The sequence below is a fragment of the Tetrao urogallus genome (assembly GCF_951394365.1).
Source record: "Tetrao urogallus genome assembly, chromosome: 27".
Taxonomy (NCBI): Eukaryota; Metazoa; Chordata; class Aves; order Galliformes; family Phasianidae; genus Tetrao; species Tetrao urogallus.
In genome coordinates this window covers 4,122,940-4,192,799 of record NC_136840.1, presented here as the reverse complement: position 1 = coordinate 4,192,799, position 69,860 = coordinate 4,122,940, and the positions used below count along the sequence as shown (strand labels likewise).

General features: G+C 48.2%; 4 protein-coding genes across 4 annotated transcripts in view; 2 read left to right on the top strand and 2 right to left on the bottom strand.

Moving 5' to 3' along the window:
- Positions 1-20,006, top strand: part of SLC23A2 (solute carrier family 23 member 2) — a gene marked incomplete at both ends in the record, with an annotated part of 25,585 nt that extends 5,579 nt beyond the window's left edge. The window contains 13 exons of the mRNA XM_079547484.1: positions 237-353; positions 1,532-1,689; positions 6,454-6,542; positions 7,538-7,608; positions 8,774-8,955; positions 11,833-11,953; positions 12,622-12,778; positions 14,110-14,257; positions 15,139-15,244; positions 17,950-18,079; positions 18,218-18,355; positions 19,070-19,169; positions 19,778-20,006. Of these exons, the coding sequence (XP_079403610.1) occupies positions 237-353; positions 1,532-1,689; positions 6,454-6,542; positions 7,538-7,608; positions 8,774-8,955; positions 11,833-11,953; positions 12,622-12,778; positions 14,110-14,257; positions 15,139-15,244; positions 17,950-18,079; positions 18,218-18,355; positions 19,070-19,169; positions 19,778-20,006 (1,746 nt within the window). The remainder of the gene's footprint in view (positions 1-236; positions 354-1,531; positions 1,690-6,453; positions 6,543-7,537; positions 7,609-8,773; positions 8,956-11,832; positions 11,954-12,621; positions 12,779-14,109; positions 14,258-15,138; positions 15,245-17,949; positions 18,080-18,217; positions 18,356-19,069; positions 19,170-19,777) is intronic.
- Positions 20,007-30,924: 10,918 nt separating this feature from the next.
- Positions 30,925-37,891, top strand: RASSF2 (Ras association domain family member 2; the record flags this gene model as incomplete). Its single annotated transcript, XM_079547426.1, has 10 exons — positions 30,925-30,983; positions 32,061-32,136; positions 32,957-33,108; positions 33,948-34,036; positions 35,761-35,915; positions 36,000-36,101; positions 36,254-36,305; positions 36,381-36,502; positions 37,017-37,114; positions 37,822-37,891. The coding sequence occupies 10 exons, from the start codon at positions 30,925-30,927 to the stop codon at positions 37,889-37,891; spliced, it is 975 nt and encodes a 324-aa protein (XP_079403552.1).
- An 8,728-nt stretch (positions 37,892-46,619) lies between these two features.
- On the bottom strand, positions 46,620-47,441 carry PRNP (prion protein (Kanno blood group); the record flags this gene model as incomplete). Its single annotated transcript, XM_079547422.1, has 1 exon — positions 46,620-47,441. Exon 1 carries the CDS (start codon positions 47,436-47,438, stop codon positions 46,620-46,622), a length of 819 nt encoding a protein of 272 aa, XP_079403548.1. The 5' UTR covers positions 47,439-47,441.
- An 11,799-nt stretch (positions 47,442-59,240) lies between these two features.
- Positions 59,241-65,509, bottom strand: PROM2 (prominin 2; the record flags this gene model as incomplete). Its single annotated transcript, XM_079547438.1, has 23 exons — positions 59,241-59,304; positions 59,402-59,508; positions 59,635-59,724; positions 59,819-59,887; positions 60,025-60,105; positions 60,387-60,440; positions 60,526-60,618; positions 60,693-60,764; positions 60,852-60,998; positions 61,114-61,198; positions 61,286-61,377; positions 61,964-62,087; positions 62,398-62,550; positions 62,727-62,886; positions 63,460-63,523; positions 63,598-63,672; positions 63,747-63,946; positions 64,051-64,140; positions 64,218-64,281; positions 64,418-64,538; positions 64,725-64,927; positions 65,042-65,091; positions 65,293-65,509. The coding sequence occupies 23 exons, from the start codon at positions 65,507-65,509 to the stop codon at positions 59,241-59,243; spliced, it is 2,475 nt and encodes an 824-aa protein (XP_079403564.1).
- Positions 65,510-69,860: the final 4,351 nt, after the last annotated feature.

Genomic DNA, 69,860 nt, shown 5'->3' with positions numbered 1-69,860 from the left:
TTTATACACGTGATTTGTTCAGTGCAATTTCTGTAGCCAGAACTGTAGATGAGCCCATCATCGAAGGTAGAAGGTTTCTGAAAATGCAGCGTACAGATGTTGCTTGGGATTATTACACCAGACTTGCAGCATTTGGGAATTGCCTGATAGTTCAAATTCAGATTACTCCTATGTAATATTAACCTGTGTTGTGTTTTGTGTCCTCCTCCACCTTTCTACCCTCCCCCATTTGATAGAGTTCTTTGGCAGAGACACTGGACAGCACTGGCAGTTTAGATGCTCAGAGAACTGATATGATTTACACTATTGAGGATGTTCCTCCGTGGTATCTCTGCATATTTTTGGGGTTACAGGTATGTTTCAAAGCAGCCATTCTTTTTTCCTCTGGCATTTTTTTTATCACTTTCTGTGTATGTGATAATTGATTCTTCCCACACTCTCACACATTTGAAAAGCTGTTAAGATAGCTGCTTCTGAAGTTGATCACACAGTAAGTTTACTATGTTAATAATGACCTCTATTATTGCTGGCTTAGTTATTAGTGAGGTTCACTTAAATATTTATTATTCTAAGCTATTGTTAGGTAGGAGGTAAGATAGCAAACGAAGTGTGAAGCTTCAGAAACTGACACTTCATACCTCTAGAATTAATGATGATGGGCGATAATTGCTTACTGCTGAAACCTTGAATATTAACCTGATACTGTAGTAGTTTCTGTTCTACAAACTTGATAGCACCATCCTGCAGTAATTACCTGCAGACTTAGTAATAAGCAGGGTGGGCAAATTCTGTCGCTGCTCTTGGATAGAATGTGAGTGCATCTTGCAGATGTGATTGTAGTGGTGAGCTGGACCGTACTTCTGGCCCAGCCACTCACTTATGTGAAGAACAGCTCTTCTCATCTCGCTTCCTTCTTGAATGGTAATAAAATCTATCCCACAGGAATGCTGAGAATTTGTTAATATCTGTAAAGTATGTTGAGATCTCCAAACAACTACATTCCAAGGCATCTTTCTTACTTCTGCCTTTCCTTTGAGGGCAGGCAGTTCTGTAAGGATTATTGTTGAATATGGTGACACCTATTTGTTTGCTTAACATATTTAGATTGGGAAGGAATTAATGAGTACCTATTTTCTGATACTTGGGAGCTTATTTGCATCCTAGTCTGTACGTGCTTTAAATTCATTTGTAAGCTATTGGTTTTTCACATGGTTGAAAATGAATGAAGTTGACTGTCTGCTTTTCCGAGTTGAAAGCTGTTTTCAGCAGTTAACTAAGTACTTCCTCATCAAGAACTGTAGCCGTGCAGCCATGTAAATAAATTAGTGGTCATTAGCAATGGGCTAGTGGTAGCTTAATGTGGAAGCAAGTACTTGAAGAAATGCTTTAGAACCAAGAAATGAGTCATTTGATAGATAATGCAAAAGCAAAAATATCTGGTGGAAAAGAAAAAAACGGTCATAGACTAAAAATAAAAATAAAAAAAATAAAAAGTCTGATGTATTAACACATATTTTGTTGTTGTTCACAGCACTATTTAACATGTTTCAGTGGAACTATAGCAGTTCCCTTTTTGCTAGCTGATGCCATGTGTGTCGGATTTGACCAGTGGGCCACCAGCCAGTTGATTGGGACCATTTTCTTCTGTGTGGGCATCACTACATTGTTACAAACAACTTTTGGATGCAGGTGAGGTTTGGGACTTGTTTCCAGGTGTGGAGATGGTGACTGTAAGATTTTCCAGGATGTAGGTAGAGATCCAAGAAGCAGGCTGTTTTCCAAAGGAGAAACACTAAATATGAGATGACTGTCCCCTGTTCGTGAACTGCTTATTAAAATCTTTGGAAAACTTACCCTAATTAAAGACGGATCTGAAATCAGAAAATATATCTCATGGGTAAGAAAATCCAGCATGTGGAAAAGGAGGAGAAAAGAGAAATCTTTGAGAACAGAAGGTAGAAGTGTTTTTGAGGAGAAGGAAAAATTCACACACCTTTGTGAAGAAGAATTAATTCTGATGTTTTCATTGGGTTCTTTAACGTTTTCCACACGTTTGGAAAGATTTGTCTTAGAAACAGAATCTTTGGGTGGAAAAGTTATCTCAGTGGGGTGCAGAAGTAAAGTCTGTTGTATATTGAGATCAGTTCTTATCCAATGCTTTTTCAAGTATTTCAGCTTTTCTAATGTAATCTCCACTGATGTTTTAGTTTGAGAAGATACATTGCTTACATACTTTCTTGTCTTTTGACTTTGAAAAGGAATCTTTGCTTTGTTTTTATTACATTTTGTTAAATGTAGAAAATCTGTATTTTTTTAATGGAGAGCTCGGTATAATTGAAGCTGTTGAAAGAGAACAGTTTCTTTCCCCAGTGAATTTTCTTTATGTCAAGACTCATGTTTTCTGCCTATTGGCTCTGTGTGCTTACAAGTTAGCTCGCTTTAGCTGTAATCATAAATTCTCGAGTACCACATCTGAAAGGAAGCAGAGGACCAGTGTTCAGTGCCTTTTGATGCTCTGAACCTGATCGACCTTGCTCATATTAGGGATGTTTTTTCCCACTCCAGTTTGTGCTTTATGTAGGAAATGAAGAGATCATTGACCTAATTAGGAGATAAGGTCTTCTGTTTTTCATCTTTGAGTGTCTGCTTCCAGGGCTTATTGAAGTTGAAAATCTCTGTATTTTCTGGACAAATGCAGAGTGGTGATTGGATATTAATGCAAAAGGGAGCTTGGTTCTCCTGTGCACCTAATGGGTTTCTTCTTCTGCCTCAAATTTATCAGAATAACCTTACTTTTTGTATTTCCAGAGACCAATATGTCTTCACGGATCTCAAGCTTGTCATCTTTCTTTTTTTTCCCTAACTAATCTTGGGCTCCATGTCTTTATGACTTGCTATAGAAAGATTTGTGGCTCTTTCAAAAATAGGTGTGGTCCCATCAGTTTGAAATGCTCTGTTTCTCCTGTGTAATCCAGTGTTTGCCTTCTGTGGTTTTCCTTTTCAGTGCCCTTTTCACTTGCCCTGCGAAAGATGTATTTATAAACTGAAGAGGTAATTGTGTTTGGGTCTTCTATTTAAGAAGAAAATTCCAGTGGCTGAACGTTTTGTAATGATTTAACATGGGATTCTGGTTTTATATAAGGGTGGGGCTGAGATAAAGCAGCAACGTTCACTAAATGAGATTTTCAAATATTTATTGGCACGCATCTCGGTTGTATAGTATTTCAGCAAATAAAGCCAGCATGGTTTCAGAAGGACAGATTCTGTGGTTTGAAGGTTCATTTGGCTCCATTATGAAGGAGAGTTGTGGTCAGTCTGGTACCCATACTAGTTTTTAGGAATTCGAGCTATTTATTGGATTTCCTAACAAGCCAAAAGATTTTGCAAGGATTCAGATTCAGAGCAGTTAACATGACTGAAACAATCCCATGCAGCTTTAATATCTAAACATTCTAGGCTTATTGCTGTGCCCATCACTGCATTGTCTAAGCATTCCTACGTCTGTGTGAAATGTTGATACAATGAAGGAGCTTCCAAATGACTTCAGCTTCATAAATAGCTCCATCTTCACAAGTGCTGCTGCCAGAATTGAGCAACTCAGCGATATAGCCATGATATTCCAATGGCAGGCTGGTGGTACTTAGCTAGTGATGAATGCCTGGATTAGCAATGGGAAGGCTATTTCATAAAGCACGTTCCAAACTACAGCTGTCTCTCCAGAAAGATACTAATTGTGGCTGGCTGACTTTGGGTAATGTTTTTAAAAAAAATGATGGAGGGAGATAGAAACTGTTATTTTCCGCTTAGACAAAAGCACAGCATTTTGAGCTCACTGACTCTTCTCGTAAATGGTTTTGGATTAACCATCTTTCGTGATGGTTGAGCAGATAGCTTAGCAGGACTTGCTAAGACCGTATTATGCAATATGTAATTTTATCCAGGTGAATAGTCTGGGTCTACAAAGAGGATTTGGGTAGAGAAAAAATACCAGCGTGTTTTTAAAAGCACCAGATAGCCCCAGTTTTGACAAAACAGCTGAAGTTAAGAATAGACTGGCTACAGATGAGGGAAGAATCTGTGCAATGTGAATATCTGGGTGAAGAATGGGCTCGCTGGCCAGGCTCAGAGTCATGGTGATGAATGGAGGTAATCCAGTGGGTGGTTGGTCAGCGGTGGTGTTCCCCGTGATTTGTTTCTGGGGCTCAGTCTAATTAATTTTTTATCAGTAATCTGGATGAAGGGATCATCAGGTTTGTGGACCATACCAAGCTGGGTGTGACTGTTGATCTGCTTGAGGATAGGAAGGTTCTGCAGAAGGTTCCCAATGGGCCAGATCAGTGGGCTGTGTCTGTTTGTAGGGCATTCAAGAGGCCCCGTTCTGGGCTCCTGTGTTTGAAAAAGGCCAGGAACTACTGGAAAGAATCCAGCAGAGGGCTCCAAAGCTGACTAAGGGCCTGAAGCACCTCTGTTACGAGGAAAGGTTGAGAGACCTGGGACTGTTTAGCTTGGAGGAGACCGAGAGGATCTTATCAACATTTACAGATATCTAAAGGGTGTGAGTATCAAGAGGGTGGGAGCAGGCTCCCCACAGCTATCTGGAAAAGGAGGTTGTGGAGGGATGGATGTTGGTCTGATTTCTCAAGTGACAAGTGGTAGCGCACAAGGAAGTGGTCTCAGTTTGTGATGGAGGAGGGCTGGACTGGATGTCAGGAAGAATTTCTTCACAAAAGGATGGTCAGGCATTGGAGCAGGCTGCGTGGGGAAGTGGTGGAGTTGCCATCCCTGCGGCTGTTTGGGACGTGGCATTAAGAAATGTGGTTTGGTGGTGGGACTCATTAGGTAAAGTTGGGGATTGGATGTGATGTTGCAAGCTTAATTATTTTAATATTGTGTGGTTTTATTATCTTTAAAAGGATAATTCTCAGTCTGAATGCCCACAGCAATTTGTGTCCTGTAAGTGTGCCACTCGTGAAGGTTGTGCAAGGTTTCTGGAGGGCGTTTTATGTCATAGAAAACTCACAATCCAGACTTGTCTCAGTGTGACTGACTTCACCACTGGTGAATGTTCTTGCAAAGTGCGTTTACAAAATCATTATGCAGGGACAGAGTACTGTGTAGGTGGGACAGAGGAGTAACAGCTTGTTAAGAGGTATTACATGTTATGCCATGGGCACCAGCTTGCTCAGTTTGCCCAACGAACCTTGAAAAATGAGGTGAATCATTCACTCATAGCCACTACTGTTTCTTCCCCAAAGCTTTGATTTTTGCTAGAGAAAGGTAAAAGGGAGCTGCGTGCAGGTCAGTGGTCCTCAAGTGGCTCATGTGTTTCATAAGGAGTGACTTTCAGACTCAGCTCTGGAAGTTGCAGCAGATAGGTCGACTTGTTAGATTGCTCGTGGCTCGAACTCTTCTCTGTAATAAGTAGTCGTCTGTTCTGACTTCCTGCCTGTCAACTTTTACAACTGCTGTTAGTAACGTGTTTCTGTTTTGAACTTTCCTCTGTTAAGCAAGTTTTTTTTTTTTTCCTTGTACCTTTTTGATCTTAATCGGAATCTGCTACAGTCAGTTCTTTTTCTTTTACTAAGACTTGTACTGGCATCAAGGCACTTGACTGTGGCTGTAAAACAGCCATAAATGCAGTTCAGTTCCTAGTGCTGCATGTGCAGCTGTTTCACGTGTTATGTTTGAGACCTGCTGTTAAAGAGTTACAGTCCATTGGTATTTATAGAACAGGTCAAAGTGCATCTTCTCTGTAGTTAAGTAACATCCGAATATTTGTGATGTTGTGCATGCTACCGTACATTCAATAAATACATAGTTGGTGCTGGTGGATGCTCTTCAGATATTAAACCTTTTGGGAAGTGTAAACACCACTGCTAAGAATGTCATCTTGAAATTCTTGCAACATTTGTATTTATTGTTAGTAGCCACCTGGTACATCTAATCAGCACTTAGCAACCTAATTGCTGTTTACACATGTACTTAAAGATGAATCTGTAAATGACTCCATTTCAAGTCATGCAGTGGGAAGGTACTGAGTACGCAGACTGCTTACCTCTATCAGAAGGCTCTTTAATGTGGTGAGACTGTGAAAGCTGAATGTTCAGCACCCTGGCTGGTGCTTACATCACAGCATGCATCCTCATCCTTGTTGTGATACTGAGTCAAAAACTTAAGGCAACGTCTGGTACCTGCAGTCAGCATCCAGTAATTATCTGCTACAGGCATCTTGTTGACTTCACATACGTAGCATCTTTTGTTAGGACTTTCTTTTGGTGATGTCTTAGCATTTCTATGTTCTTTTTAATAAGAAATTCTCATATTTCACATTTGTGGCAGCCATCTGATACAGGATGGTTTTGAGGATGAATAAGCACCTAAGTGCAATTGATACCTTGATACAGTACCATGACATGCAGTAGCATTAGCATCTCTTCTTTCACTTTCCACCAGGTTACCCTTGTTCCAGGCGAGTGCTTTTGCATTCTTAGCACCTGCTCGAGCAATACTCTCCCTGGAGAAGTGGAAATGTAATAATACAGGTAATTGTCATTTATGCTTGTTCTCATTTAAGTGGCAAGTGACCCAGATGTCATATAGAGCAACTGCTGAACCTTTTGATATGGAAACTGCAAGTAATGAGCAGGGGATATAGAAAATGAACTCCTTTCACAAGGTTAAAACCTTGCTTTAGAAGATTTCTAAAAGTGCCCCCGTGGATTTCTGGCTTTCATTCCTTTATGTCCATGTCTAATCTACTTGTTTTATAAGTGAGTTAAATGGAAGATGCAAAATTTAAGAGAGCCATTAAGGCCTTGTTAGAAAACTTCTGTTTGTTAGGGTTAACATCCAGTTGTAATTTCTGCTTTGATCACACGTATAAATCCTTTGATATTGAGAAGATTAAGCTACTGGGAAAGAGCACGTGGGTTTCAGTGCTTACCGAGGCATACTGTGGTGCATGTCAGCTCCCACACCTGTGTCAGATACTTCCAGATGACAGAACGTGCCACAATCCTGGCATACCTGGTTGAGAGAAAATGCTGTCCAACAGATAACATTTGATTGCCAAAGCAATTTTTCCACTGCTTGAGCTTTTCAGAAAGAACCTTTGCTGCATCTTGCTCCTTTTAACCTCCAGATATTGTCAGATGGGGCTCTTACCCGGGGGTCAGTTCATTGTTCAGGGAGCGACCTAAATCGGCTAACAACAAACATTGGGGTGCTTCCTTGATTCCCAGCAATTGAGTAATTCCCCATTCATTTGCTTATTTGAGTGGGAAAAATCTTTAAAAAAACCTTTATTTATGAAAATGACAATTATTTTTTCTACTTCAGTACACTGGGTAAAATTAGTGGGTTAGCTCTTGGGAAATGTTTACACGTTATTACAAGATTTATAGTATTGCAGAATTTTTTTAAAATCTAAATCAAAGTTCTTTTGTTAAGCTGTGTCAAAGGGAAATTGGTTTGTTAAATGATGGCAAACAAACAGAGGAATAAATACCTGTGTTTTGTCTTTTCTTCTTTTGGTAAGATATAACAGTTACAAATGGAACAACAGAACTGCTTCACACTGAGCACATCTGGTATCCCAGAATACGAGAGGTAATGTAGGAGTAGCCTTTTGCAGTTAATCTGTCCGATTTCAATTAAGTTTCTCATTTAACCATCTGTGTGTTCTCATCGTTACGTTGCTGGTTTCTTCTTTCACTGCAGTTTCATTGGAATATATCCCTTTACTCATTCTATGGAAGTCTTAATTTTTTTTTCAACTTGTTCATCGCTGTACAGCAAATCTGATGAGTTAGTTGTCACATTCCAAAAGATATGCAGTGAAATGCACAAGTGAGATGAATACTGTTCTTGTAACACTTGCAATTTGCACTCACCAGTAGCAGCTCCACAAACCATGGGCTGCTAGCACACCACTCGCCTGCTCGCTCTGGTCAGTAGGCTGTCCCGTGGAAGGTAAAAGGCAGTTAGCAAATGTGTTCATCCCCAGGGGTTTGAAGTTGGAGACTTCTGATAAGACCTGGATTCTCCCAAAAGATTTGCTGAAGTATATCAAACTCCTTCTCCACTTGAAGCGTTGCAGTCTGAACCTCACTGTTCACTGCAGAGCCCACAGTGAGGGTTGTGCCCAGGCATCCCACTACAGTGGTAGATAGCATAGTCCAAATCAAGGCGTGTGTCATGGAATTTATCTCCCATCCCGTTGCTTTGGGCTGCAAACTTTTTCTTAATTAAAAACAACCCCTCTCTCTTCCCCATGTTCAAACCATAGCTACATCCTGCCAAGAGCCCTGCAGCCAAGAGGGCTGACAGTCTCCTGAGACCACAACGCTGCTCTATACCAGCTTCTAAGGAGCACTTGTGAACAATGCAGCATACACTGCCCCTAGGAGCTAGGAGCATCACCTCCGTGGCGCCACCAACCCTTGCCGGCTCGATCTGAGAGCTTAAAGGTTAGCCTGGAACTCAGGTCTCCTGTCTGACAGTGTGATGTGCTATCCACACAACTACCAGACTGGCCCACTGGTCTGTTGTGTAATAGTTTTGTGGAGAAAAACCATAAGTGTTATGCTTAAGCAATAAGTCACTTAAACCTAATGAGCTGTTTTATGACAAAAAAAAAAAAAAAAAAGCTGAGTTCTTCTATGTCACTGAATTCTTTGAACTGCAGTTTGTAATCCAGAGCAGAAAAAGAAATGTTTTGGTTTCGCTTTTAAGATGCAAGTAAACTGTCTCTTTCCCTTTCTTGTGTGTTCAGATCCAAGGTGCTATTATCATGTCCTCACTGATAGAAGTGGTGATTGGTTTGCTTGGCCTTCCTGGTGCCCTGCTGCGATACATTGGACCTCTGACCATCACACCAACTGTTGCTCTCATCGGCCTCTCTGGTTTCCAAGCAGCTGGAGAAAGAGCAGGCAAACACTGGGGTATCGCTATGTTGTAAGTACTCAGGGTGTTTCTGATGTAGACCAGTGAGTCCCAGCTGGTAAGTCATCACAGAGGTGTTCTGGAGTGCCAGTGAGAAACCTGAGTCTGCCTGGCTGCCAGAGGTAGCGTGGCAGTGCTCCCAGCTTGGAGAAGCAGAACATGCAGGAGTCTAGGTGGGATCAGCAAGCAATTAGGGAACAAAAACCACAGCAACTCATGAGAGGAGGAAGGAGAGAAGGCTGACAGTGAGATGTAGAAGACAGAATGTTGTGAAACGACAGTTTGTCCGGGAGTCGTGGGTCCATTAATTCAGTGCAAACTTAAAAGCAATTCTGCAGAACACCAGAGGGACAAGTGGACAACTTGTATTTCTTTTTTAGTGATGCTTTTGCATGTTTCTTATTTGGCAAAAGCAAGCAAATGGCTTTGGTAGCAGTTGCCCATTTCTGATTTTTGTTATTTAATTTCTGCATATCCCCAGAAAATTTATTTGATGCCAGAATACGTATTTCCATGAATGCCAGTTGCTGAGGAAACAGGTTGGACTTTTAGGATGAATATGGTTTCTTTTTCTACACAGCTGCTCTTTTTTTTTTTTTCCTTGCTATTTCATCCTACCTCTACTTTTTCTATCTTAATTTTCATTCAATGGAAACTCTGAAGTTGCTTCAGTGAGTGCTATTTCAATCTCATGGTGAATTTGGAACTTACCTTATTTCAGAGATAAAATTAAGCAAGAATGTGACAGTATTGGAGGACAGCTGTGGTAGCTTCGGTGTGTCTTGTATTATTCTTTTCTAAATTACAAGAATTGTTTCAGTTACTGAAGTGTAAGTAGGCTGACTGCTGTTCAGCAGGCAGAAATACTTGGTTTCAGGCCATGCTGTGCATATTTCTGGAGGTATGGATGCCAGGGAACAAACAAAATGCGATTAGAAGTACAAAAGGGAATAGCTGGGAGAAATGAGATGAAGCGAAAAGTTTCCTGTGAGATGCTGTTGATAAGCAGCCAAATTGGGATGGAAACCACACTCTAGAGAGCATGAAATTGGCTGGAGCAGCTGAAATATCCGATGTATAGCGACCAGCTTTGAACTGGCTCTGGAAGTGGAAGGAATGACTTGGTGCGATCAGACTGTGATGTGACACATCTGTTAGCACAGTACTTTGACCAAGTAAAGTATTCTGTAAGTGCAGCTTATGATTAAAAGGGCTGTTTAATTCATTATCTCCAATGCTAGCATTATGGATATTTTTGTAATTCTGTTATGTTAAGCAGCTGACACAAAGGAACATTTGTTTTCCTGCAAAACAAATTCTGTGCAAGTTGGGACTGATGTTGTATCAATCACAGACCTTTGAGTTGGACATGGAGACCTGTAATGACAGCTGATATTTTGCAGGTGGAAAAAATAGATCCATTTAGGAACAGGTTTAAATACTGCTCAGTCAATAAGTGTTTCTGGCTTCAGCCATTCAAAATGTGTGCTATAGAGCTGGAAATAACTCCGTGGTCATCTGCTGCCACTCAAAAGTAACTTGATTTCTACAAGATACGGCACTGAAAATGGTCTTGCCTGTTCTGATGGGATAAAATGACTGCATCACTATCTAGCACAACGGGGTAATATTTGTGTAAGAGCTGTTTGCCTTCGTTAGCTGCAGGTGTGATTTGACAGGATTTCCAGACTCCAGAATGATTTTGTTGCCCTTGTTCTGTAGGTCACAGTCTGAAATAATTTAATGATAAAATACAGACCATCTCTAAAAGGGGAAAGTATTCCCTAATTTCTCTGCTTGTGAAGAAAAGTTCAGTTTTCAAGTCTTGTCTCTGTGTCCTGCTTAGACTCATGCCATGCATCCTCCTATCCTCCTCGCTGTCTTAAATAATGCAGCTTTTTTCTTTTTTTTAACAAAAAATGCCTGCTAGCTGTCTGTCCTCAGGGCTGACGTGCTGTTAGGGAGTGGAGCCCATCCTCGTTCTGTAATGGACTTCTGGAGGAATGCCAAAGCATTTCCTGAACGCAAGGGAAAAGGTGTCTTTATCATTTGACTTCAGTCACAGGGAAAGGCTGTAAAGGATGCCCTTGTGATGCAGAGCTCTTTGTTCCTGCAGATTGAGGGAGAAAATGAAGCTCTGTTCTGTTTCATGCAAGCTGAAACTGATCCTGGATAGGAAAGGGAGGGATGCTTAAATTCCATCGTCTTTTCTTCTCCTTAATAAATCTGATGAAAACATAAGCTCAAATTGCAGGAAAGCTTTGCTCCTTCAGACAGCTCGACTCTTTCTGTAGCCTTTTTACAGCAAAATGCTTTTTGGTTACTTCAGAATTGATCAGCTCCTCCTTCCTTTTTATTTTACATTGCTGTGGGTACTTATTTCAGCTGTAGACTTAAATTATTTTTAACATATGGAGGAGCTTAGCAATTTTGACAACAGGGACATGCATAACACTTGAGGCATCTAAAAACTTTAATGAACTAGGGTACTGCTGACCTGCAGTTGACTGGGATCTTGGTTTTTGGGCTCTATTCTGTTACTATTACATTAGTAATATTAGCTAGATTATAATAATATAATAATTATAATAATATTAGCTAGTATTATTAGCTAGAATCACATCATAAATCATACTCTAGTAACATATGCAGCAAACATTGGGGTTCTTAAGAAGTGAATGCAAATGATGTCGCTTGGGATTACGTGGAATAATTATTTAAAACAAATTCTCTCATTTTGTTTTGTCTCGCTCTAAATTTAAATGTATGCTTTTGTTTGAAGTTTGAGCAGCCTGAAAGATTTGTGCTGAGAAGGATTTTTAAAAGACTGGTGCTAATGACATCTCTCTCTTGTCCCATCCTTCTCCTTTTCTTGTTGTTCCTTCTCAGGACTATTTTCCTCGTATTGCTGTTTTCTCAGTATGCCAGAAATGTCAAATTTCCCTTACCCATTTACAAATCAAAAAAAGGATGGACAGCATATAGACTGCAGCTTTTTAAGATGTTCCCTGTAAGTAGCTGAATTCATTCTTCAGAGGCCAAAAGTGACCCTAATGTAATGTTTGGGGACTTTTTTGCTTGATTTTGATTTTTCTTAGTGGTACAGTAGATGGCAGAGGTGAGATAAAAGCTTGAATGTGGTTATGGGAAACTTGATGGCTGATTTGCTCATTGTAGTCTTGCCAGATCCCATTCTGGCATCCATCTCTGATGGAGCAGTGAAGGTGATGGAGGGAAGGGGTAGAGAAGGACGTATTTTTATGCATGTAGTGAAAGCCTAAAGGGAGTCCTGAAAAAAGGGATGACAAGATCATTATCATCTAGCTTTGTGAAAGCAGCACTCTGTTTCCCCATGTGAAAGGCTTCCTTTATTTCTGTTAAAATTGAGACTAATTCACAAGACTAATTCACTAGCTCATGTAAGTGCCCGTTTGGAGACTTTTCCATTTGTTAGCAAGATGGCAGACTTATTCTAAAGCTTCTGTAAGAGCACCTTCATTAGAGGTATAGGATACTCAGCAAATCTATTGCAGGATTTACTGCTTCTTCAGATGTAAAACATCATGTAAGATCACACTCAGTGCCTGTGCAGTAGGTACTCTGCAGCAACTGTTTGCTATGGATGTATATTGGTGATGATAGCTGATCTTTAAACAGCTTCTTTATCTTCCTTTGCAGATAATTTTAGCGATCTTGGTGTCGTGGTTGCTGTGCTTCATCTTCACTGTGACAGATGTCTTTCCCCCCGACAGCTCCAAGTACGGCTTCTATGCTCGCACGGATGCCCGACGAGGAGTGCTCTTAGTGGCTCCGTGGTTCAAGGTCCCTTATCCCTGTAAGTATGTTTGGTTGTAAGGGTGGTTTTCTTTTCATAGCCTGCCAATGTCAGTTTTGCTAGATTTTATCTAGGTAGCTCCTGACTCCTAACGACGTGGATGTGACTGTATATTTAACACAGGGCTTCAGGTAAACGGTTGATTTATCTGTACTTGTCACTGCTGTGGCCAGCTGCAGTTGATGTTACGATAATAAGGGTGGGTTATGACTTCAGTAGCTCCCTACAGGAGTTACTCATTGTTAAAGGAATCACCAGTGTCTGGAGTTTTTCCAACTTAATATGCTTCCCTGCCCCTGAAGGCAACTGTTCTTGAATTAGCACAACTACTGGAAAGCTGTGCACGTAATCTGACTTCCAGAATTGGGCTTATGGGCAAGCTGGCAGATGCCAGTCAATGCTTATGAAAGTGCAGAAGAGTGCATGAAAGTGCAAAATGCTTTATGTGGCACCTTGGTTGATTTATTCTTTTGCCAGCTACATCTAAGACTAAAGCTGTTAAAGGCTTTTTCTTAGGACTTGAGATAGAGCTGTACACTGGTCTGTGCTTGTGCTGCTCAGAAATTAACATAATCGTAACAGAATAGTACTCTTCCAGAATAGAATAATAGAAATTGTTATGAATGCCCATACATCATAATGAAGGATCTGCACTGTGGTTTTTCATATGCTTTGTTTCTGGTTCTTAGGAAAGAACTCATCTAAAGCATTGCTTGCAAGATGTGTAATAAAAGGTTTTGGGGAAAGAAGAGGCAGAAAATTTTTCCACCCTCATTAGACCTTTCTTATTTGTGAAGCCTTCTTCTTTCATGTTTTTGTAACTTAAAAGTTCCTTTTGTTGCGAGAGACTCTGTATTTCAATGAGATAAAAGCATCAAGGCAGTGGCTGTGGAAAACCTGCCAAGCTTTTCTGCAGGCTTAAATTAATCTTACTTTCCCTTGTACAGAAATTTAGAATTGGAAGTTGTTTGTGCAGTGATCATAGCTGGCTGTTGGACGTTGTCTTCGTTTGATAGACTAAACTTGTAACCAAAGACTGAGTTTTCAGAGGAATGATAATAAAGAGGCGTTTGCCTCACTGATCTGAATTGGGTTTTTTTCCCCTATAAGTAGTTCAGATTCCTTCTGAGCAGGAGGAAAGCCCCCAAACACGATCAAAGCAGTCAGTTAGATGGTTATTTCTTTGCTCCTTTAATCTAATTGAACTTGCCAGGCTGTGTGACTGTGAAGGGAGTTTGTTGATTCCATTAGAGAATAATAAGCTGCTGTACGTTTTGAAATCTAAATTGTTTTATGTGGCATGAGAGATTTCAGTTTTGTTTTCTTCACAGTTCAGTGGGGACTGCCAACAATTTCAGCTGCTGGAGTTATAGGAATGCTCAGCGCGGTTGTCGCTAGCATTATTGAATCAATAGGAGATTACTATGCCTGTGCCAGGTTGTCTTGTGCTCCTCCTCCTCCTATTCATGCAATAAACAGGTATGTCAAAAAGAGAAAAAGGAAAAAATGAATATCAATTCTGTTTTCTTATGTCATGTTTTTTTTCCTTGGGGCGAGACAAGATTCTGCTTTGCTGTTATGTGTTAGGCACAAGGGCTGAGGATGTGAAATGAGAGATGGAAGGGCTGAGTCCGACTCTGATTCAAATGTAACATTGGAAACTTACTCCTGTTCCTACTGGGATCTATAGAAATTAAGAAATAATGCAGTTTCACTGGGGAAGGAACTCTAAATCATCTCCCCTAGGAGGACAGGCTGAGAGAGCTGGGGCTGTTCAGCCCAGGGCAGAGGAGGCTCTGGGGAGACCTGAGAGCGAGCAGCATTGCAGAGTTTAAAGGGGGTCTGTAGGAAAGAAGGGGGCAGATTCTTTAACAGAGTCTGTTGTGATAGGAAAAGGGGAAATGGCTGCAAACTAACAGAAGGGAGATTTAGATTGGATATAAGGAAATAGTTGTTTACTATAGTGGTAGTGAGACACTGGCATGGGTTGCCCAGAGGGGTGATGGATGTCCCATCCCTGAAGACATTCAGGGTCAGGCTGGACAGGGCTCTGAGCCATGATCAGCTGTGGCTGTCCCCTTTCATTGCTGGGAAGTTGGACTAAATGACCTTTAAAGGTCCCTTCCAACCAAAACAATTCTATGATTCTGTGAGTTTAATTTCCTCATTTTAGGAACGTGATTATTTGAGGCACAGAAAGTCAGAACACAGGTTGATTTTCCAGCTGTATTGGAAGTTGAAATGTCAATTACAGTAATTCATGTGGGACAGATGCCTTAACGGGCACTGCAGTCATAAAGCACCATCTGAGTGAGTCTATGCTAATACAAGTTTGACAATTTTCTGTTTGTGAATTACAGAGGAATTTTTATTGAGGGTCTCTCCTGTGTTTTGGATGGAGTATTTGGGACAGGGAATGGATCCACTTCTTCCAGCCCTAACATTGGTGTCCTGGGCATCACGAAGGTATGTTAATCAGCCAGTAACTTTGAGTATTATTTTGTCTTCTTGTGGTTGGGTTATGCTATTTTCATATTTTGTAGCTTCACTTTGTGCAGACTAAACTTTATACAGTATTCTGAACTTAAGCATCAGGCAATGTCTAATAGAAATCCATTCTAGAAAAGGATGCTAAGTAATGCTAAGCATTGTAAGTAAACAGGAGTTTAAAAGTGTTCATAATGCAAATGATGCTAAATAGACCAGCCTTTTGAAAACCAGCAAAGTATTCCAGGATTGTAGTGTTCTTGAGTTGAGGCACAGACACTGTAAACTGCATGGAAATTGATATTCTTTTGGATCTCTTAGCCCTGAAAGCGTTGCTACAGGACTGTTTTCAGTGTTTCATTTTGATACAATGAAATATAAGTTGAGATCCTTGGGTCTTGTCTGCATCTGTACTAGGATGTTACATTGACAGAGCTAGAGCAGGAGCTGCAGTCAAGGTAACTTCAAAGTTAAAAGGTCTCTGTTGTGATGTGTTTATAAATCACTGAGCATGATTAAGGGGTTGCATTTTGGGGGGAGTGTCACTCAGCAAGATGCGTAAGCAGTTGAGGAATTCCTTTGTTTGCGTACTGAATGGATGGGTGGTTGAGTGCTGTGCTGAATGGGGGGACCTTGGGCTGCAGATGGATTTGCTTGACACTGTTAATTTAACCTTGTTGAGAAATATCAGCAAAATCAGTAAGAGCAATTCACGTCGTAACTGCGTACATCCTGTTGTGTGCTTGGCTTGGGAGCTATAAATCTACTTCATGCAGGCAAGATGCAGAATGTACGTGCTCCTCTTGACATAACTCATCCCCCAACTTAATCCAATATAGATGATGGATTTATCAGCGGCCATATTTTTTCTTCTACACAAAGGATGGCTCTGTTTGCTTTTGCAATGGAATATAAATACTAATAGCACCATCTGCTGTCTGTACAAGTGCTCCTTTCGGTGGGTGGAAATTTCCTAGAAGATGTTTGCTAGAAAAATCCTTAGAGAAAGGTTTATTTTGTTCTGCTCTTCCTGTTTCTCACTTTGTAGTTCCAAGAATTAACAAATATTTTTTACTGAGGGTGCAGGAATGAGCAGGCATTTTCTCTTGAAACAGAGTTAAGTACAGTGAGGTTTGTTCAGAGAGTATGATGGAAGAGTTGAATGTGCCTTATCTAGAGTGGCACAGCTGGATGGCTGTGCTGCAGTGTTTTGCCCTGTTTTGCTGTCTGAGTATTTGTCCCAAAAAAATCTGAACAGCTTTGCAAATTCAACTTCTATTAGAATCAATCTGTACAACTTAGATATTCTGCTGTTAGTCGTAAAAGGCAATCTTCAGTGCTCATGAGCAAAGTCTAAATAATCATAGTGATCCCACTATACCACTGCAGCTGTTGAAAGGGCCTCTACCTGCCTTGAAATTAGCATTGGTTGCATTTGGAATTTTAAATTCGAGGCTTCAACTGGATGGAAAGGCTGCAGAGTCTTTGAGCTGTACTAGATGAGAGGGTGATTGATTAAAACTCAACTGTTAGGCCAAAATTATAGCTGGCTTATGCCATAATGTCAGTGGTGTGGTTACATCTGTAAGGTGCCATATCCTTACTCACACTTTCCAAAACAGTCTCTTAGCATGTGTACAAGTGCCTTGGAGTAATTGCATAGTTTAAGCTAGGTGCTGACCAAGATGCTTTCAGTTGCTTTCAAATCTCATGTGAAGTTTAATTTATTTGGCTTGTAGAGGTTGATCAATGTCACTGTTGTGGGGATCTTCCTTTTTTCAAAGATCTGGTTATTTCATACAGGAAGGTAGTTTTAGACCAAAGTGTTGGTGCTCATAAGGAAAGGAATATATTTATTTACACATAAATTGGGAAAGCTGCAGGCTAACTTGTATAGGTTTAACTCATTTAGCTCAGACAATGTGATGAACAAATTTCAATTTGTTTGAAACACAGTTTTCTAATAGAAGGTCTGCAGAGAGCTTTGCTAGAAACTGCTGTGCGAGTATAACCATAGTTTTTGTTTTATCTTCTGCTCCTCGTGGATCTCTTAGGCTGTGTAACACTGCTAAAATGTTGAACGTTCAGATTGATCAATTGCAGTTACAACATGGTGCCAGACAGCAACTGCCCTGATGTCTGGATGCTTAAAATAGAAAAGGGAAGGAAGTGCAGACACTTGGTTTGGCGTTAGCACAGCCATCATTTGCAGCTGAATTGCATTCAGTTTTGATCTCAGAGGGATGTTATAAAATCTCTTGATAATCTGTTTAGAAAGGTTGTATCTCCTTCAGGTGAACTGCATGAAAGATGATTAATAGATGTATTACTGTGTGAAAGGGTGGCAATGCATGAGTTCTTTTCACTTGTGTTACTGCTGATCTGTTTATAATCTCTCCTAGTTATGGTCTGCTTACTGTCTGTGTTGTGGATGGGACCATGCCCCGTGGTTATAGGGGCTACAACACTTAACAGATTTTGTTAAAGCTCATTAAAGCAGACTTAAAGTTATGTTAGAACTGGATTGCAGCCATGTTACAGCTGAGTCTGAGGTGTAAAGGCTCTGCAGCCTGCAAAAAATATGTGGAAGTTTGAATGTGAAAATGAATAATAAAATGCAAGGGATGAAGATGGATGAAGTGTAGACTTTGTGCCAGTGTGCTTTCCTTTTTGTTCTCCTGCAGGTTGGAAGCCGCAGGGTTATTCAGTATGGAGCAGCTTTCATGCTTTTGCTTGGGATGGTTGGCAAGTTCAGTGCTCTGTTTGCATCCCTGCCTGACCCCGTGCTTGGTGCCCTCTTCTGCACTCTCTTTGGTAACGTATGTTTTTTGCTCCTCTTCATGTAGTCTACGGCAGCATCTTGTTACACCAGTGCTGCATTTGTGTTGCAATCTTCTTACTGTTTTAAGAAAAAGAAGCCTGAAGAGTGAGACTTGTGCTGTTTTTATCTAGGGATGATTACAGCTGTGGGTCTGTCTAACCTCCAGTTCATAGATCTAAATTCTTCTCGCAACCTGTTTGTGCTTGGATTTTCCATTTTCTTTGGACTTGTCCTTCCCAGCTATCTCAAACAGAATCCACTGGTGACAGGTATGTGTTCCTGTTCAAATTCATGAAGTCCATACTAAGTAAATAAGAAGAAATCCAACTTATTATGGAGGCAGGAAAAGCTATTGGTAAGAAGACAGGTGCGTTCAGAGGAAAATCAATTAGGATGTTGAGATTGGAGCTGAGTGTTTTGGTGGGGTACATCTCAAGTTGTCCTGCTTTTCTGGGTAAGATTGCAGAACAATGCCAGGACACAATTGCCAGCTGGACTGAAAGAGAGATTGCAAAGGTGAACCTGAGTTATGAAAAGTGTCGAAAGAACAGGTGGAAGTACTGAGTTGGACTTGGAAACCAGGAGTTTGTTTTCATTTTCCAGCTTTTCTTGTCACTCTGGATGTGAGTGGAATCTGAATTTTAATGCACTCAGTTTCAGACTGTTGCTTTTGATGGTGAATGTCATGAAAGGAAGGCTCTGTAGAGGGGCACTGAAACTGATTTTGAAAAGGAAAGGTGTTCTTACAGCTGTCAGTTCAGAACTAGATGTAAGAGCATAGCTAACCTTTTTTAGCTTGCATAGAAAAGTACGTCATTCAAGCAAAGAGTTAGATTACAATATTAATGCAGTGCTCTTCAGTGGAAGATTGAGCAAATTCCTCACTGAGCTGAATGTCAGTTTTCCCTTGTAAATCAATAGAATGCGCTTATCTGTGATTAAAGTTCAAGCAAACAATAAATTATTTTTCTTTTCTGTTCTAGGAATAGCAGGCATCGATCAAGTATTGAATGTTCTTCTCACTACAGCCATGTTTGTTGGTGGCTGCGTTGCATTCATTTTGGATAATACCATTCCAGGTCAGTGTGAACTGCAGTTTTACCTGCAGTAGTGACTGCTTCTCTGAATGCTGGTAGCACAGCACCTCAGGGAGGGAGACAGGAGATGAGGAGGTAAACGCTGCTGCTTTTGTTGATGTTTCTGGAGCAGGGTACTTCATTCCTGTATGCCTCTGATTCTTTGATAATGCTTTGATCCCTTTGCAAGCTAAGATTTCCATTTTCTTTAAAAATAGAAAATAGCAAAGAAAAAACCAGGCCAGGAGACACTTAGAATCATAGAATCCTTAGAGTTGGAAGGGACCTTTAAAGTCATCCAGTCCAACTCTCCTGTGATGAGCAGGGACATCCACAGCTGGATCAGAGCCCAGTCCAGAGCCTGCTCCAGACTTCTCCAGAAGACACAGTAAAAATATTTCAGGATTCAGAATATTCCATTTTGAGAGCAAAAATTTGCCTCAACTTCCAGATACGTAATTGTGTTTTCCATATTTTTATTTCCTCTTCGTAGAAGATCCTGCCAGTGCTTTACTGAACGAGGTGCCTGAGTCTTGAGGCTTGTCTTCTTTCTGCTCTTCCTCCTGGTGTGTGTGTATGTGTACCTATTTATTCTACTTCTCTACTTCTAGGAAGCCCTGAAGAAAGGGGAATACGGAAATGGAAGAAAGGGGTTGGTAAAGGAAGCAAGTCATTGGAAGGCATGGAAACGTATGATTTGCCTTTTGGCATGAACTTCATCAAAAAATACAGGTGTTTCAGCTTCCTGCCCATCAGTCCTACCTTCATGGGTTACACGTGGAAAGGCTTCAGGAAAAGCAGTAACTGCAGGAGTTCAGATGAAGACTCAGAAGCTACAGTATAGCCTTAGTTGAAACTATATTATGTAGTTGTAGTAAAAGATGTATTTGCAGTTTCTTGCTGATTAAGAAGCATTAAAATATATGTTTTGTATATCTGCATTTAAATTCTGGAACCAGAGCTGAGACAGATTTAAAAAAAAAAAAGAAAAAAAAAGAGAGAAAAAAAGCTTTCCTGTTGTGGGTGGTGGTAGCCAGATCTAGTGTCTCTGTTGGATTCCTTTTCTTCCTTTTGTCCAAAGCTATCGATACCTGCGTACCAAGTCTGCTTATTTTAGGTGGGACTTAGGTTCCTGAAGTATGTAGGTGCTGTTGAGAATGTTACTTTTTATGGTGGTTTTATTTAAGTCATTTATGCTGGCATTTTTGGCTCGCTCATTGCTGGCAATGTTAGTCATGCCAGAAAATCTGAATCCTGTGAAAAGGAAAAAGTAATAATTGTAATTATGCCTAATCACGTCTGTTTTGTTTCTGACCACTGTTTTGCACATTCCATAGTTTCAGATCCCTGGAAACCAGACTTAGTTTAAACTGGCAAATCCCAAGACTGTTTTTCCGATGGCTTGATGGTTCAGTCAGATGTCCAGCCTTAAGACAGAAGTTTCCATAAGAACTCTGCCTGTGAAAACTCTGAATGACTTCTGTTGGCTTCTTGCTTGAGAAAGAATCACTCATGTCGTATCAGTTTGCATTTTTGAATTTCTCCATTTTCTGCCTGGCTTTCTAACCACCCAACTGCTGTCCAGGAGTAGGTCTTCTCTAGAGGGATGTGTGTAGCTTGACTTTTGTAGAGATGGGAGTCTTAACTTTCAGGTGGAGCCTGATAGCAGTTCTGACAGGGCAATGAATGGATGCAGCTGGATGTTTCCTAAACAAGAAGGCTGCAGAAGTGGTTCAGAGGGATTCACACCTGTGTGCACGTGATCAGAAGGCAACCAGCTTTCACTGGTGTGCATCTGTGCATTTCTTGTTTGGATGTTGAGATCCAGTGCTGCCTGTGACTGGCTTCTGGTGCATTGCCTCTTTTTTTACCTCTTTGTGGGATTACTGTAAAAGCTCGCTGCTTCTGCAGAAGTGATCTTGAATGGCAGAGACACTACATTTGATGTCCTCATCCACTGGATGGTTTAACGGGTATTGGGTCCAACCAGGGCACCATTCAGATATTTTTTTTTCCTGGAATAGTCTCAGCTCTGATGTTGTGTGAGTGTTGATGCTCATCATGCATTCATAATTAAAAGTTTCATTCATGTTTAATGTTCTTACTATTGCAAGTTAGTTTTAGACTTCGGTGTGGCCCCAAAAGCATTTTTAAGCTGTGGAGATCATCAGGGAAATGTAGTGTAATGTAATTTCAAGGCCAGTATGCTCTACAGTGCTTGCGTTTTGTGTTCCTGGAGAGACGTAACAGTAGATCCTGTAATTCACTGGTATATTTATCGAGGTTTGACTACTGGACAGGAGCGCAGGAACTCTGCTTTCTGAGTCTACTTCCACGTGAATTTGTTATTGGTTATTGAAGCATGGATGGGTTGGGGTGGGGAGGGCAAGGAAAGAGCTTTATGGATCAGTACTGAGTAGCGTAGGATTGGAATGGTTCCATGGACATCCTTTTTCAGCATGTCATGGCTGTTTCCAGAAACGTAAAATAATTCTGGTTTTTTTTTCCATAACAAAGCATGTGTTTGTTCCTGCTTCAGGGAACTCTCAGTAGTTTGCAGTCTTTGTGTCAGTCGGTCTATCTTGAAAGCTAGTCAGAAGAGTTACTGTGTCATAGACAAGGTTGGTTTGCCTTCAAAACTAAGTCATTTTTGTCATTTGAGATTCTCCTCTACAGGTAGCGAGACATTAGATTTTCACATCCACTTACAAATAGATTTGAATGTGGGGACTTGTAACTAGTGGCTCAGAGCTTCCAAATTTCCCAACTTCACGTGCAACCAAAGATGTATGAGGGAGGTGGAGGAGTTAAAATGAATGGGCAAGGAAAGAAGGGAAAATCCAGCTGTGTGTGGTGGTCATTGTCACATAAAATGCCAAAGTTGACTGTCATAAAAATGTTGAAAGAGGCAAAGGTTTGGTATTCAGTGCACTGCCACCTCTTAAATGCTGAAGCTCCTGGGAGCTGAGCACAGCAGTGATTGCTGTGTCCTGAGGCTTTGCTCAACTTCCCCCTGGATATGAATGCTTAACATTGAAGAGAAGGCGGTGAGCAATAGTGATCTTCTCTCACCTTTGGATGGAGTGAAGCTTTTTGTGTGCTGCACTGTCTTCACTTGAGCATGTCAGCAAGAACTACCAAGGTGATTTGTGACATGTGGGTTAAATTAAGGCAATGAATCCAAGGATTTTTTCCTTCTTCCTGGGGCAGAACCACCCCTCTGCAGTGGCACGGGCCAGGCCTATCCAAAGAGGTGAATCCAGATGACTCTATCCAACTTGGATTTAATTCTTTCTCAGCTTTTGTTTCTCCCATGCTGATTCTGTGGACTGGCTGAGAAGTGCAGTAGCATTTAGCTGGCATGCTTTGCTTTTCTAGCCACTTAACTCAGTTAACACTAAGATAAATAGTTGTAGTTAGCAGTCATTTTTGTAACCAGATCTGTATTGTGCGTAATGACACTGTCAATCTTACTACAGACACGAACGATGAGAGGTGAGCCTCAGTTCTGCAGTGGAGATCTGCTGAAGCATGTGTAATGTAACGTGTAGCAAAAGGTGATGATGGTGTTGGTGATGTTTCCCTGGATGTGCGGGGAAGGTTCTGATGCAGCTGCTGCACCTTGAATCTTTGTATTGCAGCATGCATCTCTGTAGAGCTTTGAGGCAAGCAAAGAACAGCGCTGACAGGCAACTTGCCTTGGGAAGAGGAGCTCCCCTTTCTCCTGATGCCCCTGGAGCAGTCCCAGGGTGCCACTCGAAGATGCAGTGCGATGCAATGCTTACTTTCCTTTGTGAGGGAAGCACTGAAATTGCCCCCGTTTTTGTGCAAGTGGCAGGCAGTCGTGGACCCTAAATATTCCTCCCTCGTCCACTTTTCTACATTTGAGTCTCAGTGTGGCTGGTGTGAAATGCCCTCACCTGGAGGAGCGCGGGTTGAGCTGCAGTGCAGCAGTTGCTGCTGGTTTGAACAGCACTTGAATCCTCTGTTCACCGTTTCCATCTGGGCTCGGAGTGCGAGGGCGGCTGGGAATGGCTGACACGTGAGGCTGCACGCACTGTGCTGGTCCGAGTCTGTGGCTGCCTGCCTTCAAAGCGCAGTGCTGAGCAAAGCTGCCTGCAGCAGACAACAGCTGGTGGACGAGCAAAGAGGCAGTGAGACATTTTGACCAAGCGTTGAGGTGGAAGGGCAAATATTCATGGTAGAAGTATCACTTTGTCATATCAGAGATGGCTTAAAACGTGTGCAAAAGGACACAACCTCGGGCTTTTGTAATCGCTCTTGTATTTTGTTAAGGTTAAATTAAGGATTGTTGCTAACATGGCGAAACACGTTTTCCTAAAGCAAGTGTGTGCAAATTACAGAAATGTAGGTGTCATGGCGAGCTCGGCTGTGGCTGGCTGATGTTGTCATATTGGAATGTGCTGGCGGGACGTGAGCGGTTGCCTCGCTCAGAAAGTTCAACCTTTAAACCCAGAATTTGCTTTATGCCTTTTAATACTGACTTGAAATATGACAACTTGGTTTGTACATGAATATTGCAGTATTTTATTTCCATATATTAAGAATAACATTTCCACTCAGGATAATGACTGCAGTTTTCCTGGGAGGGAGTGGTATGATTGTCATGACAATGTCATGTGATGGTAGAATTTCTTCATTGACGAATCTATAGTAGTTGTGTATACTTTATTTACCCATCCTTATGTTCCTACAAAAACTGAAGGGTTTCTTTGTTCATCTCCCTACTGAGATCTCAGTACTCCGGTGCAGAATTGGCTCTTGCAAACTGAAATCCTCGGTGCTGTTGATACCAGTCGTGTGTCCGTGGCAGAAGGTGTTCACGTGTGGACAGGCAGCCCTGCAGGCACACGTGGTTTATAGCAGCCAGCTTCCAGTGGCTTCGGTTAGCCGTTGGATGTTCGCGCCATCTGATACAACCTGTGCTTAACGTGACTTGTGTATCGGCGTATCGGTGCATGTGACAGACCAGCACAACCCACAGTGTTCCTCTGATGTGGCCTTCTTCAACCGAAACCTGCCTGAGTACGCGGCTCACGTCTCCCTTTTCCCCCACCTGCCCCACTTGGGGCTTTGTACCGTTCCTTGCCGAGGCCGACGGCCTTCTTGGGGCAGGGGATGGCAGACACGCAATGCTCTCACGTTTCTGCAGCTACAACAGGTCATTACAGTATTGGAGGAGGCCACAAGTTTGCCAGTGTTCGGCTTCTGCCCACGAGTCCATCCGGCTGAGTGCTGGGCTGCACTGGGGATCTGTGCTTAGAAACATCCCAGCTATTCCTGTATAGTTCTGATTCGACTGTGACTGTGCGTTGTCATCCATACGTATTGATATCAGAGAGATTTAGAATTGCCTCGTGTGTTATCTGGCATTTTTTACATCTTTCCAGGTCAGCCATCCTGCTGCCAGTCCAAATTCTTGTACTTTGTCTCTTTATGACAACCTTGGGCGTAACAAACTATTGACTGTTCTTAGGCAGTGGGGATAAATCTTTCTTTCTTTCTCACGATTTTTTGTGACTGACTTTGGCTGTAAAACTTCTTTGTTAAGCAAGAGGGTTTTTCTTCCTTTTTCCCTCCTTTCCCCCTTTTTTTGTTGTTCTGAGATGTGTAATTCTTTTATGGAGTTGTTTTTTTTAATTTCGTATTTTTTTCTAACATGGCTTCATTAAACAAATATTTAAAAATGTAATATTTGGACCAGATGTTGTGAATAATAGTAGATAAAGCTATTTTATTCTGTATTTTTAAAGCTGTTCAGTATAAATAAACACGGGCATAGACGCAACTGGGCGCAGTGCTGTTCTACTTGCTTCTCACACCTCCCAAAAGGAGAACCGGTGGGGAATCCAGATGATGCCAAGACCTCTGTCTCATCACAGCAAGTGCTTTTCCAGCAGCACAGCTGCAGGTGCTCCCTGATGCAGAGCTCTTATCGTGAAGACTTTGATCAGCCCAGATCTTGGTGTGCTGGAAGTGACAGCATTTGCAGTTTGTGTGTCGTGACAGAACCGTTCAGGCAGCCAAGGAGCAGTGGAACCCTCACAGAGTTGACACCGATGCCTCTCTAGGCAGCATCCATGCAGCAAAGCTAATTGCTGGTCTCCTGATTGAAATTAAGCCTTAGGGTTGGGCGCTTGCCTCAACTGGGCGCTCTGTAGCCTCTCGGGCCCCAACTGAGTGCTGCTGTTGGCTGGAATGATACGTGTGGGCACACAGCACCTTCAGTCTTCTGCCAGCTCTCGGGGTGTCTGAGCTGCTGTTGATTTTGAGTTAATTTTAATTAAGGCACCCAAATACCTCCCTTCATTTAGGCTTAGCCCACAGCCTGAAAGCTGCGTGGCCACCGGGCAACAGATGGGAAGAGGAATGGCAAAGAGCCACCCCAGTCAGCAGTGGGAGCTGGGTGGGTTTGTGTCTATGAGCAGCAATGAGAACCATTCTGATTTAATCCCAATTAAGCCTTTGTCCGACGAGGTCAGAGCTCTGGAAATCGCCGAGTTTCCTACTTGTGCACTGCCTGAATACAGATTCAGCATCCCAGAACGAGTGGCTTTGTGCTGGGCAGATTCTTAGAGGAATTTTCAGAATGAGACATTGGGCCCATCCTGCAATGAGGGCAGTGACCACACAGCAAAGAAATCCCCGTTAGCCGTCAGCTGAACCTTAAACGAGAGCATCCCTTCCCGTCTGGTTCCTGGAGGCTGCCGAGCAGCCAGCAGGCGCTGCTGGGCCAACGAGAGCCCCATGCACTGCATTGATGGGTATTTCTGGACGACTCGCTCGGGGGCCTTCAAGCTGAAATGCTGGAGAGCAGCCAGGGTGCGAAAGTGAGTTTGGATGTTGTTTGGATGTGCTGAGTCTGGGGGGAAATAGGGGAACTTGAGAGAGTTTGGGTGCCTTCCACTGGGGTCTGAATAACTCGCACCCAGACTCCATATGGGAGCAGAAGCAAATCCCCCCAGTGCAAAGATGTAGAAGGCTCATCTCACACTCGCTGCACAGAAAAGCAGCTCGGGGAAACTTCAGCTTCAGAGCATCCTTTCCCTGTAGGACTGCAGTGGGGCAGAATTTGGGGTCTTACCGTTTTTCCCACGTGGGTTTGGTTCCCATTGTGTTTCACTGCTGTGGGTGCATCTCTCCTTTTAATTTTCTCTTGTTTTTTGCTCTGCTTGCTTTAGGGATAAGCCCCTACTTCAGGGCTTTACAGCACGGCAGCTCTGCTCCGCTCTGCCATGCAGCCACAAAGGGCCTCTCAGCTCCACCAGCCCCAAAGATGCTGCTGGAATACCAATAATCCCCCCTTGCTGCCCCCCTTCCCTCCTCCTTTTGCCATGTCAGTGTTTCCCCACGCCAGATGGCTCCTCCTGAACTCCTCATATTTTACACACACACACTGATTACAATCTGCAGTTGTGAAGAGCTGCTTGTTTTGCTAAAGCAGCTGTTTAGATGATTCCTTTGTTCCTGCCTTTTTATTTATTTTTTTTCCCCCAGTGTGGGCTGTTTCTATTTAAATTCCTTTAAAAAAAAAAAAAAAAAAAAAAAAAAAAAAAGCCAGGGAAGCCACAAAGCAGTGGGAAAGGTCAGGAGCAGACAAAGGCTCTGCTGCTCCGACAGAATACTGAGTGCCTCCGTGCCCCCCCCAGCCCTCCCCCATGGCTGTTTGCTGGCCCTATAACACCATCCCAAAGGCAGAACGGCAGTGTGGAGCGTGCGTGGATCTGGTTCTGAATATCACAGGGTTTGGGGTATTTCAAGGCATGAGTTTAGCCTATGTGGTGAAGGCCACAAAGTATCCCCAGCGTGTTCTGTACAAAATTGGAGCTGATGGTGAGAGTATTTCCAACCTGGGTGGCTGGGATTGCAGGCCTGCTGCTTGGCATAGGGCATGTTTTGGGAATTCAGCCACGGTGCTTGCGATGGGAAACCCAGTCCTAGTGCTTGGGTTGGGACATCCTTTGGAATTGCAGTCCTACCATCTGGGGTAGGGCATGTTTTGGGAATGCAGCCTTAGTCCCTGGGATGGGGCATCCTCTGGCATTGCCATGCCATTATCTGGTACTGGAAACCCAGTCCTGATACTTTGGATGAAATAACCTTTGGGATGCAGCCCTCGTGCTTGTGATGGAGCGCCTTTTGGAATACAGTCCTGGTTCCTGGGATGGGGCACCTTTGGGACACCCAGGTGCACAAGCCAGACTTCATTTGTGATCATACTCCCACAGCTGGGACGTCCCCTGGGTCCCCCCTCCTGCGCACCCCCATCTGCCGGAGCCGGGCATCACCCAGCCGAGGGAACCGCTGGGTTCGCAGGGATGCGGTGCGAGACTCGAGGAAGCTCAGGCTCCCTTCCTCTCCTCCCTCCCCGCAGCCCTGGCCGCGCTCCCCGCCCCGCTCCGCCCCGCTCCGCCCCACCGGGGGCGGCCCCACGCGGACAGCGGGCGCGGCGCGGAGCAGCGCGGTGCGGGGCGGTGAGTGCGGGACGGACGGGGTGGCCGCGTTCTTATCCCCATCCCTCTGCCTTTCCCCATCTGTGTCCTCATCCCCGTCCCCGAGGCGGAGGCTGGCTTTACAGCCCCCCGCCCTGCCGTCGGTGTCACCTCCTCATCGCTGCCTTCGCCCTCACTCGTGGAGCTGGCTGCGTTAGCAGGGAGCTGCGAGCACCCATCTGCGGGGTCCCAGCCCTGCACGCGACCCTTAACCCTTCCCTCCGGTTCCCCCGTACCCGAGCCAGCCCCATTCCCTGCAGCCCCCATGGAGCTGACGGCCGATGGCTCTGCACGGGGGGAGTGAGCTCAAGCGGAGGGTCCGCTCGCTCAGCCCTGTGCCATCCGCCCAACCACCGCCAGCTCTGCACCGCTCACCGCTCCCTCCTCTCCCCTTTGACAGGACGGAGCTGAACAATAGCAGAGCTGGAAAACAATGGGACCGCCGCACCTTCACGCTTAGCTCGGGAGAAATCCCTGCTTGAAACCAACATTTGGACCGGAGCTGGTGGGAACCATCATCGGAGTGCTGCTGGGATCTGCTTGCAGTGGGTGAGGATGTGCAGCCGGAGCCCATCGCCGAGCATTGCCTCTCCCAGTGCCTAAAGGGGATAATTGTCGCCTGCAGATGTTGCTTTGCTTCTGCATTGGGATCGATGGATGCTCTGATGCTGTGCTGCCCTGGGCAGAATCAGGGCAGGAGGAGCAGCACAGGGTTGGGATATTCCCACAATCCCTCACTGTGTGATGGGAAAGCTCTCCACCCTGAAAGCAGCAAGAAAGTGTCACCCAAAATGCACTTCTGATTGCAGAACGGCTGCATCCCTTTTCTCACACTGAAAATGTCATATTTGGATATTTTTCTCTTTTTTTCCCTCCTTTTTTTTTTTTTTTTTTTTTTTTTTTTGCTGGGTAGCTCCTCAGGAGCTCTGCAGCAGCAGCTGCTTGGTTGCCCTCTGTGGATTAGTAGATGGGGATCTACTCTGGGGGTCAGGGAAAGGACCTTAGGAATGGTGTTTCTAGGAGGGATTACTTTTGGGATCGGACGCAGTGGTGGCAGCGGCTGATGGGTCCTATTTGTAGGCAGAGAGCGCTGGGGCAGGAGCATTGCTTTGGTTAATTTAAAGCATCGATACAGCCCCCAGGCTGCTGAGTCCTCAGTCTATGGCAGACATGAAGGAAATGCATCAAAACTGGGAAGCTGGAGCTTGGGGGTGCCTGGAAAATCCGGCCATGCCAACTGCAGAGGTTGGGCAACCGAATGGACAACACGCAGATTCCCTGCTGTTCTACTGGGGTCCTTTCCAGCACTTCAGGTTTACCGAAGCTACAGCAAAAAATCCGTAGGGTTGCAGTTTGGGGATCTCTGTCAGATGCCCACTCTTTGCTCAGCCTGATGCTCTTGAGACCCAAAAAAGGAAGAACTGCCCCATTCCTGGCTGCTCGGAAGGGGATGTGATGACGGAGGCGAAGGTGGCAGCGCTGTGGGGCGGTAAACAGGAAATCCAGCTCCACCCTGCAAGCATTCAGGGGGAGAAAAAAACGCTTTTGGGGGCTCCCCTTCTGCCTCAAAATGGGTGCTTTTTGATTTATTCATTTATTTTGCCATGATTTTGCCCCATGTGAGGAAGTGAGGGGTTGGGCTTCAGCCCTTTGTGTCACTCTGCGCTCATTGCGAAGGGTTTGGGGTTTGTTTTGGCCGCTTTGGTATTGCTGGTGATGTTTCTGCATGACCCAAGCAATGTTATCCTCCCTTAATGGTTACTTCCATCATCTGGATTGAATGAGCAAAGCACTGACTCTGCTCCACGTGCTGCAGCTGCCAATGCTTTGGCTTAACCCAAATTCTGGTGCCATGCAATGCTGTGCCAGGATTTATCCCAGCACCGTCAGCATTCCCTTTTCCTATGTAATTCTCCATGCACATGGAGGGTCATTATTTTTTTTCCCCGTTTTCTTGCTGTGATGAACCACGTGGATGGGGTAAAGGCCTTGTGCTGATGTGGGGCTGCAGTGCTGCTCTTCAGGAAGCGCGTGGCTTCGTCAGCTTTTCCGCTGCAAGATGCAATCTTTGCAGGGCAGCTTTCTCTTCTGCTTTCTGCTTTGCTTTTGCAAATGCTTCCCTCCATTGGACCACGAGTGTTTTCCGTTGCGTGGTTTGTTTGCTGTGAGCTTGGGATAAGGATTGCTGCTGCCCTCGGGTCTTTGGTTTCCTCTGACACAGGTTTTGTCCCGTGGCCTTGCTTGAATCACCCATCCCTCTGCGCATCGCTGTGGGTTTGGAGTTTTGCTTTTGCAGTTCAAGTTTTGTTTCTTGGAGCTTTGGAGTGTGAAGGGACTGCGAAGCTCTGGGCAGCGTGGGAAGTGGAGAAAACTGCAATTTGTGCATCAAGTGGTTTTTTTTGCCTTATTTTCTCTTTCTGTGTGAGGGGACCTCAGAAAAAGGATCTTTGCAAATACGTGGGAAAAAAGCAAGACCCAAAAAGCCACCCCTCATAGCCTAAAACTGCCCTGAAGCTGCAGTTCAGCTTCTCTCCAGTTCTGGTTTTGCAAAGTGCTCCAAGCAAATGGGTGACCCCAAAGGTTTCACCCAAGTTCTCATTTGATTCCGGTCTGCAGCTTCCGGAAAACATCCTCGTGTTTTAAGGCCAAACCACTTCAAAGGTTGGGCTGCAGGCGCAGTTCCTGAGGGTTTGCATGAGTGTGATGGAATATTTTGGCACTGGAGGGAATGCAAAAATTCAGTGGGTGTTGCATTTAAAAAAAAAAAAAAAGGGGGGAAAAAAAGCAAGAAACCAATGCAGTGGTTGTAGTGTGAGCCCAGCTGTCATGCACACTGCCTCATTTTGGGACAGCACGAACAGGCATTGAGCTGGATCCATCCACAGCTTCCTAAAAGAACTGTAAAATAAATGGGAAAAAAAAAAGGAGCAAATCCCACTTATTTCCACCTCGTCTTGGCTGGCCCTGTAGCCCATGGATGGAGGCTGCTCTAAATGCAAATGTTGCAGTAAGCGTATCTCCGCCAGTATTAAATTTTCAGCGGGTTTACAACGGTTCTCCCTTATCTGATTTCTCCTCCTGCTTCCCCGCCCGCGGCTTCGGCTGGAGGAGCAGCCTTAATTTTCCCCGGGGGCTTCTCCCAAACCCAACCCGGTTTTGTTTCCCCTTGCCATTGGGATGCGATAGCGCAGAGGCAGTAACGCCTTTTGTCTCTCTGCCATTCAGTTCTGATGAAAGAGGAGCCTGAGGATGGAGTACGGCAGCTGCGAGTACCTGGTCCCCTGTGGGAAGGACAAATTCATCTCCAAGTAAGAGGCACTGCGGAGCTGTGACGCCCAAAGATGCACACAGCTGCTGGCTGGCGTCCCCAGATGTGTGGGGTGTTGGACTTTGAGGGAGAGCCGCCCACCCGAGTGGCTGTTTGCACTGGGTTGGCTTCGCCTTCTCAGCACCACTGGATTCGGAACCTCTCCATTTATTTGGTATTTCTTTTGGAGACTCCATTTCTTTGCCCTTCTGGGACAAAGAATGGCCACTTCCTCTTAACGAGCCGGCAGCATTCAAAGGGGTTTTTGAGGGGATTTTGAATTGCTTTCTTAGGAACGTGAACAGCAGTTTGAACAGCATTCAGAATTTCTGCTGAAATACTTTTTGCTGGGAAAAAAAAAAATACAACCTACTCTAGCCCAGTAACTGCTCTGTGGTACGGAAGCAAGCCAATTGCTGAGCTTCAGGTACTGCTTTGGAGGTGATCAAGCCTATGTGCAATATTTCTCTCCTGGACTTGATGATCTCTAGAGGTCCCTTCCAAGCCCTACAGTTCTGTGACAACCTCAGATCCTGTAATTATCTTGTCACTGATCCAGTAATGCTGAGCACCACTGAGTTCAGCTGAATTAGTGACTGCTTTATGCTGTCATTTGTTGCTTCCCAGTGATTCAGAGCTGTGCTGGGACGCCTTGTCTTTACTGTTACCATCATCACTATCATTATTATACATTTGCAGCCAGAGTCGGGCTCAGTCTTTTAATTTGAACACGAGGTCAGGGTTTGGTGCCATGAGCCAAACTGATAAACTTGTGATAACTTGTGACTCCAGCATGACCCAAGGGCTTCAACACTCCTAAATTTTGCTTTTTCAGCCTTGTGACTGACTCCACCAAGGGCCCGTGGGCTTCTTTACTGCTTTTTACAAGGCTGGAGAATGGCACGGTTGTCCCCAAAACCACAGTTGCCAATGGCTGGAGGGACACCTGGTTGAACCCACAGCAAACGTCCCCAGTAATGGAGATCTGGAGGCAGCAAAAGACCCACATTTTCCCAAATGAAGCCTTTATACTCGCTTTTCCCCTCTTCTTCTCAGCACCTCTCCCATTTTCTTGCAGAAATGAGCTGCTGTTGCACTTGAAGACATACAACATCTACTATGAAGGGCAGAATTTGCAGCTGCGGCACCGGGAGGTGAGGAACCAGGGTGGGCACCAGGCAGGCTTCTCTCCGTCAGAAGGCACTCAATGGAGAAATGGTGATTCAGATTTGATTCAGATTTGCAAGGTCCTAAAAATGCCTGTTAGCAAAGTTCATTGATATTCGCTGATCAAATATGGGGGCAGCTGAACCCCCGACCCCATAACTCTCCCACAGAAGCATGGCTGAGGTTGGCAGGGACCTCTGAGTCCCTCTGGTCCCATCCTGATCCAACAGGACCACCAGAACTGGTGCCCAGGACCACGTATGTCTAAGCGGGTTCAGGGATCTCCAAAGAGGAGCCACCACAACATCTGGCACTGTGCAGAACAGCAGTGCTCCTGGTCAGGGGAATCTCCTGTGCTCCAGTCTGCGGCCAGCGCCTCTGATCCTGGCTCTGGGAAGCAATGGAAGGAGCTCCGTCCTCTCTGCCCAGGGAGGTGGTGGAGTCACCATCCCCGGAGGTGTTTGAGAACTGTGGAGATGTGGCATTTGGGGACATGGTCAGTGGGCATGGTGGGATGGGTTGGGCTTGGGGATCTTGGTGGTCTTCTCCAGCCTCACTGATTCCACGTGTGCGATGGTGGGGGTGGGTTGGTGGTTGAACTTGATGTGATCTTGGAGGTCTTTTCCAACCTTAATGATGTTATTCTATGCTTGACCCCTGCTAGCATCCAGCCTACCGCTGTCCTTCACACCACCATCAGCTCCTCCACTTCCCAACCCTCCTCCCACCCCTTTTCCTGCTGCTCCTCCACATTCGGTGTTTTTGTGGGACTCTGGGGGGCCGTGCCCATCGCTCTGCTCTTTGCAGGAGGAAGGTGAGCTGATTGTTGAGGGGCTGCTGAACATCTCATGGGGCCTTCGGCGACCCATCCGCCTGCAGATGCAGGATGACAACCAGCGCATCCGCCCTCCGCCCTCCTCCTCCTCCTGGCACTCTGGGTGCAACCTGGGGGCACACGGGTGAGTGCAGCAATGCCCCAAGCCGTGGTATGCAGCCCCCCAGCAGGAGCAATCCCAATTAAGTCATTGGCGTCAGGGTTTGGTCATGCGGTAACAATTGTAATAAATCGTTTCTCCTAATGAAGGTGAGGCCCCAGGGCTGTAAATATTAGCTCTTTGCCTCCATAGCCAGATAGCTGCACTCACCAGTGAGTCCACGGTGCATTCACTCACTGCTCTGTGCAGAAAATCTCCTTTTTTCCCCAGTGTGCAACGTGCAGAGGGGCAAAGTGAGATCTCTTGTTTTCACTCTGCAAAGACTCCTTTTGTGAAGACCCCAAGAAGCTCCTCCAAAAAGTCTCATTTTTCACTTGAATGCACACCGAGTTTTACACTGAATTTTAATCTGTGTGCAAGCAGTTTCTCCAGGACAGTTTTAGAGTTTTCTTTGGTTTTATGAGCACCTGTGGGAGCCTATGAAGTGAGCAAGAGCGGTGTCCCCATGGGTTGCACTGCAGTGCTTTTTGCTCGTCTCTTAGATATTTGCAAATGGAAAAATAAATGCTTGATCTGGGCGTTTTAGAGACCGTGCAGGAGGTTTGCAACGTGTAGATCTGTAAGAAGGGGGTGGCTGCACTGCAGGGTCCATCCTGCTCAGACCATCAGCCTCATGCAATTGGGTGCGCTCAGCTGCGGGCACGTTGGGGTGCAGAGGTGTGAGATGGACAGGGTTAAACCACAAACCAGGAGGAAAATCCTGCTCTCCAGTGGGGGATGGGCTTGTGGGTCCAAAATCACAATGTGAGGCCCTGAGGCAAAAAAATCATGTTGTTTTTTTCCCCATTTTTTTATTTTACAAGGTCTGTGCTGAAGCCCAGCACCTTGCCAGACATCCAGGTGACAGATGTGGATGCCACAGTGAAGGCAGAGGGTGCCAGCAGTAACGCAGGTGAGAATGAGTTGGGTTTGTCTGTGCTGCCTTCCTTACGCTCCAGTTTTATTTGCAAAACTCAAAAGCTGGCGTTTTGCTTTTGGTATAAATCGGTGTCCCCCCTCTCTTAAACCATTGCCAAAGTGCTGCTATTGAATCGCACTGACCAAAAGCCTCCTGAAGAGTTTGCTCTGGGGAATGCCCTTGGTGCAGGTGTGGGAGAGGAGGATGGAAAGCAACAGGGGGATGGAGCCAAAGGCCTCGTGGGAGCGCCGGGAAAAGGATGTTGCTGCTTCCCCTTCCCAGCAGCTCCGCTTTGACGGAGGAATAATGAGCGCCGCTGTGCAGTGCTGTTACCATGGGGAAGTCAACATTTCTGCAAAGTTTTTACCCTCCCCACGGCGTTGCTGTGTGCCCTGAGGTCAGACTTGAGGGCTGTTCCTCCCTGCAGAGCGCTGCCTGCCCTGCGGCTTCCTTAACCCCCCCGGGGCTGAGTCCCACCACCTGCTCACCAACTTTGCTCTCCGTTTTTGCAACAAATGGGACACCATAAAACCACGTTATGCATTTTGCCACTCGTCAGGGCGTTTTGCACATGTTCCTTGCTAGTTTTTTTTTGTAGTGCTCCAGGCATCCTGGAGACAGATAAGAGCCAGATAATGCTTTCAGCTCTGAGCTTTACTGCTCATCCGCTTCCCGACCAGCGAGGAGCAGAGCCCTTGCAATGCTTCCAGATCTGCAAAAGTCCTCCTCCTGCTTCCCCTTCCTCATTTTGCTCTGCCTGTGCACGACTCTTTTGTTTTTATTGCCCTGGAGACCTGTTACAGATTGCGGGGCGATATCCGCTATGCATTGCCTGCCACTGCTTTAGGCATATGATGTGACTCACAGAAAGAAATCTTTATTGTGCTTTTCTCCAGAATCCTGCAAAATCAGAGCATAATGTGCATGCACAGCTCTTCGTGAGTGCTTAGTCACTGGTGTGCATCTGGAACAGCACACACAGGAGACTGTCTCGGCACAGACATGCTTTGAATTAAAACACCAGCTTGAGCTGGAGGGGTTCATTAAAAATGGATGAAGGGTGAGTTTATAATAATCTGGACGTGGGCCAGTCTTCATGCCGAGATCTGAAGCTCTGGCCTCATTTTCTTGCTCTCATTAAGGGAGAGGAAAAAAAAGTTAAATTATGGAGGAGCGAGGAAGGTGCTCGAGTCCCCAGGAGGCAGAGTGTTATCCAGGTGGTGGCATGGATGGATGCAATGACTGTGAATTAACAGCTTCATTTGGGAGATGGGGGAGAGTAAATCCCGTGGGAGATTTGTCCACCTTTTATGGCTGTTTTACCTTGCAATGTGTGTCGTGACAATTCCATCTAGGACCCCTCTGCTTATCAGCTGATTATCAGTTGAACCATCAGTTATTGGTTGATCCTATTGGTTACTGGTTGAATCTATTGGTTATTACTGATTGACTCCATTGGTGGTTGCTGGTTGACCCCGCTGGTTGTTGGTTGACCCTGTTGGTTATTGTTGGCCCCATTGGTTATTGTTGGTGGACTTTGTTGGTTCTTGGTGGCCCCACTGATTGTTGGTTGACCTCGTTGGTTATTTGCTGACCCTGTTGCTTACTGTTGACCCAAAGCAGAGCAAAGAAGTGATTTCTGCCCAACTTGCGCAGGGAGTTGTCCCTCTGTCTGTTTGCCTGCCTGTCTCTCCTCAGCCCCATCGTGGCTTTTCCAGGCACCACGAGGCTGCAGCCAGAAGATCCCCCCCAGCTGCTGCGCACACGGAGCGATGTGGGCGTGCGGCGCCGGGGCAGCTCCCGAACCCCCAGCGAGCAGCGCCGCATCCGCCGCCACCGCTTCTCCATCAACGGGCACTTCTACAACCACAAGGTGAGACCCAGTGATCTGTTGCTGGCACCGTGGATGGGGTTTTGGTTTTCACTCATAGGGTGACACGCATCCTGTGCCCTGCAGACATCCGTGTTCACGCCGGCGTACGGCTCCATCACCAACGTGCGGATAAACAGCACAATGACGACCCCGCAGGTGCTCAAGCTGCTGCTCAACAAGTTCAAGGCAAGTGGGGGAGATCCTTGCACTGGGTATCATGGGGAGCTCGGGTTCCATGGATATGAGATATAATGGGAGAGCAAAACAATGGGATTTTCTGCTTGTTTGTTTGAAAAATCCCGAATCCAACCACGACGCTTCTTGGTGTCTGTGCTCAGATTGAGAACTCGGCGGAGGAGTTCGCGCTCTACATCGTGCACACCAGCGGAGGTGAGGCTGCAGGAGGGGGCAGCTGGGCCCGTTGGTGGCCTTGCTGCTGTAAAAACAGCACTTTTGGTGTTGCAGAGAAGCAGAAGCTGAGGGCCACCGATTACCCGCTGATCGCCCGCGTCCTGCAGGGCCCCTGTGAGCAGGTCTCCAAGGTCTTCCTGATGGAGAAGGACCAGGTGGAGGAGGTCACCTATGATGTGAGTTCTGCCCTGGGGGAAGCTTTTTGCCTCTCAGTGTCCCCAGTGGTTGCATGGGCTGGAAAATGTGGGTGAGCACCGCCAAAAAGGGGTTTTGCAGAAATTGCAGTCCCTGGGTGTGCATCCAGGCTGGGCCAGGCTGAGAGCACGTGATGGAGCTGTGGGTTCCTGCCTGCAGAGGATGCAGAGCTCCCTGCTTTTTGCATCTGCCGTGCTCCATCTGCCTCCTGTCTCCCGGATCTCTCAGCTCCGCATCCTTTGGCACAAACGATTTCCTTTTTGTCCCAGTTGGGAAAGAGCCGCTCATGGGAATCAGCTCTGCTGTGCCATCTGCTGGCTCCTTTGCACCCCTGGTGTGGCTTTGTTCCTGAGTCAGAGCACAGACGAGGCACTTTTGTGTGCATTTGTGTGCACAGTTGGGAAGTGTGCGTGCGTGCGTCTCTCCCTTGAAACTTGAAGGATCCAAGTTTGGGATGACAGAGTGGAGATTTCCCTCCATGTCTCTGCCCTGCAGGTGGCACAGTACATCAAATTCGAAATGCCCGTCCTCAGGAGCTTCATCCAGAAGCTGGAGGAGGAGGAGGACCGCGAAGTGAAGAAGCTGATGCGCAAGTATGCACAGTGTGCCCTGCACAGGGGAGGTGCTGAGCTTAATGGGCACTGCTGGGGGGCTCAGCTGGGGGCCAGGGACTGATTTGCAAGGCAGGCAGCATCCCTAATGCATGCACAAGCTGTTGCTTTTTGCATTATCCAGAGCCTTCTTAGCAATGTGGATGAAAAGAGCAGCTTGCTGCTGCTGCAGAAATGCTGCACTGGAGCCAATGTCTGCAGTAATGCCAGGCTCGCGGTGCAGCGTCAGCTCCCAGCAGTGTGCTCCCCTGGGGCAGAGTTTGGCTGCAGTCTGTGCACGTCCCATCAGGAGGTCTGGGCTCCCAGCCTCAGCATCTCTGACCTCTGCTTAAGCAGATGCAGCAGGGAACTTGGAAGCATCGGGACTCTCAGCTCCATTTGCTTTGAAGAGCTCTCAAAAAGGAAGTGAGGTGCTCCAGTCCCTCCAAAACTCTGACATTCATGGGTTTTTCTATATATAAAAATGATTAAAAAGCAATTTTATTCTTCCAATTTAAAAAGGATAAAGCTTGAAAACAAATCAGTGTTCTATATTACTGGTGGGAAACTGAACTTTTGACATACTGAAAAAAAAGGATGGTTTCGGGAAGCCAGCCCTGCATAATGCCATGACTCCATCCACAGAGCAGCACATGCTGGTCTCCTGAAGCCACTCTTTCTCAGCTCAGCTTTTCCCTTTGCCTTTCCAGGTATTCCATCCTCCGGCTGATGATTGAACAGAGGCTGGAGGAGATTTCTGAAGGTCCAGCAAGGCTGTGAATGCAGCTCTCATTGCAAGAAGCTTGCATGAAAGCCATCCTGCTCCAAACCCTACATTCCCATCTCTTGGGGAGCATCAACCAGGAGCCAACCCGTCCTTCTGCACAGGGCAGAATGTAGCTATTGCCATGCCCTGATGTCACCCCCAAAAATGCAAGCCCCTGTGATGCTGGCACACTCAGGTAGCCCCGTCCCATGCACAGGACTTGGCAGCTTCTTTGCAGCATCCTCGGAGGGCTCTTCTTCTGCAAATGCTTGTTCTGCTCCTTGCTGGATGCAGAGAGCCACGTGCAGGGCTCTCCCAGTGGCACAAAACTCAAATCCTTGCAAAAAAAGATAAAAGGAGATTAAGGAGCAGGGCAAAGCTGCTGCAGATGGGCATGAGAAGGGCTGCAAGTGCTCAGCAGCAATAACCCAGGCTCAGTTTGGTGCAGTTCTCCCATACAGTGCCTGGAGGAAGCCAAACAGCACAAATGATTCCTCTTAGAAAAGAAAGATATATATTGGGAAAAAAAACACATTTGTCTTGCAATAATTCACAGGTGATGGGAAGCTTTTGTACAACCCCAAAGGACTTCTGAGAGTTGCTTTCTTCCACTTTCGCCATGGAAAGCAAAACAAGATTGAATGTTGGACTTACAGTAGAAGAGTTCCAGCGCATTTCTCCCTTAAACCCACATCTGGTTGTTTAACCCTCCTCTCCCTGTTCTTAATTTGCACTAATTATACTGTGGGATTTAAAAGAACCACCACACACACGATGTCAAAGCTCTCTGGTAGCCAAATGCCAAATACTGCTCACCGGAGCAACGATGGTGCTGAGCTGCCCTGAGAGATCGCTGTAAGGAAAATGGAGCGGCACAAGGACTCTGAACTCTCCTCATCTCATTTTCTGGGGGGATTTTTGCATGTCTGTGAGTTGAAACTGAGTCTGGGTAATGTTTCTCCTTCTGTGTGAGGGGATTGAGACAGAACGAGGTTTATTTTGCCAGGCAAAAGCCTCCCTCCCTCCACGCGAAACCAGCAATATCTATTTAATACCTCGATGTGAACTAAAACTCTGACTTCTCCCATTCTTGAGTATTTTGCAGTGTATCTTTGTTAACATTCCTTTTGGTTAATGGTACCTTTTACACTTTTAACACGTGTTACGGGAAGTATTGTCCGGTGTCAAAAGTGTTTTATGTGTTTGGAGGACGATTGTGGCATTGCTTTGTTTATTAACAAGAAAACCAAAATATGTAGCAAATTAATACAGTATGGAAGCACATGAGTTAGAGCTGGTTTTGTTCAGAATAAAGCACTTTGTGGAAGTAGTTTTTTGGGCATAGTGGGGGTGGGTCAGTGGTTGGACTTGGTGACCTGGGAGATCTTTTACAACCTTAATGATTCTCTGATTCTGTGGGCATGGTGGGGATGGGTCAACAGATGGAACTGGTGACCTTGGAGGTCTTTTCCAGCTTCAGTAATTCTACGGGGATGGAAGGAAAGGGTCACTGGTTGGACTTGGTGATCTTAGAGGCCGTTTCCAACCTTAATGATCCTATGATTCTATGGGCATGGTGGAGATGGGTTGTTAGACTTAGTGATCTTGGAGGTCTTTTCCAACCTTAATGATTCTCTGATTCTCTTCCAGAGTGTAAATTTCACCTCTGAAGGGAGGCTTGTGTCTTGCTCAGTCTTGTTTAAACCCACTGAAATTTTCAACCTGATGCCTTTTGTTTTTTCGCCTCCCAGAGGCCGAGCTCTCTGGAAGCCACCATCCCGTGTTGCCCATCCCATTGAAAACAATTTATCCCTCCCTGTAGAGGAGGGGAATGTGTGACGTTGGCTCTGACCAGAGATGCTTTATCAGCTGGGAAAATCCCAGTGTGAGCTGAGCTCTGTGCGTGCAGGCGGGAGGAGGCACAGGCAGCGCGGCTGCGGCTGCAAGGTAAGAGCAGTGCAGTGCTGGATGGCACAGCAGACAGGGGTGAGAAATGGCAGGGGTGGAGCTGGAGGATCTGCAGGTTTGCAAATCTGGGGGTCGGGGTGGGAAGAGCAACGCAGAGAGGTGTGCACTGCTGTATTACCTGCAATGTGATCTGTAAGTGCGGATGCTGCAGGGATAATGGGATGGAAAAAGGAAGGGAAAAGGAAGCCTTCGTTTGTTTTCTTTTCGAGTGCATTTCCACATCTGAAAACATCTGGAACAGAGACTTGTGCCTAACTTTAAGCAAAAAAAAAAATAATGTTGATGCTACACTACTTGGAGATACAGGTCCTCTAACAGTGCTGAAGGTGGCTAATTTAAGTAAGTCCTTTTTTTAGGAAGCTCTGCATTTGCACTGCCTCTTGTGTGTCAGACTTGGAGGGGGGAATCACGCCTGGCACCTTCTATTGGGGGAAATGCTGATGCAGGGATGCTCCATTGGCTTTCACTCAATCGGGGCCACAGGCTCTGCCTTTTCAAAAGGCTTTTGTCAACACAGCTCAGCGATGGCTCAGCAGCTTCAGCACAATCAATCTATTTGCTCAGCCACAAGGGCTAACGGGGGGGCACAGGGTGGGTCCTCACTGCTGCTTTTCACTGGGGTGCAGAAGCCGAACTGCGACTTTGCTGGGATACTTGGGAGCATTGACATCGCAAGTTGGCACTATGGAAGTTTGCAACTCAATAGCAGTGCTGATCCCGTGTGTATACCTAATGTGGTAAACGGATTGAGTAGTGAGTTAAAGAATAGATTCAATATATCACATATATGGAGGTGTCCAAGGCCAGGTTGGATGGGGCCCTGATCTGCCTGATGTAGTGGCTGGCAATCCTGCCCATGGCAGGGGGGTTGGAACTCGGTGATCTTTTCAGTTCCTTCCAACTTAAGCCATTCTATGATTCCATGAGATACACTGTGTGTTCCTGTCCATGGTGGGGTAGTTGGACTGGATGATCTTGAAGGATCCGTTCCAACCTAAACCAGTTGATGATTCTTTGAATGTATCGAATGGATCAAATACATGAAATCATAGAATCACAGAATGGCTTGGGTTGGAAGGGGCCCCCAGGATCATCCGGTTCCAGATCAGGCTGCCCAGGGTCCCATCCTGCCTGGCCATCTACACCTCTGGGGAATGGATATCACTGCCTTTCTGGGCAACCTTTTCCAGCATCTCATCAACTGAACAAATTAACGTTAAATATATAACATTAAATATACTGTATATATAATATATATAGAGAGAACCTCTCCTATGAAGATAGGGAGCTTGGGTGATTGAGGGTAAGAGAAAGCTCTGGGAAGGACCTCACTGCAATCTTCCAGTACATAAAGGGAGCTTATAAACAATATGAAACCAACTTAAACAAGCTCTGATAGTGACAGGACAAAGGGGAATATTTTTAAACTGAAAGAGGGGATGATTTAGTTGGATGTTAGGAAGAAATTCTTCGCCATGAGGATGGCGCTCCGGCACTGCTGCCCACAGAGCTGCGGATGCCCCATCCCTGGAGATGCCCAAGGCCATGGATGGGCCCTTGGCAACCTGAGCCGGTGGGAGGCAGCCAGGCCACGGCAGGGGGGGAGATGGTGGCGCTGTGAGATCCTTTCCAACTCAACCGTTCTGCGGTTCCATGGCTCTGTGATCTTTAACAACTCTTCCAACCCAATCTCAGGCCACCACAACCATTCCTTGCAGGTTTCTCGGGATGCGGCCCCGTGACGCCTGGTGTTGGGTGGCCATGCTGCTGCTCGCCCTGTTCAGCAACACTGCTGGAGGCCGACGTGGAGCTGGAGGAAGAGCTGGGGGACGAGGAGGAGGAGGCGGCGGAGGAGGAGGAGGGCTCCGTGGGGGCTTTCGGTCCATCTCCCGTGGAGCCAACACCGCAGGCCGAGGCTCCAAGATGGCGAGCGCCATCGCAGCCGGTGCTGCCGCAGGGTATGGGATGGGGCTCCTGGGGCGCCCGCGGCCCTCCCGCCTTGGTCACGGCCCCCCAGCCCAACGGCAGCCCCCACCAGCTGGGGGGTTCCATGCTGCAGCTTGGCCGGAGCTGGGGGCCAAGAGGGGACCCCCCAGCCGAGCCCCCAGGGGACCGTGCGGTAGCATTGTCCCCACTCTACTGCTGGCAAATGCCATCTGCTGGGTCAACCATGGGATGTAACGCTGAGAGTTGAAGGGGGGAGGGGGCACAGCACCCTCCAAGATGAAACCATGGGTGCTTGGAGGTGCACAGCAGCTGGGAGGTGGGATGTGGATCAGGGAGGGGGGAGATGCTCTGCTGCCATCTCGATTCCTTCGGACCCTCTGCCAGCAGCCCTCACCGTGCTCTTGGCAACCTTGGGATCCTGCAAACCCATCGAGCACATGAAGAAATCAAGCCCAGCAGTATTTCTACCCACACGTTGTGCAGACACAGGTGGATTGACCCCATCAGCCTCGGTGCTTGTCCTGGTTTTGCATGGTGTGGCAAAATCAGGAAAGATGTTATGAAAAGATGTTCCTTTCCCCAAAGAGCACTGGGACTCAGCTGGGGACATGGGGCTCCAAAATGGACCCCTCCAACTTGCATTAAAGTTTGGTTTGGAGACAGCCTCTTGCTCCGGTTTGCAATATCAGGGCATCCTGTATTGGGCTGCAAATTTGCTCTTGTTATGGGGAGCTTCACACCAGCTCTGTTGTATTTAGCATTGGGTGTAGCCCTGTACTGCTAAGGGATGTTGCAGCAAGGGTGGCACCAGTGATGACAATACTGTGCAGGGAGAGACCCCACCTGCTCCATCTGTCCAGCCTCAGTATGACCGAATCTGCTACAGCCTTCAGCTGCCCAGAACACAGACAGCTGTGTGGTGCCCTGTCCCTGGGCTCTGGAGTTCCAGGGTTTGCCTTCTGCAGATGTTTCAGGTTTGCTTTTCATCCAGTTCTTCCCAGAAGGGAAAATCCTCTCTGACGTGCACGGAAAAGAGGGATTATTTCAGCTCTGGGCTCTACATTTTCTCTGCTCCTTCTCTTGGGTGGTCGAACAACTCCAAAAAACGCAGTTGAGCCACAGCAGCTGATAGCAAAGGAGAACGGAACAAAATATTGGGGCTTCCCCTTAAAAACATGGGCTGCCTCGCTCTCACCCTCCTGCAGGTGTTAGTTCTTGTTTTATTTCCCCATTGTTCTTATTTAAAATGAGTGATGAGCCCCAGATTTGCAACTTCCTGCCCGTGTTTTGCATCCATGCTATGGCTGAATGGACAGACCACTCTGCAACCATTCTTCACTCACCTCTCTGATTTGCATCCTGAACTCAGAGATGCTGCAGCTCCAATGCAGCCCCACCTTTTTCTTGGTTTCTCTCTTTCAGAAGCATGCAATAAATGGAGACGTGCTTCAAACCTCCTGCAACCCAATGCAAAACACTGCAGGAGAGGTCAGGGCATTTGCATGCAATTTGCTCTCAAATCGCTACTCTTGACACCTGAAAGCTGTCTGGGGGGCTGTGTTTGGCGACAGTTTGGGAGCACATGCATTGCCAGCCATCCCCAGAGCTGCTGCCTGGAGCTCAGACAGGAGATGGAGCTGTTGGCCACTCAGCAGCGCGCGTTCCCGACACAGCCGTGCCCAGCTCCGTGCAAACGCGCCCAAAATACCCATTTTGCAGCTTTTTTTAGGCAGAAAAACATGTTGTGTTTTTTTCTGCAGAATTTTTTTTTGTCAGAAGAGGGATTCAGCTTAACAAGGAGACGTTGTGCAGAGCAGAAGATGACCCCAGCCCGTAACGTCTATGAACGTTAGAGCATATTTCTCCTGATCTGAACATTTCCTGCTTGCTTGGCAGCACAGCTCCACGCACACTGCAGAATCTGCAGTGTTTCACCAATTAACTCAGTGCTGTGTGGGCACGGAGGGTGGAAATGCTTTTGTATGAGCTTCCTCCAAGCATTTCTCATTGTTTCCATCTATCCCAGTGGGGCAGGAACGGCTCTGTGCTCTTTGATCGAAGCATAGGAAAAAGTTTCGGGGTTTTTCGGGGTGGAAAGGAGCACTTTGTGAGCTCAGCCCTTCCTTACTGGAACATGGGAGCGCACCCTACTGCCTTGCACGTGTTGCCAGCCCCAACAGCAGAGCCAACACATCCATAGGGGTTTTTATACCCCAAATCCTCCTCTTCACCACCGCTTTTTGCATTGCTCTGGCACAGGAGGGATGCAACGTCTGGGATCCTGAATTTATCTTCCTCCCCCCTCTCCCCCCCCTCGTTTTGGAAACGAAGTGCAAAGATCAAACCCTGCTCATTTCCTGACTGCCATCTGATTGTTCATCCCACTCACTGCTCCTCTTACTGACAATCAGATAATGTGACGATGCCCATTTCTAAGTAGCTGCCTTCAAGAGAAAAGCTTTTATTTTCCTATTCCCAAACACCCATGGGAGCTCCAGATCCCCATGATCTTGTCTTCTTGTGGTTTCCCAGCTGCTTGCACTCAGGAATCATCCTCTGTTTAGTGCCAAATGGTTCTTCTTTTTTTTTTTTTTTTTATTTTTCTTGGCAAAAATATGAAAAAGAGTCACTTTGGGGGTTTCTGGCACGCCACTTGAAGACCAACACTTAAAGTGCTCTTGAGGAAAGAGGGTATTGCAGCTCAATAGCATAGAATCACAGACTCATAGAACTGCCCATGTTGGAGTGGGACCTGGAGGGATCACTGAGTCCAACTCCCGGCTTGCTCAACCCAAATCACTTCAAAGAAAAGCACCATTTGGCCAAAGTCCCACAGTCTTCACTCTTTCATTGTAATTTTTAAGCTTTGCTATATTCCAAGTAGCTCAACAGTGGTGCTGGGTTTTGTATAGGAGAAGAACTCAAGGTTTAAATGGGGAGAAGTCCTCAACTGAGAAGGACATCCTCAACTGCTATATTGGCTTTAGTAGAAAATGTTTGATGGATGGCACTGAAACCATTTGTGGAAGAGGAAGGGGGAGGTTTATCAGATCTTGATTCAACGTTAAAGGGGACTGATGTGCCCAGGGCATGGAGCGAGGGGTCAGAGAGGTTTCAGGTTGGATATTAGAAACAATTTGCTCTCAGAAAGAGTGGAGAAACTTGGCACAGGCAGCCCAGGAGGGTGATGGGTCACCGTCACTGGAGGCGGTCAACAACTGTGGAGATGTGGCACTGAGGGACGTGGGCATGGTGGGGGGGGGTTGGGGATCTTGGATGTCTTTTCCAACCTTAATGACTCCATGATTCTAAAGGGCAAAAAATGCAGCTTCAGTCTGCAGCGTATCCCTGTGAGTGCAAGTAGGGCAAGAAGAGGGAGAAAAGGGAGAAATTTGGGAAAACAGACAAGACCAGGGGATGGGACACGTGGTCACGAGAGGGCCAAAGCCAGAACTGCACGAAGGAGGCTCCCGCACCTTCGCTTCACCTGCTTTAATTTGCACCAGACGTCAAACATTTAGAAAAATGTTGGAAAGTAAAACGCAGTGCATGCACCGTTACAAACGTACAAAACAGCCGTGCCTCACAAAGCACACATTACCTCCAAGTCCTGATATTTTTACCTTTTTTTTTTTGTTGTTGAATATACTGGAAGTATATCTCCACTTTAGTTACAGTGACGTGAAAATCGTTTAGGATGGTTGAGTATGGCCAGCAGTGGCATTCAGTGCCCACATACATGATAAATATCAGCTCTACGCGGTGCCAGCAGCTCGACACGTGGACTTTACATATGCTACAGCCTATGTACACATCAGTAGCAACCGAAGCACAAGAAGCAATAGTTCCATTGGCTGCATTGAACAATTTGCTCACGAAAGGTGGGTCTCCAGCATCCCCTTGGCGTTCGTTCTACTCGTCCTTTTTGCCATTTCAATCCAGTTGAGCTGACTCAAGTCCTTCCCTGCATTCTTGATTCCCCTTTGGCTGCATTTTAGCATCCTTTGGGTTTTGGGGCTGATGGCAAACGATGTTCCCATGGCTGATCCATATGAGATGCATTCATTTTCTATCATACACTGAAAGAAGCTTTTGCTCAGTGTTACTTTTTGGGCATTCAGCAGCGCTCCCCTCCTCTGGGCAGGCTACAAAGGGCAGCATGGCTCCGCTGGAAGCAAAGCAGCGTGGATTGATGAGCCCAACCCCAAGCTGCTGTGGCTTCAGCCTCACCGTTCCCAAATCACTCTATTTTTGGAGTGCTGCTGCAGGAGGTGTTTACAGCATGCAAAATGCAGAGCGGACAGTTCCTATCCACGTGGAAGGGTTGGGATTGGCGGATTAAAGAGCTACAATTACACCTCGGCAGCCCAAGGTGTTGCTTGGGACTGACTCCCCAAAACCCATCAACCTCCGTGGGACGTGTGGGTGCCAAGCCCCCGGGGTTGGGGTTGGTGTGCCCTGGGGAAAGGCGCTCTGCTGTCACTGGGGCTAAGCAGATTAGGTAAAATCCTGCTTGTTAGCAAAGAGGATTTTTGCATATGCTCCTGCAGGGACAACGAGGGCTGGGCGAGCCCATATCTCTGCCCCAGAAAGGAAGAGGAGGAAGTGGTGAAGGCCATCTTTTGGGCATCCCACTCCACCACCAGCAGCCGTCCCGCCACGACCAGGACAGGACAAAATTCCCTCCCAGTTGCCCAAATCGGAGTCTGCAGGGAGGCAGCGGGGGGACATCTTCACCAAAGATGGACAAAAGCGAGGACAGGGGACACCCCATGGGTGGGCACGGGGACACGATGTCATCTCACTGCCACAGGGCACGGCGTCCCATCAGTGCATGGCAAAAAGGGTGGCGAGGAGGAGGAGGACGGCGAGCCAGGTGTCAGCAGGGTGCAGCTGGATGCCCGAGGCCAGGCGGTACTCGCGGTACTGCTGCACGCACATCTCACGGATCACCTTGGTCACCACTTTGTTCTCCATCTCCACCTCCGTCTGGTTGGCAGCCGGCACGGCCTCGGAGGTGTTCTTCTTGGCAGCGGGGCCGATGCTGTACTCAGTCACTGTGATGTTGAAGCAGTCGGCCACGAAGACGTCCTGCGACACGGGGCTGCTGTAATCCCGGTAGTAAACCCGGTTGGGGTAACGCGCCGAGTTCTCGTTCCACCAGCGGTACTCGTCGGGGCTGTCGAAGCGGTAGTTCATCCCCGACATAACGCGCCCCATGGCGTAGCCCCCCAAGCCCCCCACCACAGCGCCCGCCGCCGCTGCCCCCGCCACGTGCTTGAAGTTGGTTTTGGGGGGTTTCCATGGCTTCTGGTTATGGTAGCTTCCCCCGCTGGATGGGTTGTAGCCTTGTCCCCAGCCTGGGTAACCTGGGTTATGGGGGTAGCCAGGATTCTGGGGATAGCCAGGGTTGTGGGGGTAGCCGGGGTTGTGGGGATAGCCAGGGTTATGGGGATAGCTGGGGTTGTGGGGGTAGCCCGGGTTGTGGGGGTAGCTGGGCTGGCGGGGGTAGCTGGGCTGGCGATGGCTCCCGGCACCCCAACTCCCACCGCTGGGTTTGCCTTTGCCCTTCTTGGAGAGGGCAACGTCGGTGCAGGCAGCGAGCAGCAGGGCCAGCAGGCAGCAGGTGGTGAGGAGCCTGGCCATGGCTGCGGGCATAAGGACACGCACCGTTAGGGCAGTGAGCAGAGACCCCCCTCCCATCCCCACCCGCTTCATAAGCATCACAAGATCTTCCACCTAAATTGAGCATCATCCCAAACATCATCCCCTTCTGAACAGATCTGGGCATAAACGTTTACCCTTCCAAAAAGCCCGTGCATCTCCCTCCTCCCTGTGCTTGCAACCTCCTGTACACCTTCCCATGAGCCTCAAATGCCACCTCTGCTGCTAACTGCAATCTTCAGCATTGGGTTTTCTGCCAGAGAACAGAACTCAGCATGCTTCCCAAGTCTCTGTTTATGTGCAACAGCCCTTAGCAGAGCACGAGCTGCTGGCATTGCTCTGGTTAACAGTTTGCAGCTCTTTGCTTATTCAGCACTCTGCTGCTGGCATTGCAGGGGCACGCAGGGCTGCCAGGAGCCCCCGACACTGAGATTGGTGGGAGGGCAAAATGCCACTGTAATGAGCTGTTATCTGCCCAGGAAATGGAGCAGCTGTAATGGACACCAACTCTGGAAAACATCTCTCCAGCTGAAAACTCTCCCTGCGAAGGTGCATAGGTCACCACATTTCTCAAGTCCAGCAGGGCGGTGGGCTGGGTGTGCTACCTGGCTCATCTTATTGCCCATGGCTTGAGCCTCAAGTATGCTTTTCTTTTTTTCCTCCCTCTTTTCCTCCCTTTTTTCCTTTTTCCCCCCACTTTTTTTTTTTTTTTCTTTTTTTTTTTCTTCTTTTTTCCTTTTTTTTTCCTTCCTCTGCCCCCCCCAGGATTAATGGTCACTACTAATCCCAAAGACGAGTTAAATACAGATAACAGATGACTCTCATGAGACGCGCTGACCATCCCTCATGAGACATAACAGAGCAATTCCTTCCTTAAGCTAAAACCTTTTCCAGTTGCCTATTAACTACAGCTTTGCACTCCACAAGCAAACAAACCAGCCCCTCTCCTTGTTCAGATAACAGCCTCCTTTTTCCCTCCCAGAAGAATCAGAGGATGGGGATGCACTGACCTGGCCCCGTGATGGGGGGACAAGGCCTTGGCTGCTGCTTTATTGCTTTCCCCACCCCTCAGTGCCCACCCAAGGATGAGATCAATGACTTGAAAAATTAGATAGCAGACATGATTAAAATTCAGATGGGCAAACGTTGCTGCGTGGTCTCAGAGAAGGACTTGGGAAATAGGGGGAAGAAATAAAGCAGCAAGTTGGCAGCTTGCCTCAAGATGTATGATTTCCTGTAACAAGGGATGGAAAAATAATCCCGAGATGCAGCACGGATGGAAACAAGTTTTGGCAAAGCCCTGGGGGTGTTCCTGCCCAGCAGCACCGACCTGTTTGCAATGGTGTTGGAGCTCCGATAAACACAGCTGGGGTTGGGTTGTGTTGGCACTGCTAATTGCTGCGCCCTAATAAATGCAATTAAAGCCCTACAAGCAATGGGGATGTTCTTACCTCAGGGTGAGGTCTTGGGGTCGGTGTTTGCTTCCTCTGACTCAAAGATATTTATGTATGAGCGATCCAAGAAGCCTTGAATGGAGACGACAGATTAATTTGGGTGATTCGTGGCGTCGGGCACCATAAGGAGGGTTTTACATCTGTGCCACAGTGACAGCATGGCAGAGGGGAAGAGGAAAATGGAGGATGTATGAGCAATCGTGAGCAGCAATTACGTGCATGGGCTTTGGCTCTGCGGGGGAAATCCAACACTGCTGCCAAAATCACAGTGTGGTGGGGCCTGGAGAGCAGATCTGGGAAGGAGAGGAGAAGGGGAAGGGGAAGGAGGAGGTGGAAGAGTGCTGGGTATGGGGAAGATGCTCTGTTTACAATTTGCTGATGAGCTCGCCCTGCAGTGCTGGGAAATTCCAGCTCTGGGTTGCAAAATGAGGGCTGGGGGATGCACAAAGCACACAGACACTCCTGATAACCCCCAGCTTTCAGAAATCCCCCCCTTTTTCTGCATCCCAACACGAGGGCCGCACCATTTCCAGCCACTGGGACCCACACACTGAGCTAATAAAACCAGGGGCCGATATAGGGGTGGGGGTAGGGGAAAATTTCCCACTGCTATCAGAGCGGAATCAGCCAGGAGCGGACGAGCAGAGGCGAGGAGCGGAGCTGCCTTAAGGCAGGCAGCCGAAACCTCTATTTTTAGGCACGGAAAGGAGGGCAGCCCCCATCCCTGGAAGCGATTCAACCGCAAACACCACGCAGCGCCCGCTGTCAGAAACGGCTCCGCTCTGCCCCATCGCCTCCCACAGCCCCCGGTGGCTTCGTGCCCCCCAGACCAGAGCCCCTTCCCCAGCACTCACCGCCACCGCTCGGCTCGAGATGATCCGGATCCAGCGAAGGGGGGGAGGAAGGAATAAATAGCGAGAGGGAGGAGCTGGCTGCCGGGCAGCCCAACCCCACGCAGCGCGGCCAGCGATCTTCGCTCTGAGCGCGGCGTTCGGGTCCTTCCCATCTTCCCCCAAACGATGCAAGATAGGAAACCTCGGCGCCTGGCTCGTTTGTTCAAGAGGAGTCTGCGTTCATCGGTATTCGAGAGGTATTTGAGGAGGAAAGGAAGAGGTTGCCGTGTGAGTCCGCTGTCTTGTGAGAAACACAGCATCAGTTGGTGGTAGGGGATAAAATAAGCTCAGGCTGACAGTGAAAATGATCTTCAATGCTGGAGGGGATTCTAAGGTCATTGGTTCCAATCGCTGACCCTTCCCCACCAAGCCCATTTGGTCAGAGATCATAGAACCATGGAGGTTGGAAAACACCTCTAAGGTCATCAAATCCGACCGCCGGCCCATCCCCACTGCGCTCAATGGGTCCATCTTCAGAGTCTGCTGTGCTCTGGATGAGCGAAACTCTCGGGCACAGTGATTGTGCATTTTGTGGTTAATGGGAAGAGGCAGATTAAACAAATTAAAAATGAGTGTGATGCTGATGTCGAGGTTTTACAGCCCCTGCTTTGTGAGGATACGTGACTGCAGTGCACTAAAGGCCAAGTCTCACCCTGCTGTAGCCATCATGCTCATCCTTTAGGTAGGCTCCAATAAAAGGGTTGAGCCCAGCACACCCAGGGCACTCTGCCATGATGGCCAGGAGATGTGACTGCAGCTTGGAACTCATTGCACCCAGACTGGACTTGGCACAGTCCAGTGCTCCCACCACTGGGTTTTGCAGCACATCTGGCTGTAAAGAGGATTCCCAGCTCCGTGCTCTGTGTTCTCCTCTGTCCATCTGGATGGATTATGTTGAAAAAAAAAAAAAAAATTAAAATCACCTCCGTTTGGCAGCAAAATGGGTTGCACTGGGTGTTTGGCTTTGTGGGCTTGACATACATTGCCATTCCTATAGGAGATCCGAGCTGCAAATGGAGCAGCCTATGAGTTTGTTTTAAGGTACTGTGGAAGTTCACGATGCTAAAAAGACCCAAACAAAGGCGCCTGCAGCATCCCTCCAATTGAGCCACTCTGATTATTTCTGCAGTGCTCTTTGCTTTAAGTGTCTGTGTGGGAACCACTGAGTCAGGGCTTGAACCTCTGATTGATCACCTGAGGCGAGCCATGAGCCAGCCAGAGGAGCACAGGTGAAGGCAATGCAGCTGTGCTCCTAGACCTATTTAAGAGCTGGCTACCAGTGGGGAAGGATCTTGTCTGGAGATCCCTCCTTCTGGTGTTTTGTGGTGAGCCCAGCATAAGGGTAAGCCTTCCATTTATTCTCTCTTGTTATCACAGTCCACTTCGCCTAACTCTCTTGTTTATTTTGTGATTGTAACATCTTGATATCCATTGATTATACAGCGTCTCAGGGTGAAATTTCTCCTGTCAGCAGGCTGAGAGCTGTATTGATCCCTGCTGGAGGTCCGCCCTCCATTTCAGCCACAGCTCAGGTAGATGCAATGATGTTAAGTGAGGGGGGAATTGGTGCCAGGTTAGAAAGCATTAATGGGTTGTTTTTCTTGTAACAATTGCAAAACACTGACTGTGTTTTAATAATGAGAGCAGCTGGGAGTGGACCCAGGGTCCACCTAACCCTGATTCATTGCTTTGCATTGATTTTTTTCTCTTTTCCCTGTAATTCATGCACAACCCTTCCGTTCACATAATGCTCTTGGGCAATTCTTGCTTGCTTTTGGGGAAAGCCACAAATGCAAGGGAAGGCATTAAGATGGTTTGGTTGAGGTTTACTAGGCTTGTGTTTGGGGTCATGTGGCAGATTTTGTGGGTTGGATAAGAGCACTGAGTTCCACAGCCCATCACCATCCCACAGTCACACGCTGGATCTGGGAATACATGAGAAGGGAAGGGAAGCAGGCTTGGGGCAGCAATCACTGGGATGCTCTCTGAGCTCTCCAATAGCAATAATGTGCACAACGTCCATCCCTTAATGTGCACGGAAGTAATGAAGTGTGTTTTTGCATTTGCAGATTGGCTTATTTTCTGGTAGTGCTTCTGGAAGTTTCTTTCTTTAAAAATGCTCTCCCCTGGAATTTTCTGGTGAAACAGACGTATCAGTGATTGCTGGCTCCTGCCTTGATGGGAGCAGAGAAAAAGCAATTTGTGAGTAAGTAGGGCAACATTAATACGGGGAAGGAAAGCACCAGGGCATCTGAACCACAGCGAAACAGATGCCACTCAGTTAGCCTTCATTTTTAATGTCATTCTGGTATTAAAAGTAACTTAAGACCAGTTAGGGGATGTTGCACAGGCCTTGGTTGCTCACATAGGGTAAAGCTATGCTGGGTTTGCATCCCTGGAGCCTAAACCTGGCATCATATAATGATGCAAACAGCCCAGCAACACGTCAGGAGATGAAACACGGGAAAAGCAAGCAAAGCAAACTTCTCAAGCACCTTCTTGTGATTTTCCAGGACTTCTTTAAACAGATAAAGCCAAAGGCTGAAAAAAGGAAATATATCAATGCCTGCCCAAGGAGAGCAGAATGCCAGCAGCCACAGTGCCCGTGTTCATGTATCCGTTGCTTTGCAGGTCCCTGCAATGCCTCATTGCAAATCTCTGCATGGGGCTCAGGTTCCAGAGTGATGCTGTGGGCAGGAGGCTCTTCTGGGGACACAGCATTGAAAAAAAATTCCTGCTTTTTGCAGCAAATGTGTCAGATATCGTTCTTATTGTGCTTCCAAGCCACAGCTCCATCCTTCAGAAAGTGGGTTTGTTGAATGAGTGGACATGGAGAGCACACCCTCTATTTACTATTAGACATCTTGAAAGAGCTGTAAATGCTCACTGACCTGATGCAATCTGATTAGGGGTGTAACAAGCTCTGTGCATCGCTGCTATTCCTAGCAGGACACGTGTAAGCTCCTTACAGATGGGACCATCGCTGGCTGCAGGCTGGTGACCTCCCAGCAGTGCGCTGCTGCCAGCAATGGATGTGTGAATTCATGGAGAAACTGAGGGATGAGTAAGTCATGATACTTCCAGGATTTTGCTGTTGGATTCTGGTATTTAAAAATAACACATGCTATGGATATCAGCCATGGACACTTGGGATCAGTGTCTTTGGGGAGAACAATTCACTGCTGTGCCCGGAACATGAGTGAGTGGAAGAGCCATAATTCTTAGCAGAAAGAGCACATTATGTCCTTTTTTTTCCTCAATAACACACTTGTTTGTTGGAAAACACGAGGGCAGCCAGCATTCGGGCTCTTTCAAAGCTCTGTAAAGCTGCAGGAACAAACACTTGGTCAGCGGTGCTTTCATCCAACTTCCATAACCTTATTCCCCAAGCAACGCAGGGCTGCCCTGCTGGCTCCCCTGCAGAAAAAACTGAATCTCTCTCCTTCTCATTCAGGAGTGGTTGCTTCTGACTCACCAGGAGGCTTTCCTTCACCTCTCCCATTTATTTTTAACTTGCAATCCCCTTGGAAGGCATTCAGCAATGGGAGCACGAGCAGCTGACGTAGCACGGCACTGAGGTCACCTCCTTAAAAATAATCCAGGGCACACCCCGAGAGGGGGAAGGTGCTCTCATTGCCATCGTCTTCACATCAATCATCCGAATACCATTCCAGCTCTGATCCAGATGTGCGTCAGCTGAGGGCTTGCAGGGGCTGGCCTACAGCTGACGTATGGCAGCGTCGCATCCCGTCACCCTTCCGATGGGAGGCTCCTTAGAAGCACAGCATGGCTCAGGTTGGAGGGGATCTCAAAGATCCCTTAGTTCCAACCCCTCAACCCTCCAACTCATCCCTCGGGGCTGCCTCTGAGATGGGGCAGGATGGGACAAGGTGTTGGAGATGAAGAAATTTTAAAAAGAACTGTAAACTTTCATCATCCATATTTCATGTGCAGTATTTTTTTCCTTTTCCATGCACAGCTTTTGTCCAGCTCTTTGCTCTGTTTACTCACCAGAGACAGAATCCAGCTCTCGCTTCCCGTGTTGTGGTTTCTAATTCAAGAGCTCAGGGAGGATGAGATGATTAAACCCACTTTGCTCACCAAGTGGATGTGCAAATCCCCTTAACCCCTTTCCCCCCCTCTCCCTGCCAATGAATCTTCCCAGGGCCATCATTTTGCTTTCTGCCTTTCCCATGTGCAGTGTTCACCCCCGTTCCCTCTTGATGTCTCAATAAGATAAAGAAAAGACAGAGCTTGAGCAATGCGTGCCTTTGGGTGAGAAATAATGTAGATTTTCAGCCTTAGGGTTTTTAATACATGATGTGCTCATTTTGGCACATCTTCCAGCTGGGAGGTTGACCTGAGATTTATTACAAAGCTTTCCTTTTTCCCCAAGCAACAAATGAAAGGCTCTTTGTGAGGCTCTTGCTGACGTTATGTACCAAAGAGACACTCTATACCAAAGGGATATTAAACACCAAATACTCAGAGATGTTAAATACCAAATCTGCTCCATACGTTTCATACTCTGCCCTCTTATTTTAGCAGGAGAATTACTGCTGGAGAAAGCTTTACCATCCCTGCGTGGGAGTCAGAGCCAATAACCATGCTTTGGTGCAGGGAAGGGATCAGGGAGAGGAATGCTGCTCCGAGGATGCTCCAGATGCTCACACGGAGTCGTTGTCATGAGCACGGTGCTCCCCATGGGCATCTCCATGGCTACCTCAGCACTGAGCAGTGGGGATGCAAGTGGTGCAGAAAGCACAGAAAGCTCAAAGGCTGCGTGCTCCCTACCGTCCATGAGCAATTGGGATCATCCAAAAGGTTTATCCTTGGGGATGTTGGCTGTTTTTCAGCCAGAGCTCAAATGCAGCTGAGATCTGCAATTATTATTATTTTTCTAAGTGAAATTCTCAGATTTGTGGAGTTTCTACGGTGGGCGCACGGAGCAGAAGATGAGACTCAGAGCTTTTTTACCATCCTTACCCCGTGTCATCAAAGAGCCATAGAACCACAGGATCATGGAGGCTGGAAAGACCCCTAAGCCACCAAATCCAACCCCACCCCACCATGCCCATTGACCACATTCCTCAAAGCCGCATCTCCATAGCTCTTAGAGCAGGGAGGAGCAAAAAATGCGGACTAAGCCTTCTTTTTTTTCATAGTAAGGGACTCTTTTATGATAGGAACCATCACGTGCTCCAGGTTTGGGTTCAGAGGATGCTTACCTGTAAAGAAATGCAGCTGGAACTTTGGTGTCCACTTTATGGCATTGGTGGCTTTGTGGCAGGAAGCGCCTGCATCGCTGTGGAATCTTTCACCATCCTCAAAGCACTTTGTCCCTGTCAGCAAGTTATTTTTTACAAGATCTATCGGGCAGTTGACACATCTGTGCTTTCGTAACGAGTGAGGGTTTCCCTGTGTTTCCCCAGCTGAAATACTCAGTTTGGTAACAGAGAAATGCCTCATTTTATGCATTATTAAAGGATGATTGCTACCCAAAGCCAGCAACAGCGCATAAAACGCCTGTGTTATGCATTATGTGATCCTGGACATAGTGCTAAGGGCAATGGGGTAATAAAATTGATGTTAAATCTGCACGGAGCCATTATGGACTGGATTACAAGAACCGTGCAGCCTTGTCACGGGGCTGCTGTCTAGGAAGGATGGAGGAACATAAACCTGGCCCAAGGACCGGGTCAATTGTCCGTGCCAGACTCAGCACAATGAGGCTTCTTGCGAGAAAAGCCTCACACACAGCTGTGAAATAGCAGACAATAGTCAGTGCTAATAATACAACACAATTTCTAATTCCCAGGGCATTTTTGTGGCTGCATTCTGCCCAGAAACATCTGCACTGTTCAAAATATCTTTGTGGTGTCGATGGTGCAAGGAACTTGTCACGTAAAAAAGGAATTATGCTGTAGCAAAGCCTCTGGGATGTGAGTTCTCAGCATGTTTGGGAGCTGGGGTTACTCTGCTGAGCAGTCCTTGGGTCACCCGCTGCACAAAACAAATCAAAGATGTTCAGTTCAGTGCAGTTACATCAACCCCTCAGCTGGGATTAAAGGAAACAGGGCTGTGCACTGGGGTCTTATTGCTCCCTCTTCAACCACAGTAACTTTTCTGAACATGTATTTCTAAAATGAACATTCTGGGGTCTGGGATGAAAACAGAGACTGGAGATCTTTGTGGCAGCTGGGGGTCCTGCAGTTTTGTGTCTCAGCTTGTGGAGCTATTTTCAGGGATGATGAGAGCAGCAGATGGGAAAGGTCATGGGGCCATTTTCTGGAGAAAAACAGGTTGGTCTTGTGAAAAACAGAGAGAAAGAAAGGGAAATGAAACAACAATAGTAAATACCCCCACGGTATTTTAATTCCAGAAATAGGCTGATTGTGTTAGAAGGGGCTGCAAACACTTTTCCTGTATTTTTTTCCTTAGTTCTGGGAGCGGGGAAGAGAATTATGTCTGGAAATAGCTGCTGGTGGGGACCACACCTGGGCCGGCGCCAGAGCTCCCGGCTCCCGCTGCCCTCCGGCCATTGAATTATTGATTATAGTAATTATAGACACTTCTCGGGGTCACTGTTAGAGCGTGGGGAGGTGTGTATGCAGGCGAGGAGCTGCAGGAGTTGAATTTCCAGAGAGAAGATGCGAGAAGGCGAGCGGCTCAATCAGCATTGGTTTGCTCAAGTCCCAAAAATGCGCGGAGCACTGAGCCAAGACAAACCCAGATGGAAAAAAAAACAACTCTGATGAAGGAGGTATTCACTTTAATTAAAAAGCACTGCATTCAGAAGCTGGAAATGCACCATTTGCAGTCTTTATGTTATCAATAAAAATAACTGAGCGGAGAGAAAGGCGCGCCAGCCTTGACACGGCACTGGCGCTTTGGTGCCATGGACTGGGAGCTGGCAGAGCTCGGGATCGTGGCTGGGATCATGGCTGGGATGGCTGGCCTAAGCCAATCAAAGGGACATTCCATACTGCATGGCATCACCAGGAAAGGCTGAAGAAGTGGGGGAAGCCACTTTCCCCCAAGCATGGGAAACTCTTGCCATGAAAGCAGCTCTCCTCCAAAGAACTGCAATGCATGTTGAGGCTCTGCTTCCCAAGAAGTGGCCAAGTATTGCTTGGGCATGGGAGGAAGAGAATAACGTTTTTTCCTTTTGCTTTTGCACAGCTCTTTTTTTTCTTTTTTTCTTTTTCTTTTTCTTTTTCTTTTTCTTTTTCTTTTTCTTTTCCTCTTTTCCTCTTTTCCTCTTTTCCTACCCCCTCTCCCCCCCCCCCCCTCCCCCAGTTAAACTATTCTTAATTTATAAGGCTTTCCTTCTCTTGCCATTGTATTTTCTTCCTCTCTCCTTCTATGGTGGTGCACAGATGAACATTAATAGTTAAACCATCACAAGGGGACATTTAGGAAAGGGCTGGAGGTTATTCATAAACCATGGCCTCGCTTCAGCTGAGGAATCATTAACCAAGACTGTCCTCATTTCCTTTTTTCCCCATAAAAATAAAGAAAAACTCGAGCCTAATTGGATTAGGGCAATTTCTGCAATATTCATTGGTAATTTATTATTAACCCAGAGATGCAACCACTCACGTTTTCAACCCGTGTGCCTCCCAGGCAGGGAGCAGAGCTGTGGCAGCTCTGACCACACGCGTTTACAGCACTGTATTCCTTTGCTCTTCATTACTCATCCGTGCAGCACTTCGTGTACTGTGATTAGGCTTTAAGAAGAGCTAATTGAATTAGGCTCCGTTGTTGGCACACCTGTATTGTTCTTCCATCAGCGGTCAGTTAAACAATTGTTTCTGTAGTTTTTACCTTGCACTTTTGCCCTTTTCAAAAACCCATTGCAATGCTGACCTCTGCAGGTAAATGGCGCACAGAACCCGCTGGCTTTGGGCAGCAATAACCTAAATAATGCATAACACGGGCGCTTTATGTGCTGTTGCTGGCTTTGGGTAGCAATCATCCTTTAATAATGCATAAAATGAGGCATTTCTCTGTTACCAAACTGAGTATTTCAGCTGGGGAAACACAGGGAAACCTTCACTCGTTACGAAAGCACAGATGTGTCAACTGCCCGATAGATCTTGTAAAAAATAACTTGCTGACAGGGACAAAGTGCTTTGAGGATGGTGAAAGATTCCACAGCGATGCAGGCGCTTCCTGCCACAAAGCCACCAATGCCATAAAGTGGACACCAAAGTTCCAGCTGCATTTCTTTACAGGTAAGCATCTTCTGAACCCAAACCTGGAGCACGTGATGGTTCCTATCATAAAAGAGTCCCTTACTATGAAAAAAAAGAAGGCTTAGTCCGCATTTTTTGCTCCTCCCTGGACTAACCTCTAATTACTTTTAAGAGGTGGGCTTGCTTGGATCCCCTCTTTCAGGCCTTAAGCAAGGGGGTTTTCTGGTCCCCAGCCCACTGGAAGTTTTTTTCATCAGTCTCTTTAGTGAGTGCCAGGAGCGCCTCTCAGGGCCAGGAAATAATAATTAATAATCATAAATGATGAATATTGCCAGCGCTTTGAGGCCCCAGGCTGGAGGATCCCAAGTCCCAAGCTGCTGAAGGCTTGATGATCCAAAATGTTCAGGGTCCCAAGACCTAAGGTGTTCAAGGTGCCAAGACTGAAGGTGTTCAGAATCCCAAGACTCAAGGCGTTGAGGGTATTAAGACCCAAGGTGTTCAAGGTCCCTAAACCTAAGGTATTGCCAACACTCAAGGTGTTGAAGGTCCCAAGAGCAAAGATCTGGAGGGTCTCAAGATCTGCCCCCTTCCCCTCCCCACCCCGGCCCTCATCCTTGTGACTTTGAGAGTTCCTCCAAAGTGACCTTGCAGCAGAGGGGACTGAGAGCTGGGTATGCTCCTCTGAGAGGCTGCAGTCCCCAGGCCTGAGCATTTCCTGGCAAAATCACAAAAAGAAGCAGGCAGTGGTAGGTTTGGCTCAGGAAGGTTTAATGTGCTCCATCCCAAGAGTGGAGAAGCATTGCAGGGCGCTGCTGCAGGAGGGCTGCGGTGGGCGAGAGGGAGCCAGGCATGCGTCGCAGCGGGGTCTGCGTGTGCAGCAGGAGAGCCAGCAGTCAGCGGGAGCTGCAGGGACGCTGCCTGAGGTCCCTGGTCAGCCAGGCTCCAGGGAGGTCCCTGGTGGTACTCAGACACCGAGGAAGAGATGCTGCAAGGACCTGGAGCCCTACAGTGCATGGAGACGGGTGTCCCTGTAGTCAAGAAAGATAGGCAGAACCCATGGACGTTGGCCTGTTGGAGAGACCTGGTGCCCTACAACATTTGGATGTGCTGCACACTCAGAAAGGATGGCTGAGGAGGAGGAAGCTCTACAGTGCTTGGATATGAGTTTGATAGGCAGAAACATAGGGCATGCAGCAAGCAGCCCAGGTCTCAGCCTCCACCATACCTGCAGAGCCTGACCTAGAGCTTCAGCGCCGTGACGCGAGGGATGTGGAAGGGACAGGTCTCCTCTGAGCCTGTAGAGCTGTGGAGAAAGAAGGAGAAAACATCAGATAGCCAAGGAGGAGCACATATCTGCCCTCTCTGCATTGGAACTCGCCCACCCCATGCTTGCTTCTTACATGAGCCGGTTGCGGATGGGGCGGAAATGCTTGGTAAGCCTGATGGCAAAGATTATGTTGGGGATGAGGAAGAAGGTGCAGCACCCCAGGCTGAACCAGAAGGCATTCTGCAAGGAGAGAGCACATGGGTCCCTGCTGGTCTGTGCAGGGAGAGGCAGAACCAAAGGTCCAGAGGGGCTGGGGAGCCTTGTGGTTGCTGGTCCCAGTGTGGGGTGCAGCACTGAGGTCCTTACCCAGGGGTCAGCAATGCGATCACACAGGATCACCCTCCCATTGTCAAGGGCTGTGGCGAGAGGCTGGCACGAAGCCACATCCTCCCTCAGCTGGAACAATAAGTGGGGAGGCCAAGCTTAACATCCCACCCAGCTCAGGAGGATGCAGTTTGTTGCCTCCACTCTGACAAAGGTGAGCACCCACCGTCTGTCCGACCCAGTGCAGGTACTGTGCAAAGTAGCGCAGCTCCTTCCTTGTGAAGCAGCCAATCTCCTGGGGTGGAAGGAAGGTGGCATGGAGGCTGGGCTTAGGAAGAGGACTTGAGGCTCCATTTGCCTCTTCCTCGATTCCAGAGCTACTTTACTGCTTTTTTTCTCTGGCTGTGGAGTATTTTTCTGCTCCTGGCTCACCTGCCGGAGGATCTGCTGGGCTTGCACAGGCAGCCGGGCTTCCACTGATGCAATGGTGGCCAGTGTGGTCTTCACTCGGTCCTAGAGAAGTGCAAGAAGTACAGAAAACCCTCAGGGCACTCAGCAACATTAGGCCTGGTGGGATGGGTGCCCAAGGATGAAATTTCTAATTTGGTCTGATTGCTGTGGGGTAGGGAGAAAAAACCCTCCTGGCAGGGTAGAGGCTCAATTAAACGCAGTGAGGCATCTCTGCCAGGGATGGGACTGATGCTCACAGGCTGGCATCATTCCTGGGTCTCCATCATCCTATGACTCACTTTTGGGATGCTGTACACATAGGGCCCCGTGTATGCTTTTGGTACCTGAAGGTGCGGTGCCAAGCGTGAAAGGAACCGGACGCTTTCCCCCAGCTTCACCTATAGGACAGAGAGGTGAGAAAGCTGCAAAATCCCTTTTCTCCCCTCCACAGGGACAGGAGCTGCCTTGTAGGTGTGAACTCACCACCAGCGCCTCCTGAGTTTGCACCGTGGAGTTCTGCATCCGCCACAGAGCCTTGGCCTCAGCAGCCAGCCGTCCTGCCACCGTGCCGTTCCTCTGCAGGGGGACAGCGGGGTGAGGGCAGCCCCGTGGGCACATGGGCAGCTGCTGCTGTCTGCCATGCCACTCACCTGCATCTTCTGCAGCCCCTCCAGGCTCCGAGCCAGAGCAGGGAGGCTGGTCTGCACCACAGGGATCTTCATCTAGAGAAAAACAGAGTCATCGGCTGCTTGAAATCCAGCCTCGGAAAGACTGCCACAGGAACCAGGTCTCTGCCAGCAGCCCCTCACCTCCTCCTGGAAGCTCCCATAGTCCACCTCATCCACACCGCTGCGGGCAAAGGTCTCCAGGTCGTTCCTGCCCTCACTGCGGAGCAGCCGCACATCCCCCAGCTGTGCCGTGAAGTCAGCCAGGCGTTTTTGGAAGTTGGCCGTGTACTGCAGGGATGAGATAGGGATGCTCGGGGCCTGGCACCTCCAATCCCAGTCACCCCAGTAAAGCTCTTGCATCCCTGCGCTGTTTCCAGAAGCTCTGCTTGAAGGCAGCCCTCACCTTAGGGCTTTTGAGGTGCTCATCCAGGTCGTAGGACTTCTCCAGCTGCAGCACTTCCCACAGCCCCGCGCCACTCTTGCACTCCCTGCAAAGTGAAGGGCCAGTCGGTATCACCCCAATTAGCACTCCTCCCGCCAATTTGGGGCAGCGGAGGGCTCCTGCCAGCACCCACCGGTATGCAGCAGTAAGGTTGGAATCCCTCCTGAGGTTGAGCTGCTGGGTGAGGTTCATGGATGGAGGGAGGTTCCCAGGGGTGTCAATAAACTGAACAAAATAGTCAGAAAGAGAGGGGCAGGGTGAGACGCATGCATTCCTAGACATGTTTTTTTGGGGGTGATCTGCCCTCACATGTGTGTTCTGGTGTACCCCATCCCATCTGCAGCTAATCTTGCATGAATTGCATTGCCAATCACGAGCACTTCAGAACCATCCCAGCACCTCCAAACACCCAGGGGACAGTGATGCAGGTGGGAGCATTGTCACACGAAGGAAATGAATCACTGCAAAAGCCAATTTCCCACTGCAAATCCAGTAATCCAATTGGAATCTTAATTCTTTGGTCTAGGATGAGGCTTTCAGGTTGGACATTAAGGAAAACTTCTCTGAAAGAGTGTTCAGGCACTGGCACAGGCTGCCCACGGATGTGGAGTCACCATCCCTGGAAGTGTTCCAGAACCACGGAGATGTGGCACCGAGGGATGTGGTTCAGTGGGCAATATTGGCGGTAGGTTGACAGTTGGAGTAGATGATCTTTTCCAACCTTATTAGGTTTGGGGACAGGAAGCAGAGCATTTGTGGGCATCTTGGTGAGCGCATGCAGAGGCATATGAAGAGACAGACGTCCACCCACCTTGTAAATCTCCTGGTTGACCCAATTCCTGCAAACCAACGTCTGGACGTTGCCCCCAACCACGAAGGTGGTGAAAACCATGAGGATGAGGAGCCAGGAGAACAGGAAACCCAGGCCCACGCCGCTGAAAGAAGGAGAGGAGGTGCCCAAGGCAGCTCTGCAGACCTGAGCAGGCTTGCGGTGACCTGCCTGGCCCCGCGGCTCCCTCCTGTGCCCAGGCACGCCGGCTGGGTGCGGGAGCTGCTGGCTCCCAGGGAGGAGCAGCTTCTCCCAAACCCTCCGGCACAGGCGGAATCTACAAAAGCCTTTCAGTTCAGCTGGCTCCTGGTTCCTGCCTTTGCTTTTGCCTTTTTTTTTTTTTTTTTTTTTTTTTTTTTTTTTTTGTATTTTTGGGTGGCATGAGATCGCCACAGACCCCTGGGAGTAATGCTTACATCATGAGAAACTTGGCACCGGCTTCTCCTCGGCACTCATAGTCGCTTGGGTCCTCCCGCTTGGACAGTCCATATGCACCCAGAGCCATCCCAGCCACATTGCAGGCGACAATGAGGAGGACGATGGAGCACAGCGCCGTGCCTGCAACCCACCTGGGGGAAGTAACAGGCCGATGGTTGGACTTGATGATCTTAGTGGCTTTTTCCAGCCTTAATGATTCTATGATTCTAAGTTGCAGCAGGCCATGACCTTGAGATACAGACCCATATGGGGCTCGGAGAGGGTCCGCACCCACCTCCTTTGCATCCCCTGCAGCCATTTGGATCACCTGTACCACTCGAAGCGCTCCACCTCCCGGAGGAAAGGCTGACTCCTGTCCTCTGCCTTCAGCAGGGCTTTGTTGACGTGCTGGGTGTAGTCAGGAAGGGGGAAGCCATCGGCTATGGTCTGCACCTTCTCTGACACTTGGGCCATCTCCTCCCTCAGCTCTGCAAGATGAAGAGAGATACTGAAATCCTGGGGTGAGTCCAGAGAAAGGCAACAAAGCTGTGAAGGGTCTGGAGCACAAGTTTTATGGGGAGCACTGAGAGAAGTGGGACTGTTCAGTCTGCAGAAAAAGAGGCTCAGGGGAAACCTTGTGGCTCCCTGCAACTCCCTGAGAGGAGGTTGTAGGGAGGCGGGATTGGCCTCTGCTCCCAGGTAACAGCAATAGGATGAGAGATGATTGCCTCAACTTGCACTAACAGACATTTGGGTTGGATATTAGGAACAATTTCTTCCCAGAAAGAATGGTTGGGCACCAGCACAGGCTGCCCAGGGAGGTGGTGGAGTCATTGTCCCAGATGTTCAAGAGGCATGGAGATGTGGTTGTGAAGGATGTGGTCAGTGGGCATGGCAGGGCAGGCTGGGGTTGGACTAGATGATCTTGGAGGTCTCTTCCAACCTTAATGATTCTATGATTCTAAGCTTATATTGGAGAGGGTCCCTATGTCCCACCCCATCTCTGAATCAGGATTTGCCCCACGGAGGGCATCCCTCCTCCTCATGGGGGTTCTGCTCACCCTGGATCACTTGTGCCATCCTCTCCACAGCCAGCTCTGGGATAGAATTGAAAGTACCATTGCCCTGCGAGGAGAAGAGGGACTGTGAGTGGCACAGATGGAGATCCCATGGGTGCTGAGCCACCCCACTCCACCCACCTGCCGAATCATCTCTGCAAAGTCACTTCGGGGCAGACCAGCCAACGTCTTCAACACCTTCTCCACCGAGGGCACCTTGGAGTGGGAAAAGCATCCCGTGAGCCTGGCGAGTGTCGGAGTGGTGGGGGGTGACCAGCACCCCATCCCACCTTGCTGTAGTCAGCGCCCAGCTGCAGGCTCTGTGCCCTGCCCAGCACGCTGGCACAGGAGGTGCAGCGCGGATCGTCCAGGAGTGCGACCACATGCTGCCGTCGCTCCTGCAGTGCCGGCTCCAGCTCAGCCCGTGCCTCTGTCAGCACTCGGACCGTCTTGTTGAGAATCTGTAAATGGTGCAGCGAGGTCTGTAGGTCTTAAAGAGAAAGCCCAGGGCTAGTTCTCGCTGCTCCACTCGGCCACCCCTGTCTGCAAGCAAGGCTTTGGGAGCAGCCCCGGGTTAATCACGCTTAACATTACCTCCCGCCCTGTCCTGCAGGTCTGCCAGTGCTGCGTAGGTCATTGCCTTCAGCTGTGTGTGGATGGAGAGCCCCACGCTGCGGCTCACCCCTGCAAGGCACCACGAGACCATCAGCCCCCTGTTCCATCCCAGAACAGGGTGCTCTGGGGGTCTGTGCAGTGCTTACCCCCCAGGTCAGAGATTATCTGCTGCCTGGGCACTTCAAACTGGTCCACTGCCATTTGCACGCCCTGCAAAGAGAGAGGAGCTGCTGTGCAGGGGCATCATCAGGGAGCAGAGGAAGCCCTGTGTTGTATTAGAAACGCATCCATCTCATTTGCTTCCCAAACTGCTTTGCCCTGGCATATCAGTCACTCCAGCACCCACCTGGGGGATGTTGGCAATGTGCTGCCGCAGTGTGCGCAGCGTGGCCGGCACAGCACCGAGCCCCGGCTCCATCTGCTCCTTCACTCGCTGGTTGGTGACCAAGGCACAGATGGCGCTGGTCCTGCCAGGGATACAGGAGGTGGCGGGAAGGTCCCATAGAGCATCCCCATCCCCACCTCCATCCTCACTCTCATCCCCATCCCAATCCGCATCCTCAACTCTATTCCCACCCCCAACCCTATTCCCATCCCCATTCCCATCCCCATCAGCATGCTCCCTTTGGGGTGAGGCACTTCAGGACACTCACAGGATGATGATGGAGGTGATGGAGAGGCAGACAAGGAGGCAGCGGCGCCGGCAGGCCAGGGAACGCCGGTGGGCACGCAGGCGACCCCCACACCGCCGCCGACTCCGGCAATAGCAGAAGCACAGCCCTGCCACCGGCACAGCCACAGTGAAGAGCAGAGCCACCGCAGCACAAATGACGTAGCCCAGCTCATACTGCACCACCTGTGTGATGGCAGAGAGTGGTTTTGGGGTGTTCCATCTGTTTGTTTTTATGTATCCCCAGTTTTGGGTTGGGTGCCACCGCTGTGGCTTCCATGTCTTCACGTCCCTGCTCACCTGTGATGCCTGCACTGAGCTGGGGTTGTTCAAGGCTGCCCTGAGAAGCTCTGCAAACAAACCGTGGCAACGGTGAATGCCTCAAGGGCAGCTCCCACATCCCACCTGGTGCACCCCTGTCCCTCCATGGGCAGCGTCCCCTTCCATGATGGGACAAAGCAGCTTCAACCCCACCAATCACTCCCAGGTACTGCAGAGGGCTCCAAGGGGTGGTGGTGGTGGTCATGTTGCCTCTCCAGGTGGGGACTCACCTGTGGGTAGGGGGTTCTGCTGGATGAGGTCCAGGTAGTGTCGGACGAGGCCATAGAGGGGGTCAAGAGAGCTGGGCACGCGGTGCAGCGCCGGCACTCGGATTTCAGCATGGGTGTCGGTGAAGCGGAGGACACCAGCAGGGCTGCTGGGGAGGCACTGCTGGGCGCCAGCAGGACGCAGCAGCACCCAAGCGAGGAGCAGCCCGGCTGCCCGCATGGCTTCGGCGGTGAGGAAAGAGCCGGGCGGCCCGTCAGCCTGCGAGCGCACGGAGGGGCATGCCCGGCCCTGGTGGCTTCGTCGGCTGCTCCAAGGAAACCTGCCTGACAGGTTGGCCGCCGCCGAGCCCAGACGCTGCGTGGCTGCTCCCCCGGCCTCCCTGGGGCGTCTGGGCTTGGCCAGGCTGTGCAAGGCGGGGTGATGAGCCGCCCAAACCTTCCCAAACCATCCCAGGGCTGTTTTGCAAGCGCTGTGTCCCTCGCCATGCTCAGCCCTGCAGGCAGCAGAGATCCCTCCTCACCTGCAAACAGCATCCCCTTGGCTGGGCTGGGACAAGGCTCGTCCCCAGCTGTCCCATGGGCACGTCCTGCTCCATAGGAGGAGCTGAGCTGTAGTGACAAGGATGGCAGGAAGGGAGGGAATTTCCCTTTGGGACAGAGTGCAAAGCAGTGTGGTCCCTCCTTCAAAAAAGGTGCTTTTCCCCCAGCAGGGGATGGATGGACGCAGCAACTTTGTGGAGCAGATGGCATAACGCACTGCTCCACAAAGAATCATAGAATGGTTTGAGTTGGAAGGGACCCTTAAAGGCCATCTGGCCCAACTCCCTGCAACAAACAGGGACACCCACAGTTCAGTCAGGTGCTCAGAGCTCCATCCAGTCTGACCGTGGATGTCTCCAGGGATAGGGCATCTACCATCCCTCTGGGCAACACATTTCAGTTCCTCACCAACCTCACTGCAAATTTCTTCCCTATATCCAGCCTAAATCTCTCCTCTTGCTGTTAGAAACCATTTCCACATATCCTACGACAACAGATCCTGCTAAAATCTGTCCCCTTCTTTCTTACAGTCCCCCTTTATAACCCTCCTGGGAATAAGATGCATCAGACTGGAAAATCCTGCCCTGGACCTACAGGCTTGGCTGATTCCTGTCCCAGGACAAAACTCCCAGGACCAGAAAAGCATGGAGTCGGGAGAGCAATTACAATTACATGCAAGGCATCTATATAGGTCTATATGACTGCAAAGCAGCCCTGGCCGCCCCCGCTTCCCTGTGCCGTGGGAACGGCTCCTCCCAGCACTCCCTGCATCTCCCATGGGTGCCCACAGCAGGACAGGAGCAGATTCCCCCTCCATCCATCTATCTGCTCCCATCCATGGTGGCCATCCAGGCTCCAATTCACGGGGAAGGCATGGGAAGCTTCCCTAATAAAGTGCTGCATGAGAGAAATGAGAATAAATGAAGAAAAAAAAATAATCCCATCCCAGTAATTTCCTTTCCCGACAATCACTCACTATCCAAATACATCCTAATTTTCCATCCCAAAAATTCTGCATCCCAACAAAGGCTTTTTTGGGGGTGAGGTGCTTTTTAGAGGGGAAGGGATGGGGCTGGCAGTGGCAGCCCCCAGGACACCGATGCATTTGTACTGCCTGAGATGGGCACAGGGCCTGGATGGACTCCAGCATGTGCCCACCCAGGTCACTGTAGGGCATCTTCTGCTCCAGGTATCAGCCCTGCAGAGCCTTGGCTCTAAGGTTTTAGGGCTGGAGCCTGTCCTGCAGCCCAGGAACGGAGGCCAGAAGCCCACCGCCACCACTTTCCTGTTACCACAATTATTTCCTGTTCAAAAATAAAAAGATTTCCCATCCCGGAGTCACCTGTGGGCCCCCAGTACTGCCCAGAGCCCCCCAGCACTGTCTGCAGCCCCTCAGTAACCTCACAGAGCCCCCAGGTCCTTCCCCGTGCCCCCCAGCGCTGTGAAGAGCCCCCCCCCCAAGCGCAGTCCAAAGCTCTCCGGTGCCCCCTGGTGCTGTCTGCAGTCCCTGAATAACCTCCCAACGCCTCCCAATATTGTACAGAACCTCACAGTGCAAATCCATTGCCCCCAAGCATTATTTGGAGTCCCCCCCCCAGTGCCATTTGCAGCCCCTCATTAACCTGCCCCCAGTGCTACCTAAAGATGCCCACATCCTTCCGAGCGTCTTCCAGCACTGCAGAGCCTTTCCCACGCCCCAAACGCTGCCCGAAGCTCCGCAGTGCCCCCTCGTGCTGTCTGCAGCCTTCAATAACATTCCAGCGCTCTCCCAGGATCCCTCAGGTCTGTCTGAACCTTCGTAGTGCAATCCCAGCACCCCCAGTACTGTCAGTATCTCTTCATCGCCCTTGCAGTGCTCTCTAGTTCTATCCAGAACATCCTAGTATGCTCCCAGTGCAATCCCAGTACTGCCTACAGCTTCTCAGTACCTCCCAGTATCCTCCAAGGCTGTCTAGTACCTTGTAATACAAATTCAATCCCTTCCACTATTGTTTAGATCCCCCACCAGGGCTTTCTAGCTCCCCAATGGTCCCTAATCCTGTCTACAGCTCCTCAGTAACAACCTGCTGTCCCCCAGGGCTCTTCCAGTGGCCCCCCAGTACAGTTTAGAGCCCCCAGGGTCCTCCTAGCATTCTCCCAGTGCTATCTAGAACCGTTAGTACAAACCTCGTGCCACTGAGTACCATCTGAAGTCCACCAGTGCTGCCTGTAGCCCCTCAATAACCTCCCAGTGCCCCCCAGTTCTGCTTAGAGACCCCAAGTGTGCTCTCGTGAAACCCAAACCTGCCTGGAGTCTCCCAACGCTGCCTGCAGCACATCAGCAGCTTCCTGCAGCAATGGGTAGAGCTGGTGGTGATGGAGCTTGGCACAGACTAAACAGGGATGGGAGACCTCTCAGGCACTCGAGGATGGCTCGTGGGGGACCCAGAGCTCTGCAGGTGCATTTGGGCGCCCAAGAGCACACAAGGGTGGCTCTGGGAGGCCTCAAGGGCACTTTGGAGGACATAGAGGAGCTCTTGAGTGCCTCTGAGCGCACAGTGGGACACTGGGTGGCCCCTTGGGCAGCAGGAGAGGCCTCTCAGATTCCCTGCCAAACTCTGCTGCTACTCTCAGATACCTGATAGCACACAAGCGGCCTTGGGAGGCCACTCAGACACACATGGAAGCATCTCAGGCACCCTGGAGTACACTGAGAAAACTCTGCTGGTACTCCTGCATGCCCTTGAGGCCACCTAGGGTCCCTCAGAGGGCTCACTCTTGTGCTCCAGGGCACCCCAGAGGCCTCCCCGTACCCCAGCCTGTACTCTTGTGTGCCAAGGGTACCAACAGTGCTCAAATGCATTCTCCATGGTGACCCAGAGGCTTCCCCAGGTGCTCTGGAGGTCTCGCAGGGCACCCTGGTGTACTATTAGGTGTCCAAGAGAACTTGCAGAGCTCAACGTACTGCAGGACCTTCCCAGTTTGCTCCAAGGGTCTTTGCCGCTCCCTACAGGACGTGCTCTTCTGGGGTGGAAGGTCTTAAGCTGCATGAACACTGGTTTTACCCACCACAAAATGCAAAACAGTGCAAATTAACCTTGCCTACTGAAAAACTTGCTGGGTCAGACAGCATCACACATGTTCTTCTACATACCTACTTGGAAGGTAGATATGAAACAGCTCCAGATCACAATAGCTTTGGTTTTGAAAATCCTGTGCTACTTCTACTTCCTTTCTTCTGCTTTTAGCTGCTAATTCTGTATCAATTCTAAGCTCAGATTAGACCTATATTTGGCCTTATATGCACATAGAGCAGTTAATGGCAGGCTTCCAGCCTAATGAGCTGTGAGCTGGATCTCAGTGCTGCCAGCATAAGGCATTACCTGGATTAGTGGGCTGACAACACAGCTATTCCTGTGCTCTTCTGCAGCAGCCCAGCCCCACTGACCTGAACGCCCTTCTGTGATTTCTGGCTGCTCTGTTCCTCAGTGCATTAAGGTCAGTTAATCAATTAAGATTGATTTCTTCTTCCTGACCTCAGGTTCTATACACTTCTGTTGATTTTCCCCCCCACAGCGTTGCTCTGTCACAGGTTCAGAGTCCCTGGCACTGATTTCCTGAAGGAGACATTTCTTCCTTCCAACTCAGAATCTTGAGGAAGAAATAGTGATAGAACAAAACCAAGTGGAAGTTCCACAGATGTGCGTTAACCAAACAGCAGTGCTTTAGGCTGCATCTATTGCTGTGATAAGCTGTGACACCATACAGCTGCCCAGCAAACCTGAACTACGCCATTTCACTGCATGGGTGCTGATGCCTAAGCCCAATAACCACACCTCACTGCTAAGAGTCAGGAACCCCACACCAACCCAAGTGCTTTATTAGCAGGTGACTGCTGCGTGGTGCTGCTCATTAAATGCTAACCCAACGCTGTTCCACACCATGGATGGGTGACCTTCACTGTGAAGTGGGTAGAAGTTGGCCAAACCCCACCTCCATCCATGCCCAGTGCCATCTCCATCACATCTCATGCACACGACCCAACTGCTATC